We start from the raw sequence: 55,417 nt of genomic DNA, 5'->3' as shown, positions 1-55,417 counted from the left end.
CAACATTGTGCCTGGGATAGTGCAATACATCACACGCGAGTTCCCCAATGGTCACCGCTTCTACAACGATCCAAAGCACACTGCGTCAACAGCGCATATCCTTGAGCGCAGTATCAACTGGGTGAAGATGTCAGCAGAGTAAGTGCAGTAGACCGTGTCCCATTTTTGTTCCCCACTGTTTTTACTGTGTACTGTATCTCTTAAACTAATTGTCCTTTTTTTCCAATGACAGATCGCCAGACTTCAATCCGATCGAAATGGTCTGGCATCAACTGAAGGACCATATCTGGAAAGTGGCGAAACCCTCCAAAAAGGACGAGTTGTTGAAAGGCATAATGAGTTTTTGGAATGATGTACTCACCGTGGAACGCTGCAATAAATATATAGACCATATTGCCACTATGTTGCCCATTGTGATCGCGCGTAATGGGCAAGCATCAGGAAAGTAGTGCTGTGCTGTAGTATTGTAAGTACAGTATGATACAGGTAAGTATGGCACAGATTTTTTCTTTCCCAATAGTCAGAGTATACAGTAGTTACAGTTCTTTCTTTACAGAGAGAGCAGCACCAGCCATCTACAGTACATAGTATTTAACAGTAGTCAGAGTATACAGTAGTTCCAGTATACAGTAGACTAGTTTGACAGTACTACGGTAACCGCCTACTGACTGCTCAGCTCAACCAGCACCAGCCATGTACAGTACAGTACATCACACAATGCCATAATACAGTACGCACATAACTGCACTCATTTTTTGTTTTCTTGTCGTTTCAGGATAAACGGTGGCCTGGTGGGAGGTGGGGTGTTGTGTCCAGTCTACTCTGCTTGTACAGTCAAATGTACAGTATATAAACAGCAGTAATGATGTACACAAAACCTCTCCTCTCTCAATGAGCTACTGTACTGTTCAGAGGGAGGAACAAGATACAGACGGAAAAAATAATATTACTATATATATATATATATATACTGTATTATACATTACAGTATATATTATTAAATAATATTCTTATAAATGTGCATTATTCATGTTTAAAAAGGTTTATTCGTGTTTAAAAATGTTTTCTAAATGTTTATCAAATTTCAATCTGCCAGAAGAACTTAATAAAGACAGCATTATTATTATTCATGATTATTTTTATTTTTGTATTTTTTGGTTCCTGATAAAATAAAATTAATATTTATTCACATTCCTGCTAATCATAATCATTGACAACAACCACAACCCCCCCCCCCCCTTCAGTACACCAATGAATAAGAATGAATGACAAAACAACATTAATCAGTTAATGGTTTTTTAACTCTCAATTCTCACTATGCTGTGCAAATCAGATTTACATTTCAAAATCGAGAAGGGATTTTCCAAAGCGTTACCGTAAACTACAGTAAGCCTCAAAGGGTTGGGGGGAGGGGTGAGTCATGTGCATTAGTCAGCTAGCTCCCATGTCTAAAAGGATTAGAGTACACGCAGGCAGTGTGAGGCTTTGAAGGTCGGCTATGGACGGATAAAGAACACAATGACTAACTAACTTCAGAAAATTAATGACTCTGTTGAGAGAGGGGGTTGGGTGACTTATGCGCAGTAAGCAGCAAGCTCCCATCTCTGAAAGGATTAGAGTACACGCAGGCGCAATGAGCAGAGTCGATAAGCATTTGTGTGTGCGTGGGGGAGGGATGAAGGATTAGTCGTGCAGCAGTTCAAAGAAATAACATACAGTACAGTACTGTAGAGTACAGTAATTTCAAAAGGCAGTTCATCATAATACTGTAATTTGATCCCTACACCCCCCAAATACAGTACATAAAAAGCACACACATCAAGCATGTGCAGGCAAACGCACAGATTAAATATCGTAATATCAAGATTGTTTTTGCAGGCGTGTGGATAAAATAACAGTTAAGAGTTACAGGCGCCTGAGCAGGAATAAACTACAGTAGCTCCCATCCGTAAAAGGATTACACACAGGCGCATACTGTAGAGAGGTGATGCTCTGTGCAAATCAAATTCGAGAAGGGATTTTCCAAAGCATTGCCGTAAACAAAGCCTCTAAATTCCCATCTCAAAGAGAATTACATGCAGGCGTAAGGATTAAGAACACAATGGCAAGACTCAGAAAATGAATGACTCTGTGGAGAGGGGGGGGGGTTGGGTGACTCATGCGCAGTAAGCAGCTAGCTCCCATCTCAAAGAGAATTACACGCAGGCATAGTGAGTCTTTGAAGCTCGGCTATGGACGGATTAAGAACACAATGGCAAGATTCAGAAAATGAACGACTCTGTGGAGAGGGGGGGTTGGGTGACTCATGCGCAGTAAGCAGCTAGCTCCCATCTCAAAGAGAATTTCAAAAGGCAGTTCATCATAATAATACACCCCCAAATACAGTATGTAAAAAGCACACAAATCAACCATATGCAGTCAAACACACAGTGTCGCAGTCAAAAGCTACAGCACAGATTGAATATCGTAATACAGTAAAATGGTTTTGGCAGGCTTGTGGAGAAAAAAAATGGTTTGGTTTGTGGAGAAAAAAAAATTACAATAACAACACATGTTCAAAGGAATGGTGTGGGAGGGATGTACTGCATTGCACAGAAGATGACACTGTTACAGTACTGTACATGCCTATGCGTGTAATTGTAAATTGTCTCAACAATTTTCAAATGAGACATACTGTACTGTACAACAGCACAGCACTGCAAATGCATGTATACTTTAAATATGCAAATTTACAATTACTGCGCGCGCACACAAAGACTGTGTACTGACGTAGGCTGAACCGCGAAGGTATTAGACTTCCAAGACAACAGCTGGCAAACGCCCCCCTGAGTTTTTAGACGGCATTGCAGTATTGCAGACAGCGAGAATAAAATGCTAATATCACGAGCGCGAAAATAACGCAGTTTACTCCGTGCGAAAACGACAAATAAACGCACCTAACCGGGATAATCTGAAAGCCGCGGATCTAGCCGCCTTACACTCAGATCGGCCGCCACTGTAAACCTATTCTTGGTTAAGTGAGTAAATGTCTGTGGTTGTATGATTGAGGATATCCCTGTAAACCTGTCATACAGTAACCCAACTCCTACATTTGGGAATAAATTCCCCGAAACTTATTTTTCCCATAGACTACTTTTTAGCACTGGTGTATTGGGTGTCTCTCTTCTGTTTCTAACTCTACCTGTCAGCAATTAACATAACCGTGTGTTTGACTGATAAAGCATTCTCCCACCGGGATATCATTCTGCAGGGAGATTCTATTAACCTATAAATACAAACAAAATAAACAGAATTAAACAAATAATACCTTATACTATTTTGTCATCCTTATGGGACGCCACTTACACAAACATAATGGAGCATACATTGTAACTGAAAAATAATAAAAACCTGTAAAAATAAAAAGTTCAAAGTTCGTGTGTTGAGGCCTGGACTTTTTTTTATCTACAGTATGACCTTTCTCCATTGATGATTAGTGGTCAGAGAGTATTGTGTCCATCAAAACACTTATTTGCAGGTGCTATGTCTTTGTCTTTATTAGCTGTTTGTGCCTAGGCTAGCACTATTTTGACGTGCGTGATGTGTATCCATGATGTTTATTTAAAACTAGAGACAGAACATAAAACACAGACAAAGCTCAGTTTTAGCACATCCAGTGAAACTCATACACGGTACAGTGCCTAAATATATATGTATAAATATCTACTAAGTAAAATGGTCTTTTAGTTTGACATTTTTGGCCAAAATTGTTGTAAGCCCCTGAGCCAACGGCACGGCAGACCACATTTCAGGGGTCCCTAACGCCAATATAAATTCTTAATAACCTGTGTAATAACAGGAAGAATGATTTATAGTAAATCTGTCAATATTAGTTGCAAAGTTCTAAGTCTGACTGAAGCTTTTATTAACCTGTACATTACCAGGAAAAGCACTCTGTATTAGAGATGTCACAACCAAACTGCAAGCAGGCAAGTTCCCCTGAGTGGAAGATGCTATGGAGTGAGCCCATAACCATTTAAATGTGGGAGGGGGGGGGGGCTTCAATTAGGAAGGAGGTTGCCACCCTCCAATCAGCCATGACTAGCTGAACAAGAATTGTAAAACATACTGGACACCCAACAAGCTCTTATTGAACCCCCAAAATAACCACAACATATATATAAGCATATGAGTGTCACAGAGGAGTGCTACTGAGCATGGCAATATATATTTAAAACCAGAGACAGAACATAAAAAACAGACAAAGCTCAGTTTTAGCACATCCAGTGAAACTCATACACGGTACAGTGCCTAAATATATATGGTTATATATATATATGGTTATATATATGGGCTCACTCCATAGCATATAGACTTGGTGTTTCCTTGTTGGCAAGCGAAAAATCTTAAAGACATCTTAGTCCACAGCCACTATACAGAAACTCCCATAAAATCATGGCTACCACCTAAACCGTATGGCAGCTATTCATGCCATCATTGTAAAGCGTGCCAATATATTACAACTACAACTACGAAAACATTCCAAAACTGGAATAATTCACAGAACTATCAGATTAGGAAATTCATTACCTGTCAAAGCTTTGGCGTAATATATCAAGGCCTCTGCAAATGTGGGAAGATCTACATAGGCAAAACAAAACGCCAATTTAAACAACGAGTACTTGGCACTATACGCAACAATGTGGACACCCCCCTGGCGAGGCACATAAACTCTTGCCAACAAGGAAACACCAAGTCTATACTTTTCACAGGTATAGACCAATTCTCCTTAGGTCAGAGGAAAGGTGATACAGAAGGAAGCACGGTGGATTTACAATCTCAAGGCACTCACACCAAAAGGCCTCAATGAAGGATTTGTCTATAGTCCCTTCATCTAAGCTATCCAGTTCATTCAAATGTAAGAGACTGTAAGCAATGCAGTATAAACACAATATATTTTAAGACTATATAACTGCATTCTGAACAACACACATCTGGATACAGTCATACCTGCCTCACACTCTGCCATTCAACACACACATACAGAAAATTATTACAATATAAGCAAAATATGTAATAAACCAGTCAAAGATACACATCAGTAAATTCATTTATTATTGAAATACTAGCTGAGAGACCCGGCGTTGCCCGGGATGTAAATGCGTAATAGGTAGTATTATTTATAAATCGTGGAACAATAGGTGAGTATTTGTTGGAAAGGTTGGATAATAATATTGAAAAGAAAGATGGAATAAAATGTAATACGATGTTGTTTAAAAATGTTTTATTGTAAACACACCACAGTACAATGTATATTTTGGTGACATAACAGATGTAAAAATGTGAGGCGTTTGTCCTGCTAGGGTGTGAGGCGGCGGGTGGCACATGGGTTGTGAGTGCTGTCTGTGAGTGGGGGTCCTGCTAGGGTGTGAGGCGGCAGGTGGCGCGTGGGTTGTGAGTGCTGTCTGTGAGTCGGGGGCCTGCTAGGGTGTGAGGCGGTGGGTCAGTGATGTCGGTGCGTAGGGGCAGGAGGCAGCAGGTGTGTGTGGCGGCAGGTATGTGTCGAGTGTGGCAGGTGTCTGTTGAGTGCATGCAGCGGCTGTGAGGCGGTGGGTGAAAGGCAGAGGCGGGCGGAGAAAGGGCGGGTGAAAGGCAGAGGCGGGTGGGCGTGAAAGCAGAGGCGGGGAGGCAGGAAGGCGGGCAGGAAGGCGAAGGGTGGTGGGAAGGGGTGGAGGAGGGGGGGAAGGGGTGGAAGGGGGTGGGAGGGGGTGGGAGAGGGGAAGGGTGTGGGAGGGGGGAGGGAAAGGGGAGGGAAAGGGGAGGAGGGGGGAGGGAAAGGGGAGGAGGGGGAGGGAAAGGGGAGGAGGGGGAAGGGAAAGGGGAGGAAGGGGGAGGGAAAGGGGAGGAAGGGGGAGGGAAAGGGGAGGAAGGGGGAGGGAAAGGGGAGGGAAAGGGGAGGAGGGGGGAGGGGGGGAGAAGGGGAGGGGGGAGAAGGGGAGTGGGGGGGGAGGGGGGGAGAAGGGGAAGTGGGGGGGGAGAAGGGGAGTGGGGGGGGGAGAAGGGGAGTGGGGGGGAGAAGGGGAGTGGGGGGGAGAAGGGGAGTGGGGGGGAGAAGGGGAGTGGGGGGGGGAGTGGGGGGGGAGAAGGGGAGTGGGGGGGGGAGAAGGGGAGTGGGGGGGGAGGGGAGTGGGGGGGGAGAAGGGGAGTGGGGGGGGGAAGGGGAGTGGGGGGGGGAGGGGAGTGGGGGGGAGAAGGGGAGTGGGGGGGGAGAAGGGGAGTGGGGGGGGAGAAGGGGAGTGGGGGGGGAGAAGGGGAGTGGGGGGGAAAGGGGTGTGGGGGGGAAAGGGGTGTGGGGGGGGAAGGGGAGTGTGTGTGGGGGGGTGGAGAGCAGTGGGCATAAGTATTGTCATAATTAATGTATGTGCATGTCCCCCCCCCCTCCGTGCGTCCATCCCCCTGCTGGTTCGGCTGGTGCCCCCCCCCCCCGTTCTCCGTGACTCCCCCCCCTCCCCGTGACTCCCCCCCCCCCTCCCTGTGACTCCCCCCCCCTGTCCCTGTGACTCTTGGCTCGCCCCGCCCCCCGTTCCCTGTGACTCGCGCTCCCCCCCCCGGCGCCCGCTTGGTCCCCCGATGTGCCGTCCGGCTGAGTGAGGCGCGTGCAGGCGGCGGCAGGAAGCGCCCTGTGTGGGCCTGAGGTGTGAGGCTGCGTGGGTGGGCCTGAGGCGCGAGGCTGTTACTGGCGCCATAAGCTGAGGCGGGACTTACCTGAGCGGGAGGTAGCGCCGGGGAGGTAAGGGAGCGGCTGGGGTAGGAGGGCCGCACTTCCCGTCCGGAGCTGGTGCAGGGCGGCGCACGTGATGGGGGGGGGGGCGGACAGAGGGTGAGGAGGGGGGGTGAGGGGCTCCGGAGCAGCATCGTGCGGTGGATGTTCGGGTGAGTGGGGGGGGGGGGTGGGGGGGTGGGGGGGGGTGGAGGGGGTTTGGTGAGGGGCTCCGGAGCAGCATCGTGCGGTGGATGTTCGGGTGAGTGCGGGGGGGGGGGTGAGGGGCTCCAGAGCAGCATCGTGCGGTGGATGTTCGGGTGAGTGTGGGGGGGGGGTGAGGGGCTCCGGAGCAGCATCGTGCGGTGGATGTTCGGGTGAGTGTGGGGGGGGGGTGAGGGGCTCCAGAGCAGCATCGTGCGGTGGATGTTCGGGTGAGTGTGGGGGGGGGGGGGTGAGGGGCTCCGGAGCAGCATCGTGAGGTGGATGTTCAGCATCGTGCGTTGGATGGTGGGGGGGGTGCTCCGGTGGGGGGAGGGGGGCTCCGGAGCAGCATCGTGAGGTGGCATCGTGCGTTGGATGTTGGGGGGGGGGGGGTGAGGGGCTCCGGAGCAGCATCGTGAGGTGGCATCGTGCGTTGGATGGTGGGGGGGGGGGGTGAGGGGCTCCGGAGCAGCATCGTGCGTTGGATGGTCGGCAGCGTGAGTTTTGTGTTGGGGTGAGGGGGGGGGGGTTGAGGTGCTCCTGAGGAGCATCGTGCTGTGGATGTATGGGTGAGGGGGGTGGGGTGGTTTTGGGTGTGCTCCGGGGATGTTCGGGTGAGGGGGGGGGTGTGATGGAGCATCGTGCGTTGTATGTTGCGTGAGTTTTGTGTTGGGGTGAGGGGGGGGGGGGGTTGAGGTGCTCCGGAGGAGCATCGTGCGGTGGATGTATGGGTGAGGGGGGTGGGGTGGTTTGGGGTGTGCTCCGGGGATGTTCGGGTGAGGGGGGTTGTGATGGAGCATCGTGCATTGTATGTTCAGCAGCGTGCGTTTGCTGTTCGTGTGAGGGGGGGGTGATGGAGCATCGTGCGTTGTATGTTTGGGTGAGGGGGGTTGGTGATGGGCTGCCGTAGCGGGAGAGCTGTGGCGTGCGTTCGTAGTGTGCATGAGGTTGGGGGGGGGGGGTGGTGGTGGAGGGGGGTGCATGAGGTTGAGGGGGGTGGTGGTGGAGGGGGGTGCATGAGGTTGGGGGGGGGTGGTGGTGGAGGGGGGTGTTTGTAAGAGGCAGTGTTGCGCTGCTTTTTCGTGCGGTGTGTGGCGGTGAATGTTGATATAGAGATTCTGTACCTGATCTGTGGTAGCAGGCGGTGAGGGTTTTGTGGGTTGAGAGGTCGCCCCAGAGCAGTGAGGATTGTCAGTGAGGGGTGGGACAGTGGGGTGAGGGGTGGGACAGTGTGGCAGTGGTGTTGGCCGAAGGCCAATGAGAGTCAGTGAGGGGTGGGACACTGTGGTGAGGGGTGGGACAGTGTTGAGGTGGAGTGACAGGCCAAAGGTGTAATGCGATTGGCCCTAGGGACACAGGGCATGCAGACAAACATACAGACATTTCAGAAATATATAGTAGATAAAGAAACAGAATTATGGTGTCTCAACAGTGATAGTTATCAGTAGCAAATTTGAGATGACAAACAGTTAACACAGCAAACTGCAACATATATAAAAATTAACAACAACATGCCACAGTTATTCACAGTCTCGTACATCACAGGAGACATAGTGCTGGTCTGAATCCCTATCCATTACCAGCCACACAGTGAGCATGCGCTAAAAGTGAATGGGGTCACTACAGGTTAATCCAAGTTCTATAAATAGCCTTCAAAGACATAGGAAACCTTCTGATTACCTTAGGCCTTGACAAAGCACTCGCGAAACGCGCGCGTCGGTGTACACGTGACCACGTGCACGCGCAGAGCCCGAGTTCATGTACACTGACTCAGTGAGATTCAGAGAGTCAGCGTGTCTCAGCCCGTGCACATTAATGGACTGCTGAAAGATCCTACGATCTTAGCAGTCACACATCAGTAAAGGCACAGAGAATACCTGGCAGTATATTAAAGTACCAATACAGGAAGCCTGAATGCTAATCCCCAAACACAGCATTTAGCTTAAAGGGGCACACTCATTGAGCAAAACGGCGACCAATCCAGCAATTAACCTCTGGAGTGCCAGACCATCACCATAAATGAAGAGCACTAAACCAACTAGGGAAAGGTCTTTCATTTTAGACCGATATTAATACCCTAAAAGGAGCAGTACTCAGCTGTTAATTCGGTATATGTATATACAGGATTTACAGCAGTGCCACTAACTTACCAGTATTGCAAAAACTAATACTAGTGTCTATTCTAGCCCTGTTATTACACACTTGGGATGTAAACGTGTTGAGTACTACACACTTGTATTTAAATACCACCATCCACACATGCTGGTGTTAACAACTCATTATTATGTGCACATAGACCTAGATCTGTATATTCCAGTCTATAATGTGCTAATAGCTGCAGTACACAAGCAGCTAAGTACAGGTCCAATCAACTAGTGCATCTACTAGTATTTCAATACTGGGGCACTACATTTGTGGTTCAAACAGCCGCTACTTTCACCATAAGAACTCTAGCCCATTCTCTCCATATGAGGAACACTAGGGCCAGTGAATTATCCTAACACTGGGCATTAATACACCATTGAACACTCCTCTGGATACACCCATCCATAGAGTTAGCCACACTTGGCATCATTTAATCATTGTTTTAAACCCCAATATTTTAACGATATTGTCAATAAATAAAGTTATTTTAAATAAATCACCAATTCATACTGAAACAGAGTGCTATCTACAGGGGTTCTGTCTGTCTACTATGTATTAAATCTGGAAATATAACAATATAGCGAGACTAAAAGATCTGGAGGATAGAAACAAAATCCTAACATTTGAACAAATTAGAGCTGATAAAAATATCCACATACAGAATTTTATAGATACCTCCAGATCAGAGCCTTCTACAATAATTCTAACCCACACCCCCAATTGACAACATTCAAAAAGCTCTGTCTGAGAGAGACAAATACAAAGGGACTTACATCGCAGATGTATAGAGAAGTGGTCGGTTCTAGCGCCAAAGTTACCCACAAACTAGGGTATATGCTAAAGTGGGAGGCTGATCAGGGAGAGACCCTGGAGCTGGATGAAAGGACTCAAATAGTAACAGCAGCTGCCAAGAGTTCAATCTGTACAACATTAAAGGAGAACGCATATAAAGTCCTAATGAGGTGGTATCTTACCCCGCTTAAACTCTCAAAATTTGTAAAGGGAAGCTCCCCATTGTGCCCTGGGCAATGTGGAGAATCCGCCGATCTGTTACACATGCTGTGGTCTTGCCCCCGGCTAGTTCCGTTATGGCGTAAGATCAAGGATTGGCTACAGAGGATTTTGGGCCTCAAAATTCCATTTGATCCCGGACTTTTCTTACTCAGTAGAGCCCGACAGGGTATCGCAAAAATAGATCTCAAACTAATAGCTCATTTTGCTACAGCTGTGAGGTGTGAGATGGCAGCATTATGGAAACAAAGTGAAATTCCTTCGATCCCAAGATTCAAAACAGAATTTGGTACGTTTGCCAGATGGAAAAATTAACGAGTTTAGTTAATGACACTGGCGAAAATTTCCTAAAAGTCTGGACGCCTTGGCTGGCCCAGACAGACATCCCAGGGGTAGAGAGAACCACAATATTGCTTTAATAATTGTAAATGCGTTCTCCTGTGATGCGGTAGTTAATTAGACTCTAGAGGGACACCAGGTGAAGACTAGCTGCAAAATAGATAAATTATTACAGATCACCGCCAAAAATTCATAGATATTCATCGGGTCCAAAAGCGCTGAACGGTGTCGTGGCCTCCCATCACCCCCTCCCCCCCATCCTCCCCTCCCTTCTTCAGTTATGTATTATTTATTTTGATGTTTTTGTTATCTTGTTAAGTATTGATCAATGTTTGTGTACAGCTAAAATGCACATGAGATATTGATATCACATGACGCAGTACTGGTGTTCAGATGTATTAATGCTGTGTTTTAAAAAAATAATAATAAAAACTACAAATTATAAAAAAAAAAGGCAATAGTTTCTCCCTTATTTCATCCACTTCCTTATCTATGTTCTTCAATAGTTTCTTCTGTTGTTCAATGATTAAACTCATAAGATTGAATGAACATAGATCTAAAGCTTCATACCATCTTTTAACAAAGTCCTCATCTTCCAAAGCTTCATACCATCTTTTAACAAAGTCCTCATCTTCCAAATGGAAGTGGGGAGCAAGGGGCTCTGTGTGGGGGAGGAGCGGGGGGAGCACTGTGTGGGGGAGGAGCGGGGGGGTTGCTCTGTGTGGGGGAGGAGCGGGGGGCATCTGTGTGGGGGAGGAGCAGGGGGGCTCTGTGTGGGGGAGGAGTGGGGGGGGGGCTCTGTGTGGGGGAGGAGCGGGGGGGGCTCTGTGTGGGGGAGGAGCGGGGGGTCTCTGTGTGGGGGAGGAGCGGGGGGGGGCTCCGTGTGGGGGAGGAGCGGGGGGGGCTCCGTGTGGGGGAGTAGCAGGGGGGCTCTGTGTGGGGGAGGAGCGGGGGGGGCTCTGTGTGGGGGAGGAGCGGGGGGGGCTCTGTGTGGGGGAGGAGCGGGGGGGGCTCTGTGTGGGGGAGGAGCGGGGGGCTCTGTGTGGGGGAGGAGCGGGGGGGGCTCTGTGTGGGGGAGGAGCGGGGGGGGCTCTGTGTGGGGGAGGAGCGGTGGGGCTCTGCGGGGGGGGGCTCTGTGTGGGGGAGGAGCGGGGGGGCTCTGTGTGGGGGAGGAGCGGGGGGGCTGTGTGGGGGAGGAGCGGGGGGGCTCTGTGTGGGGGGGCTCTGTGTGGGGGAGGAGCGGGGGGGCTCTGTGTGGGGGAGGAGCAGGGGGGGCTCTGTGTGGGGGAGGAGCGGGGGGGCTCTGTGTGGTGGAGGAGCGGAGGGGCTCTGTGTGGGGGGAGGAGCGGAGGGGCTCTGTGTGGGGGAGGAGCGGGGGGGCTCTGGGTGGGGGAGGAGCGGGGGGGGGCTCTGTGTGGGGGGTGGAGTGGGGGGGCTCTGTGTGGGGGAGGAGCGGGGGGGCTCTGTGTGGGGGGAGGAGCAGGGGGGGCTCTGTGAGGGAGCAGGGAGCTCTGTGTGAGGGGGCAGGGGGGGCTCTGTGCGAGGGGGCAGGGGGGGCTCTGTGTGGGGAGCAGGAGGGCTTTATGTGGGGGAGGAGATGGGGGGCTCTGTGTGGGGAGCAGCAGGGGGGCTCTGTGTGGGGAGATGGGGGGGCTCTGTGTGGGGAGATGGGGGGCTCTGTGTGGGGAGATGGGGGGCTCTGTGTGGGGAGATGGGGAGATGGGGGGCTCTGGTTATTAACGTGCAAAATAAAGTAAATGATAAAATCAGGACAATCTGCATTTCAAAAAGAAAACCAGAAGCCCTGCCGTGCTGCCCCAGCCTTCTGAGAGACACAGAGAACGTACGTGTGTGTGTGTTCCTTTTGTTGTATTACAGCCAGGGCCGCCAACAGTGGGGGAGAAAGGGCACTGGCGCCAGTTAATTAAATAATTAAAAAAAAAAAAGTTTTAAAAAAATGGCGGTGATTCCACCCAAGTCCCGGCGCGCATGCGCAGGGCCCGCTCCCCGCACGTCTCCCCCCACGCTCCCAACGTGGGACGGAGGGGGAGGGACCAGCTCCCGCTCCCAACGTGGGACAGAGGGGGAAGTACCAGTTCCTCCTGAGGCCTGCTTCCCCCCCGCCCACCTTCAGTGGCCCCCCCCCGCCCACCTTCAGTGGCCCCCCCCAAGCCCAACTCCCGTGCCCACCTCCCGAACCCCCCCCCCCGAGCCCACCTCCTGTGCCCCCCCCCACCCAAGCCCACATCCCGCGCCCCCAAGCCCACCTCCCGTCCCGGGCAGCTGCCGCTGGGATATCGGGGGCAGGAGAGGAAAGCGTCCGGCAGCAAGCTGCACCCACCCGGTCAAGGTAAGTCACCCACCCAGTCACTGTCACCCACTGTAAACCACCCAGTCACTGTCTCCCACCCAGTCACTCAGTCACTGTCTCCCACCCACCTAATCACTGCTCCCTCCCACCCAGTCACTGTCTCCCTCGCACCAGGTCACTGTCATCCACCCACCCACCGTCTCCCACCCACCAACCCAGTCACTGTCTCCCATCCACCCAGTCACTGTCACCCAGTCACTATCTCCCACCCAGTCACTGTCACCCAGTCACTGTCTCCCTCGCACCCAGTCACTGTCATCCACCCACCCACCATCTAGTCACTGTCTCCCACCCAGTCACTGTCTCCCACCCACCCAGTCACTTTCTCACACTCACCCAGTCACTATCTCCCACCCAGTCACTGTCACCCAGTCACTGTCTCCCTCGCACCCAGTCACTGTCATCCACCGTCAAGTCACTGTCTCCCACCCAAAGTCATTGTCTACCCAGTCACTGTCTCTCACCCACCCAGTCACTGTCTAAGTCACTGTCTCCCAAAGGCACTGTCTAAGTCAAGTCACTGTCTAAGTCCCCCACCCACCCAGTCACTGTCTAAGTCCCCCACCCACCCACCCAGTCACTGTCTAAGACCCCCACCCACCCACCCAGTCACTGTCTAAGTCCCCTACCCACCCAGTCACTGTCTAAGTCACCCACCCACCAAGTCACTGTCTCACTCCCACCCAGTCACTGTCTCCCACCCACCAACCCAGGCCCTGTCTGTCACGGGGACGCGCTTAATAACACATTTATATTTCGTGGGTCCTGATTGAGCAGAACAGGTTGAGCAAAATAAACTGAGATTTATTCCCTTGATAGGCAAACACACGACAACTGCAGAATAACTTAATAATTACACTCACGGGTAGAGAAACAGAGGATAATGTCCAGAAAGGTGCCCAAGCAGCAGAAGATTGTCCTTTAAAATGTAGTCCATTTGCAAATTGCCAAATACATAGCCAGTCCAATCCTTCTGTGAATGTGCAAAGTCCTTTCTGGTTCTCTGGGATTTGCTGGATACCCAGGGCTAACGAAATCCTGAAGCAGGGCAAGTTTCCTTGTTGCGATGTTTTTAACCCCTTGCGTTCTGGAATCGTAGCCGCTGTACTTAGGTCTTATCCACTTGAAGAAATCAGGTTACAGCAACAACACAGGAATGAGGGGTACAGGCCTTTTTAAGGATAAGGGCCTGTGGGGTTTACATTAGCCTCATCCCATTGGCAACGAATTATCTTGATCCTATCAGAACCTGCCATGTCACAGGGGCAAATCCTACAGCCAGCTCAGGTAACTCTGAGCATGCTCAGTGAGCAGCTTGGTAGCACTGCTAAGTAAAAAGGGCCCACTCATTTCTGGGGACGCAATGTCTGAAGTTTGGGTCCCGAGGTGTGAAATATCCAGGAGGAGTAACAGGATCTGCTACTCAGAAACATCCTGATTAAGTGACCCTTTACGAATCTGGGGTCTTTCATCCCAACAGGGGGCTCCTGTATGCATAACATTTGTTCCTACTGCTTCACAAAGGCAGGCAGACAAAAAAATAGCATCCGGCCTGTACATTTTAAAACAGTAACAGAAAGGCACTTCACTTCAGGTAGAGATTAGCCTGCAAAATGGGGACAGCCATGCATATAGAATTAACCCCTTCATCCCCAACGCGAAATAGGGGTAACCAGCTGAGCCCACTGCCTTTATTAATGCGCTGATTACCCCCATTTTCGCCACATCTCCCCCACTCAAAGCCCAAGGTTTGCCCTGGCCACCTCCTCTGGTGGTTGGGCTGACCTGAGGGTTTTTGAAGTCATTAGGTCTTGGGGATTGTCCTGCCGGGAGAGGCCATCGGCGTTCCCATGCTCACTGCCTTTCTTGTGCTGAATGGTGAAGTCACATTCTTGCAAGGCCAGGCTCCAGCGCAGGAGCTTTGCATTCTCTCCCGACACCCGCTGTAACCAACTTAGGGGGTTATGGTCAGTGATAACAGTGAAGTGTCTGCCATAGAGGTAAGGCTGTAACTTCTTGAGAGCCCATACTATGGCCAGACACTCCTTCTCAATAGTGGCATAGGCCACTTCTCTGGGCAGCAACTTGCGGCTCAGGTAAACCACGGGATGCTCACTACCCCCGTCCCCCACCTGGCTGAGCACCGCCCCAATACCGAAGTCTGAGGCATCAGTCTGCACCAGAAACTTTTTGGAATAATCTGGAGCGGCCAGTATAGGAGCGCTGGCTAGGGCAGTCTTCAAAGCCTGAAATGCATCTTCACAGGCAGGAGACCAGACTACCAGCACAGACTGTCGCTTCTGGGTCAAGTCAGTCAGGGGTTTTGCAATGGCACTATACTGGGGAACAAACTTCCTGTAGTAGCCTGCGGTGCCTAGAAACGCCATGACCTGCTTCTTGGTTTTGGGAGTGGGCCACTGCACTACTGCCTCTACCTTAGCTGGTTCTGGCTTGAGGTGCCCTCCACCCACCCTATGCCCTAGGTATAAGACTTCAGCCATCCCTACTAAGCACTTGGTGGGTTTTAAGGTGAGACCTGCCTCCCTAATCCTGGCTAGCACCGCAGCTACATGAATTAAGTGTGATTCCCAGGAGTTACTGAACACAGCAATATCATCCAGATAAGCCCTTGCAAACCTTGCATGCCCTCTAGCAAACGATTGACCAGGCGTTGGAAGGTAGCCGGTGCATTCTTCATCCCAAATGGCATCACTAAGAACTCATAGAGGCCACTTGGGGTGATGAACGCCGACTTCTCCCTAGCCTCCTGGGTCAAAGGGATCTGCCAGTACCCTTTACTGAGATCCATAGTGGTCAGATACCTTGCCCCCGCGAGTTCATCCAGCAACTCATCCATGCGTGGCATGGGGTAGGCATCTGAAACCGTCCCTGCATTGAGCTGCCGGTAGTCCACACAGAACCGGGTGGTCCCATCCTTCTTAGGCACTAGGACTACCGGACACGCCCAAGGGCTCTGGGATGGTACAATTACCCCTAGGGCCAGCATCTCCTCCACCTCCCTCTCTATACTGCCCTTCACCTCTGCTGACACTCTATAAGCGTGCTTATGCAGAGGTCTCAGATCCCCTGTAAGCACTGGGTGCTCAGTGATGGGTGTCCTCCCTGGCTTGTCAGTGAACAGAGCCCTATACTTCTCTAGCATAGCCCTGGCTTCTGCTCTCTGCCTGACACTCAGCTGAGCCCCGATTTCCACCTGCTCTATGGTACCTCCCTGCCTAGCCTCCCCCAGGAGATCAGGCAGAGCATTGCTCGCCGGATCCCCCATCGGTGGGCTGCAAATGGCCAGCACCGATGCCACACTCGGTGCTATGTACTCCTTGAGCATATTGATGTGATAGACTTTGGTCCTCCCTGTCTCAGCATCTACCTGTACAACATAGTTGCACTCGTTCATCTTTCGCAGTACCGAATACGGTCCCGACCAGGCAGCCATTAATTTGTTCTCCCGAGTGGGTTTCAGAACAAGTACCTGCTGTCCTGGGATGAATTCTCTGCTACGGGCATTCTGGTCATACCATGTCTTCTGCTTGGTCTGAGCAGACCTAAGGTTGTCCTGTGCCACCCCCATGAGCATCTCTAACCGGTCTCTAAGATCTACCACATACTGAAGCACAGAAGCATCAGTATTGGTAGCTTCCCCTTCCCATCCCTCACGGAATAGGTCCAGAGGTCCACGTACCCTGCGACCATATAGCAGCTCAAAGGGGGAGAAGCCTGTAGATTCTTGCGGTACCTCTCGGTACGCAAACAGCAAGTGCTGCAGGTGAATCTCCCAGTCTTTTCCCTCTGCCTCTATAAATGTCCGAAGCATCTGCTTCAGGGTACCATTGAACCTCTCACATAATCCGTTTGTCTGGGGGTGGTATGGGGTCGTGCGCTGGTGCTTCACCCCGCACGCATCCCAGAGACACTGTAGCAATTCACTCATGAATTGCGACCCTTGATCGGTTAGGACCTCGCTAGGGAAACCTACCCTAGTGAAAATGGTGAGCAAAGCCTTAGCCACTGCCTTAGCATCTATAGTAGCCAGCGCTACAGCCTCAGGGTACCGGGTGGCAAAATCCACCACCGTGAGGATGTAGCGCTTCCCTGTCCAGCTAGGAATCATAAGGGGCCCCACCAGGTCCATTGCTACCCGCTGAAAGGGTTCCCCTATCACCGGTAGCGGTCTTAGGGGGGCCTTCACACGATCACCCGCCTTACCTACTCGCTGGCAGGCATCACAGGAGCGGCAGAAATCTGCCACCTCGCTGGAGGCCCCCGGCCAGTAGTAACGCTGCAAGAGCCGGGTTCTCGTGCGTGTGACCCCCTGATGCCCCGCAAGCGGGATGGAGTGAGCAACCTGTAATAACTGTTGCCTATACCCCGTGGGTACCACTAACTGTCGCTTGCCAGTCCAAACCTTATCTAACCCTGTAGCCCCCTGCTCTCTATACAGAAGCCCGCGGTGCCACAAGTAGTAATCAGATCCCTCACTTGGCTTAGACTCGGACGCCCGAAGTCTCATGCCCTCCAAGGTGGGATCAGATTGCACCGCTTCCCTGAACTGAGTGCCTAATTCTGGCCACCCCCCGGTCATACCTGAGTCAGGGGGACAGGGAACAGGTACAGGGTACAGTAAGTCAGTTTCAGAAGCGGACTGAGTCTGGCTTACCTGTCTGGTCTCCTCAGAGACTGCTGGAACTGTAGGTCCCAAATGCAGGGGGACAGGGGCTGCTGCTGTGATCTTTGCTGCCTGGCTCCTAGTAATCGCTGCAACCGGTGCAGCAGGTGTCAGCTCCGCAGTAAAAACACAGGTAACGTGCCCCAGATCATTGCCAAGGAGCACCTCAGCATCCAATCCGGGCAATACCCCCACCTCCCTCATGCCACGACCCGCCCCCCAGTCCAAAAAGACCCGGGCAACTTGGAGTGACCGCGGTCCTCCGTCTGGCATGGTCACTTGCATCCCGGTGCCCGGGAGCAAATCCTCTGGCCGCACCATATCAGGGCGCACCAGAGTCACGGTGGCACCGGAGTCCAGCAACCCGTCTGCTTGCCGGTCTCCAATGGTCACCCTCCGCAGATGCTTCTGCCTGGCATCGTTGCGTTGCAACCCGATTGGTGCAACCTGATGCCCTCCGCTCTCCACTGCAGGTCCTGGATTGGCAAGGGTTGGTGCCTCCGTGGTCATCCCTCTGTCGGCTGGCGTCACGGCTGCGCTGGTCCCCTCCAATGGTGCCAGTCGCACACGGGCAACTGGTTTTGCTGCTTGGGAGCGGTGCCCCTGATGGGGTCCTGTGGACCGGTCCCGGTCCGGACAATCGGGTCTAAGGTGCCCGACCTTGTTGCAGGTAAAACACCGCCTCTCATGTTTAAATTCTGCAGCCTTTGGCGCTTTGCTTGCTGCCGCAGTTTTCAGTGTCCATTGAGGGTAGCTTTAGTTCCCTGGGCTGCTCGGGCCCCTCCTTGGGGAACTGCTGGCTCATCCAAAGCAATCCTGCTGGCCACATACTCGTCGGCCATCCGGGCAGCGTCCTCACAGGTCTTAGGCTTGCGGTCATAGATCCAAGCCCGCACAGTGGGGGGAAACCGCTGCATCAGCTGCTCCTGGAACATCAGGTCCAGTAAGGTATGGTATTTGGTAGCCCCATACCCTGTGACCCACTGGGTTCCATGCCTGATCATTCTGTTGGCATAGTCCGCAAATGATTCCCCGGGTTTTATATCCCCCGTCCGGAACTTGCTCCTATACCCCTCAGGTGTCAGGGCATACTGGACCAGCAGCTTGCGCTTCACATGCCCATAGTCATCAGCATCCACACCGGGAAGCTCCTGCACAGTTCTTTTGGCTTTGCCGGATAATAGTGGTCGTAGTTTGACCACCCAGTCCCTCCTTGGTATTCGGAACCGGCCGCACTGATTCTCAAAATCATTTAGAAATGAGTCCAGGTCATCCGTGCCATCAATGAACTTGCTAAAACTGTGGTGATCTGGCCGGGAAAGCTCTTGTTCCCCGTTTACAAGGTGGGATTGGGAACCTTTTCCAAGTACTACCGTGAGGAGCTTTAACCGCTGCTCGTAGCTGATTCCCTCTCCCCAGGTGGCGAGCAGTGCGCTGAGTCCAGTGGCCGTCAGTCCGTCGGCCGCAGCCGCGAACCCCTCCGCACTCCCTGGCACCAAGCCACCCACGACCGGGTGGTCAGCATCACTCTCCCCCTGTCCTTGCAGCTCCAGAGTTGGAGGGACCGCCTCAACTCCGGGCTGAGTACCATCCGCTGCAAGTGCAGCTAATTGGGTCGCTCTGCCCTCATATTCTTCTAAATCCTCCTCCAGCTGACTCTTGGAACGACCGTCTGTCGTTAAGCCATATCCCGCACATCTCTCCACGACTTGCTCTCTGTCCCAGGAACGGAACCTCCCTGAGCGCAGACTCATGGTGCCACCGGGTTATGGGTCCAGAGACCAGTGAATTATCTCGTTCTTCTTTGGAAGTGTGTGTAAGTTGCCACTTGTCTGAGGAGCTTGCAATCTACAAGGTCCTCACTATATTACAGAACACTGCAATATAGGCTCAATCAGTATCTCACCAGCTGCCACCAGTTTTAAACGCCTGTCACGGGGACGCGCTTAATAACACATTTATATTTCGTGGGTCCTGATTGAGCAGAACAGGTTGAGCAAAATAAACTGAGATTTATTCCCTTGATAGGCAAACACACGACAACTGCAGAATAACTTAATAATTACACTCACGGGTAGAGAAACAGAGGATAATGTCCAGAAAGGTGCCCAAGCAGCAGAAGATTGTCCTTTAAAATGTAGTCCATTTGCAAATTGCCAAATACATAGCCAGTCCAATCCTTCTGTGAATGTGCAAAGTCCTTTCTGGTTCTCTGGGATTTGCTGGATACCCAGGGCTAACGAAATCCTGAAGCAGGGCAAGTTTCCTTGTTGCGATGTTTTTAACCCCTTGCGTTCTGGAATCGTAGCCGCTGTACTTAGGTCTTATCCACTTGAAGAAATCAGGTTACAGCAACAACACAGGAATGAGGGGTACAGGCCTTTTTAAGGATAAGGGCCTGTGGGGTTTACATTAGCCTCATCCCATTGGCAACGAATTATCTTGATCCTATCAGAACCTGCCATGTCACAGGGGCAAATCCTACAGCCAGCTCAGGTAACTCTGAGCATGCTCAGTGAGCAGCTTGGTAGCACTGCTAAGTAAAAAGGGCCCACTCATTTCTGGGGACGCAATGTCTGAAGTTTGGGTCCCGAGGTGTGAAATATCCAGGAGGAGTAACAGGATCTGCTACTCAGAAACATCCTGATTAAGTGACCCTTTACGAATCTGGGGTCTTTCATCCCAACAGGGGGCTCCTGTATGCATAACATTTGGTCCTTACTGCCTTACAAAGGCAGGCAGACAAAAAAATAGCACCCGGCCTGTACATTTTAAAACAGTAACAGAAAGGCACTTCACTGCAGGTAGAGATTAGCCTGCAAAATGGGGACAGCCATGCATATAGAATTAACCCCTTCATCCCCAACGCGAAATAGGGGTAACCAGCTGAGCCCACTGCCTTTATTAATGTGCTGATTACCCCCATTTTCGCCACACTGTCTCCCACCCAATGTCACTGTCTCCCACCCACCCAGTCACTGTCTCCCACCCACCCAGTCACTGTCTCCCACACAAGTCACTGTCTCCCACACAAGTCACTGTCTCCCACACAAGTCACTGTCAACCCAGTCACTGTCACCCACCCAGTCACTGTCACCCACCCAAGTCACTGTCAAGTGTCACTGTCATTCACCCACCCACCCACTGTCATTCACCCACCCACTCACTGTCATTCACCCACCCACCCACTTACTGTCATTCCCCCACCCACCCACTGTCATTCCCCCAACTGTCAACCCACCCACTGTCATTCACCCAACTGTCATTCAACTCCCCAGCCCACCCACTGTCATTCAACCCCCCCGCCCACTGTCATTCACTCACCCACCCACTGTCATTCACCCACCCACCCACTCACTGTCATTCAACTGTCATTCAACCCACTGTCATTCACCCAATCACCCACACATTGTCATTCACCCACCCACCGTCATTCACCCACACACCGTCATTCACCCACCCAACCGTCGTTCACCCACCATTATTCACCCACCCACTGTCATTCACCCACCATTATTTACCAACCCACTGTCATTCACCCACCATCATTCACCCTCCAACCATTCTACTGTCATTCACCCACCCAGTCACTGTCATTCACCCACCCACTCACTGTCATTCACCCACCCACCCACTTACTGTCATTCCCCCACCCACCCACTGTCATTCCCCCAACTGTCAACCCACCCACTGTCATTCACCCAACTGTCATTCAACTCCCCAGCCCACCCACTGTCATTCAACCCCCCCGCCCACTGTCATTCACTCACCCACCCACTGTCATTCACCCACCCACTCACTGTCATTCAACTGTCATTCAACCCACTGTCATTCACCCAATCACCCACACATTGTCATTCACCCACCCACCGTCATTCACCCACCCAACCGTCGTTCACCCACCATTATTCACCCACCCACTGTCATTCACCCACCATTATTTACCAACCCACTGTCATTCACCCACCATCATTCACCCTCCAACCATTCTACTGTCATTCACCCACCCAGTCACTGTCATTCACAGAGCGGGTGAGGGAGAGAGCGGGTGAGGGAGAGAGCGGGTGAGGGAGAGAGCGGGTGAGGGAGAGAGAGAGGGAGGGAGGGATACACACACACGGGTGCACACACGGGTACACACACACGGGTGCACACACGGGTACACACACACACACACACTGGTACACACACTGGTACACACACACACACACTGGTACACACACACTGGTACACACACACACACACACACACTGGTACACACACACACACACACACACACACACACACACACACACACACACACACTGGTACACACACACACACACTGGTACACACACACACACACACTGGTACACACACACAGACACAGACACTGGTACACACACACACACACACACACACAGACACTGGTACACACACACACACACACTGGTACACACACACACACACTGGTACACACAGGTACACACACACACACACACACACACACACACACAGACACTGGTACACACACACACACACACACACACACACACACACACAGGTACACACACACACACTGGAGTACAGACAGAGGCAGCCACGAGCAGGCGGCTCCCCGCCTCCCCCTACACCCACCCCCGCGCCCATCTCCCGCACCAAGGGGGGGGGTGGATAGGAGCGCTGGGACGAAAGGTACAAACTGCCGCCCCCGCTCCCCCCTCCCCCGGCGGGCAGCCACGGGTTCCCGGGCCAGAATGGGGGGACACCGCGCAGCCACCACTTCCCGCCCCCGCGCCCATCTCCCGAACCAAGGGGACCGTAGGGGAAGAGAGCGCGAGGACAGGAGGCAAAGGTGGAGGCAAAGGAAGAAAAACACACCTCCTATCCCCCCAGCGGGCAGAGGGGGGGAGACACCGCGCAAGAGCCAGGAGCGGGCAGACACACACCACATGTGCTCTGCCGCAGGAAGCGGAAGCCCGGCCCCCAGGCACGCTGGCCCTGCCCCCTCCCCGGCACCCTTCCTTCCATCCATTCCCACTTGCCGGGCCTTGGTGAAGGATGATGCCGGGGAGGCGGGGCTTAATGCCGGGACGCAGGGGATTGGCCAACAAGGTAGGAAACTGCCGGGGGGGGGGGGCATTAAAAAAAAAAATACTTACCAGCCGGGCTGCTGCAGTCTCCTCCTCCGTGCCGCCGCAGACTCGCACACAGCGCACCGCAGCTTACTCGCGCACCGCCGGCGACAAAAAAAACAAAAAAACGGGGACACATTGAGGAAAATCCGGGACATTTCTGGTACACACATTAAACCGGTACAGCTCACGAAAAAACGGGACTGTACCGGCAAAAGGGGGACGGGTGGTCACCCTAAATGTAATGTTTTTTTCTGTATCACACTAAGAAAACAGTTAAGTAAAAGTTACGCGCTAAAATATATTTTTTCGTGGTAGGTGCGCTATGGGTTCAGGGGGGGGGAGGGGGCTGCTCCTTTCATTTGTCCCGGGCCCCATGGTTTCCGTTGGCGGCCCTGATAACAGCCTCAGGGGTTATGTCATATTCAGGTTACCTCTTTCATATCAACATTGTCCAAAAGGGAGGAACTGAAGCAGCTTTAAAGAAATATAGTATATTAAGGACAAGGAGGAGTATACACATCTACATGCAGAAGAAACTATCTTTCCCTAGCACAGTGCCTGGGAAATGTTACTGTCTTGTTTCTAATCTGCACAGTATGTGACACGTGATCCGTTTTGAAGTCTAAAAACTACAACATGATCCCCTTAGTGTGAGCATGCGCAGTAGGACACAGAGCTGTGACCTGGATGTAGTCAGTGTCTCCACTTCCGGGATAGAGAAGATGCAGAAATAAAGTGGTGCAGGAAGCACATAGGAGCCTTTTCTGTAAGTAACTTACTTTGTATTCAAAGCATAAGAGCAGGTATATGCAAACACGTGGCGTTTCAGACCATACATCTTACTGCAATAGTGACACTAACAAGTATGTATACCCCTAGGGGTTACACAATCACCTCATACCCATCAAATGTGTTTACAGCCGGGGTGCCTCAGTACTTCCTGGTTGACGTCTGATGTCATCGCGTATATAAACCCCTAGGGCAGTGGTGGGATTAAAAAAAAAAATAGCAACAGGTTCTCTCTAGGAGGAGGAGGGGGGAGAGATCATCTCCCCGAGCCCCCTCGCGTCTTACCCCTCACATCTCTCTCAGCCCCCCCTCACATCTCTCTCAGCCCCCCCCTCACATCTCTCTCAGCCCCCCCCTCACATCTCTCTCAGCCCCCCCTCACATCTCTCTCAGCCCCCCCCTCACATCTCTCTCAGCCCCCCCTCACATCTCTCTCAGCCCCCCCTCACATCTCTCTCAGCCCCCCCCTCACATCTCTCTCAGCCCCCCCTCACATCTCTCTCAGCCCCCCCCTCACATCTCTCTCAGCCCCCCCTCACATCTCTCTCAGCCCCCCCTCACATCTCTCTCAGCCCCCCCTCAAATCTCTCTCAGCCCCCCCCCCTCACATCTCTCTCAGCCCCCCCTCACATCTCTCTCAGCCCCCCCCCTCACATCTCTCTCAGCCCCCCCTCACATCTCTCTCAGCCCCCCTCACATCTCTCTCAGCCCCCCCCCTCACATCTCTCTCAGCCCCCCCCTCACATCTCTCTCAGCCCCCCCTCACATCTCTCTCAGCCCCCCCCTCACATCTCTCTCAGCCCCCCCTCACATCTCTCTCAGCCCCCCTCACATCTCTCTCAGCCCCCCCCCTCACATCTCTCTCAGCCCCCCCCCTCACATCTCTCTCAGCCCCCCCCTCACATCTCTCTCAGCCCCCCCCTCACATCTCTCTCAGCCCCCCCTCACATCTCTCTCAGCCCCCCTCACATCTCTCTCAGCCCCCCCCCCTCACATCTCTCTCAGCCCCCCCCCCTCACATCTCTCTCAGCCCCCCCCCTCACATCTCTCTCAGCCCCCCCCTCACATCTCTCTCAGCCCCCCCCTCACATCTCTCTCAGCCCCCCCTCACATCTCTCAGCCCCCCCTCACATCTCTCTCAGCCCCCCCTCACATCTCTCAGCCCCCCCCCTCACATCTCTCTCAGCCCCCCTCACATCTCTCTCAGCCCCCCCCTCACATCTCTCTCAGCCCCCCCCCTCACATCTCTCTCAGCCCCCCTCACATCTCTCTCAGCCCTCCCCTCACATCTCTCTCAGCCCCCCCTCACATCTCTCTCAGCCCCCCCTCACATCTCTCTCAGCCCCCCTCACATCTCTCTCAGCCTCCCCCCTACCATCTCTCTCAGCCCCCCTCACATCTCTCTCAGCCCCCCCCCTCACATCTCTCTCAGCCCCCCCCTCACATCTCTCTCAGCCCCCCCCCTCACATCTCTCTCAGCCCCCCCCTCACATCTCTCTCAGCCCCCCCCCTCACATCAATCTCAGCCCCCCCCTCACATCTCTCTCAGCCCCCCCCTCACATCTCTCTCAGCCCCCCCTCACATCTCTCTCAGCCCCCCCCTCACATCTCTCTCAGCCCCCCCTCACATCTCTCTCAGCCCCCCCCTCACATCTCTCTCAGCCCCCCCCCCTCACATCTCTCTCAGCCCCCCCCTCACATCTCTCAGCCCCCCCCCGCATCTCTCTCAGCCCCCCCCTCGCATCTCTCTCAGCCCCCCTCGCATCTCTCAGCCCCCCCCCTCGCATCTCTCTCAGCCCCCCCCTCGCATCTCTCAGCCCCCCCCTCGCATCTCTCAGCCCCCCCCCTTGCATCTCTCTCAGCCCCCCCCTCGCATCTCTCTCAGCCCCCCCTCGCATCTCTCTCAGCCCCCCCCTCGCATCTCTCTTAGCCCCCCCCCTCGCATCTCTCTCAGCCCCCCCCCTCGCATCTCTCTCAGCCCCCCCCTCGCATCTCTCTCAGCCCCCCCCTCGCATCTCTCTCAGCCCCCCCCTCGCATCTCTCTCAGCCCCCCCCTCGCATCTCTCTCAGCCCCCCCCCTCGCATCTCTCTCAGCCCCCCCCCTCGCATCTCTCTCAGCCCCCCCCTCGCATCTCTCTCAGCCCCCCCCCTCGCATCTCTCTCAGCCCCCCCTCGCATCTCTCTCAGCCCCCCCTCGCATCTCTCTCAGCCCCCCCCTCGCATCTCTCTCAGCCCCCCCTCGCATCTCAGCCCCCCCCTCGCATCTCTCTCAGCCCCCCCATCGCATCTCTCTCAGCCCCCCCTCATGTCTCCTCCCTGCCCCCCCCCTCAAGTCTCCTCCCCGCCCCCCCCACATCTCCTCCCCGCCCCCCCCCTCACGTCTCCTCCCCGCCCCCCCCTCATGTCTCCTCCCCGCCCCCCCCTCATGTCTCCTCTCCGCCCCCCCTCAAGTCTCCTCCCCGCCCCCCCCACGTCTCCTCCCCGCCCCCCCCCTCACGTCTCCTCCCCGTCCCCCCCCTCACGTCTCCTCCCCGTCCCCCCCTCACGTCTCCTCCCCGCCCCCCCCTCACGTCTCCACCCCGCCCCCCTCTCACGTCTCCTCCCCGCCCCCCCTCACGTCTCCTCCCCGCCCCCCCTCACGTCTCCTCCCCGCCCCCCCCCTCACGTCTCCTCCCCGCCCCCCCCCCTCACGTCTCCTCCCCGCCCCCCCCCTCACGTCTCCTCCCCGCCCCCCCCCCCTCACGTCTCCTCCCTGCCCCCCCCTCACGTCTCCTCCCCGCCCCCCCCTCACGTCTCCTCCCCGCCCCCCCTCACGTCTCCTCCCCGCCCCCCCCTCACGTCTCCTCCCCGCCCCCCCCCTCACGTCTCCTCCCCGCCCTCCCTCACGTCTCCTCCCCGCCGCCCCCACGTCTCCTCCCCGCCCCCTCCACGTCTCCTCCCAGCCCCCCCCACGTCTCCGCCCCGCTCCCCTTCACGTCTCCTCCCCGCCCCCCCCATGTCTCCGCCCCGCTCCCCCCACGTGTCCTCCCCGCCCCCCCCACGTCTCCTCCCCGCCCCCCCCACGTCTCCTCCCCGCCCCCCCACATCTCCTCCCCGCCCCCCCACGTCTCCTCCCCGCCCCCCCACGTCTCCTCCCCGCCCCGCCACGTCTCCTCCCCGCCCCGCCACGTCTCCTCCCCGCCCCTCAAGTATCCTCCTTGCCCCCCCTCACGTCCCCTCCCCGCCCCCCCCTCACGTCTCCTCCCCGCCCCCCCCTCACGTCTCCTCCCCGCCCCCCCCTCACGTCTCCTCCCCGCCCCCCCCTCACGTCTCCTCCCCGCCCCCCCCTCACGTCTCCTCCCCGCCCCCCCCCTCACGTCTCCTCCCCGCCCCCCCCTCACGTCTCCTCCCCGCCCCCCCCCCCTCACGTCTCCTCCCCGCCCCCCCCCCCCCCTAGGTGGACACAGGCATGGAGAGGGCTTAAAGAATTAGCTGGTAGTAGAATCTCTTGAGTCCGAGCAGGAGCAGCGCGGGGAGAGGAGCGCTCTATAGCAGCAGACACCGGAAGTTCCGGGTCAGACTGCTAGATGGCGCACCTCCCCTGGAGTCTGCTCTGACTCTCGCTCAGTGATTCTACTACTGGCTAATACTTTAAGCCCGCCGCATCCCATCTCCCACCGCCGCATCCCTTCTCCCACCGCCGCATCCCGTCTCCCACCGCCGCATCCCGTCTCCCACCGCCGCATCCCCCGTCTCCCACCGCCGCATCCCCCGTCTCCCACCGCCGCATCCCCCGTCTCCCACCGCCGCATCCCATCTCTCACCGCCGCATCCCATCTCTCACCGCCTGTTAAGCACCGGTTCGGCGAACTTCAGAAATCCTAGGACCAGTTTCGGACGAACCGGTGCGAACCGGCTGAATCCCACCACTGGCTCAGCACTACTTTTCCTCTCACCCCACACAAGTCTTTCCCCGTCTTAGGAACGCAGAGCCACACTTTTCAAAGCCTTTTTTAACCAGAGGCAGCTGTTGACATTATGGATAACTTTGGTTGCTGTCACCTACACTAGTTTACTGGGCAGCTAATGCCACATCTATATTCTCCAGACTATTTCTCTGTGACCATTACCATCACTTATTATATTGTCTTTCCAAATCCTTGCAAAACCTCCCGAAACTACTGAAGAAACAGAAATATTCATTTTATTTATCCCCCAAACAGCTTGTCAAATTATTTCCCCAATCCCCCCTCAAGAGAAGAGTTACCCGTCTCACATGGTTTCTCTTACTGTGTTTCTATTGCTGTTTGTGTTCTGTATCCCCCTTCCTCCCACACCCTTTATTTGCCTCCCAGGTACTGATCTGCAGGGGGTTATTTTTCCTTATCCACTTTGCCTCCTCTGTTTACCAAACACTAGATTCACTAAAGTGCAATAGTCTCAGTTGCATTTTAACAGCCACTCAAGTAAATGGCAATGAGCATGTGATCACAGCAGCTCTTTGCACCTCTCCCCTCACTGCTGTCTTCTCCTCACAGCCTTGTTCAGCACCATCGCTGGGCTGCAGGAACTCGCGGTGGAGGCGCCCATGGTAGCGCGTGGCCATAGCAGGCAGTGTGTGCTCGGCCTACCTCATTAGACTGTGGCTCAAGGCTTTTTCTATAGTCCAGTTTCCAAATCAGTCCAGGGCCTGTTATAAGCTCAGGTTGCTAATGGAACACATTCCTGCTACAACACCTTGTTACATCAACCCCACTTTCTGTTTAGTTCCACTGGAAGAAAACTCACCTTTGTGTCATTTGTGTCTTCTAGTTGGGGACTTTTTAATTACAACTGTGTTTTTATTTATTTTTTAAGTAATAAGAAAGTTGTCACTGGTGTGGCCTGTGGCTCCCATTCCAATCAAACTGTGGGTACATACAAGTGAGCCATCGTATATACATTGCTCTCCATTAACTTCTGTTCTCCTCAAAAACTGTAGAGAAGAAAGAAAAGACAAGTCACATTATAAACAACCTGTATCTTTTTTCAGCTCTTGTGTAAAATAGACATTATTTTGAGACCTCACTAACTGTCCCAATTTTAGGTTTGTAAATTGTGCGAGAAACGAGGAAGTGGCGTTCCAGTACCACAGGATAATCTACTACAGAACCTGCACAGACCTCCCCCCCACACACACAGAGCTCCTAGTTTGAAGATGAATATGGGAAAGAGCTTGGTATCAAGGGAGTGCGCTGTGGAAAAGTAACGCGCCAGCACAAGGTAATCAGGAATATGTGTATTACGTGGTTTTTAAATCTCTATTGTCTTATTACTGATGTTAAATTGCAAATAGTGATAGATCTGCATACACCATTACAGTCAACTAGACCTTAATATCACTAAACCTGACTTGCGTCAAAGGGCCAAATACTTCAAGCTGCAATAACCAAAAATGCCATATTACCGCCCATAAAAAGTGCCTTATTGCCGTCCAATGAATCAGCGTTGCAGCGCCAAAAATAAAGCACTTTTTATCGGACCCGTTAAAAGCATCAGATCCGATACAAAACAGGCATAATATCACATTTTCAAGTAAAAACTGCCGTACATCAAGTTTTGATATTTATCGGAATGGGATGAACGGCAAAAATACCACAAATATTTTTTTTTTTATAACTCAAATTTTATTGAAGTTTTTGGCATGTATCAGTACATATTTTCATAGCTGTTGTACAAATGATATACATATAGAAATGATAATCAGACTTGTACAGTAAATAAGTGTGGGGGGGAGGAAGAAGTCAGGCCTGTATCCAAGCGTCTCCTCCTCCAGGCTTCCGGCGTACGCCTCCCGCGTGTCCCGGCTCACTGATCTCTCACCAAAGGACCGCTCTTTACTTCCTCTGACTATTGTCTGTCTTTCGTAGGTCAGCGGAGAATGCGTTTCCTGAACTATCATAGCACAATTATAGTACCATCCACCCCTGTTTGTGCTTGCCACATTGTCCATACTTTTAGAAATTTAGCACAAGTATCATTAATTATACTTGTTAATTTTTCCATCTGGCTTACAAACCAAATTCTGTTTCTGATTATTGGAATAGTTGGAATTTCCGTCTGTTTCCATAATGCTGTGACCACACACCTCGTCGCTTTTGCGAAATGCGCTATTAATTTGCCTTGTGTTCTGCTGACCGCTCAATTGGTCTGTTGAGGAGGAACAGCCAGGGGTCCAATGGAATTGAGAGGCCTAATATCCTCAGAAGCCAATCTTTAAATTGTTCCCAAATGGGCAGCACCTGAGGGCAGGGCCACAGCATGTGTAAGAGATCTGCCTCACCTCCACATTGTTTAGGACACAATGGGGAGTATCCTGGAACAAATTTAGATAATTTTATCGGGGTGAGATACCACCTCATTAAGACTTTATACGCGTTCTCCCTTAACGTCGTACATATGGAATTTTTAGCTGCAGCTGTAACTATTTCTCCCCATTCCTCCTCTTCTATAGTCGCCCAAGGTCCTCTTCCCACTGTCATGTCACTTAATTTCTTTGAGTATGATACTCCCGAACAGACCACCCTTCCATATAGTCGAGAGATTAGTCCCCTTGTCTCTGTCTTTAGTATACAGAGTCTCTCAAAATTTGTCAATTGGGGACGTGGCTTAAATATGTTGTAAAAACGCTCTGATCTGGAGGAATCTAAAGAATTCCGTCTGTGGCATTTTTTTTTTTTTGGACTTAATTTGTTCGACAGATTTGATGCTGTTTCTACCCTCCAGATCTTTTGAGTTGAAAAAAAAAAACCCTTCTGTTTCCAAATTAGCAAGTCTCTACTAGTTCAACCTGGAGCGGAATCTGGATTGCCATATATAGGGGACATTAATGAATTTTTTGTCGTCAGAGAGCACCTAAATTTAGTCGCCTCCCAGATTGAAAGTGAGTTGGTCATTGAGGACAGTGGCTCTTTAATAGATTTATAAATCCTTTTAGAGGTCCAAATCGGGTTGTGCAATTCCAGTGGGGCACATACTTCTGTTTCTAATTCTATCCACCTTTTTTGACTCGGCTCTGTGTGGCATTGTATAATTTGACATAATTGGGCCGCTTTGTAATAGGATAACAAGCAAGGTACCGCTAGCCCTCACCCCCCCCCCCCCCCGCCAATGTTGGTCTTCGTAGAATAACTCCCTTAACTCTTGGTCTCTTGTATCCCCAAATGAATTTACAAATTAACGATTGGAGCGAGGTTATGTCCTTATTCCTTAATGGGATTGGGAGAGTTTGAAATAAATATAAAATATGGGGAAGGAGATTCATTTTAATACAGAATACTCTACCCATCCATGAAATTCCGTATGCGGACCATCTTCTGATGTCCTCCCAGAGTGTGTGTATTAGTTATGGAAAATTTGCTCGATATAAGGATTTAAAGTTATTTGTGACTTGGACCCCTAAACATTTAATAGCTTCAGGCTGTCATTTGAAATTGATGGATATCAATTTCTCTGTTCCTTTTGGCAAGTTTATATTCCGTGCCCCGACTTTGTTTGAATAATCTTAAAACCCGAAATCCTGTTATTTGTCCATGATGTTAAATAAATTTGGCAGGGAGGTGAGTGGCCTTGATACAATGAGGAAGATGTCATCTGCATATAACGCCACTTTATGGGTCTGATTGTTCAGATGGATACCTGTGATATTTGATTTTGCCCGAATCTGTGCCGCCAAAGTTTCCGTACATAGGGCGAATAACATAGACAACAGAGGGCATCCTTGCCTGGTGCCACTCTTAATTTTAAAAGATCCCGAGCGGTATCCCTAATGTATCACTTTTGCTGCCGGGGAGCCATACAGTGCCATAATTGCTTGTAATATTCTACCCCCAAAACCAAATGCCCCAAGTGTGGCCCTCATATATGGCCTGTCTATCCTGTCAAAAGCTTTTTCCGCATCTAGACTTAATACCATCACCCAGATCTTTGTGGAGTTTGCTATTTCGATTAAGTCCATTTTACATCTAGTGTTATCGGCTGCTTGTCTATCTTGAATAAACCCCTCTTGGTCTGGGTGAATAAGTCCAGGCAGGATATGACTCATACAAATTTTTTTGATTATGGCGCTCCTCTATAAAGTGAAAAATAGATATACTAGCTGAGAGACCCGGCGTTGCCCGGGATGTAAATGCGTAATAGGTAGTATTATTTATAAATCGTGGAATAATAGGTGAGTATTTGTTGGAAAGGTTGGATTTTAATGTTGAAAAGAAAGATGGAAGAAAATGTAATACGATGTTGTCTAAAAATGGTTTAGTGGGGGGGGGAGGAAGGGAAGTGGGTGGGGGGAGGAAGGGAAGTGGGTGGGGGGAGGAAGGGAAGTGGGTGGGGGGAGGAAGGGAAGTGGGTGGGGGGAGGAAGGGAAGTGGGTGGGGGGAGGAAGGGAAGTGGGTGGGGGGAGGAAGGGAAGTGGGTGGGGGGAGGAAGGGAAGTGGGGGGGGTGGAGGAAGGGAAGTGGGGGGGGGTGGAGGAAGGGAAGTGGGGGGGGTGGAGGAAGGGAAGTGGGGGGGGTGGAGGAAGGGAAGTGGGGGGTGGAGGAAGGGAAGTGGGGGGGTGGAGGAAGGGAAGTGGGGGGGGTGGAGGAAGGGAAGTGGGGGGGGTGGAGGAAGTGGGGGGGTGCGGGAGATGAGGGGGGAGTTAAGTGACAATGTATCATGTGGCCGCTTGCTCCCCCTTCCCCCAGTGTCTGCCGGGCGTCTGCCCCCCCCCCCCCAAAAAAAAAATCTTCCCCCCCCCGAAACATCCCGCCTATTGTGGGCCGCTCCCTCACTCACCCGTCCGGCCGCTCCCTCACTCACCCGTCCGGCCGCTCCCTCACTCACCCGTCCGGCCACTCCCTCACTCACCCATCCGGCCACTCACTCACCCGTCCGGCCACTCACTCACCCGTCCGGCCACTCACTCACCCATCCGGCCACTCACTCACCCGTCTGGCCGCTCCCACGTGGATGTGAGGCGGGAGGCAGCATGTTGTGGCCGCTCCACCGCTGTGTCCCGGGCGCTCGCTCCCGTGTGTTGCCCCTCACCCGCTGTGTCCCGGGTGCTTGCTCCCGTGTGGCCAATCCCCCGCTGTGTCCCGGGCGCTCGCTCCCGTGTGGCCGCTCCCCCGCTGTGTCCCGGGCGCTCGCTCCGCTCCCCCGCTGACTGTAGCGGCGCCGGGGGGGGGGGGGGGTGGAGGTGAAGTGGAGGGGAGGTGAAGGGGGGTGAGGGTTGTTGAGGGGGGGAGGTGAAGGAGTGTGTGTGTGTTGGACCTTTGGCCCGTCACTCCGCCTCAGGCCAATGAGAGGTGTGCGGGGGCGGGCGGGCCAAGGGACCAATCTGATTGCCGCTAGGGACAGTACAGACAGGGAGACATACAATGCTTTCAGAAATATATAGATAGAAGATAGATATACTTCAATAGTCAGTGTTCGACAAACCTATACATTTGCACGCCCCGGGCGAGTGGATTTAACATCATGGCGAGCTCCTATTGGCCCAAGCAGCACACGTGTGGTACTAGGTGGCGAGTAGATTTTTTTGCTCGGCGAGTAGATTTTTTGGTGATTTGTCGACCACTGTCAATAGTGATAAATTGTAAATAGTGATTAAATAATATAATCGTGTACAAATGTTTAAAAATAATAATAAAATAGTGATATAGTTGCAGCTACAACCCTCTGAAGAGACGGTCCGATTTTCTTTTGGTAGATTTCCAGTGGTGGTTGTGGGGAGGGCAGTTGTCACCATATGTAAGAAATATATAGTGCAGTAGTTCTTTAGATAAAGGACATCTTGAAAATAACAGAAATGGGGACTCACACTTTCCCAATGGATAGACAGCAGTGTAAACACAATTGTTTTTCAGCTCAGGTTGTCAGCATAGCGTTCCTCGGTTGGAAGCAGAAGCTCACACTTAGTGCAACTTTGTATGTTCATAAATATGATATTAACAGAAAAATATTGCAGTTACATTTGTACAATATGGCATGGACACATAAAAATTATAGGTGGCTCGATCCCTCTGATCTCTCTGGCCGCTTGCACGCCGTCACGTCACTTCCGGGTACGGGTGGACCCGTGTCGGGAGCCGTGAAGACGGGGGGTGCAGAACGGTCGCTTGCGTAGCCTTGTCAAAGGCCCCACGGGCTGAAACGCGTCAAGAGGATCCGCTTGCACATTCTGTGTGAATGCAGATAACTATAGATAGAAACCTCGCTCGAAAACCCCTTGTTGGTTAGGGCGTGCTGCCTAGGGAGTGGATATATGAACAGATAATGAGTGTATCTAGAGAGGTACACAAAATAGAATCCCTTTGTAGGCGCACCGCAGACCGTTATAGAATAAATGTGGTCAGGGGAAAAAAATGTGTTTAACAAAATAATAAATATTTTTAGTCAAATTTGTGATTGTGTGATAAAAATAGCAAATATTAAAAAACTAGTATTTACTATATTAAAAGACACTAGTTATGTCACAACGGTAGGTCCAGAGGAACTACTCTGGGCCCATCAGCAGATGTAGCTAAAGTTAATTCACTGTGATGCCTTATGTTAAGCATATATCAGATGTATATCAAGGTATGTCCTGAAGTGGATGTTAGCCACTCAAATATGACATCTAGTGGTGCTGAGATGTATCACACCCTATGCCTTAAGCTTTATTATTTAATGCCTCTGTACTTTAATGTTACCACTGGCAGTGTGTGGTCCCGTGAGTAGATGCACCGTTAGGGTCCGCCATGCATATAGCTACAGTAGATGGAGGGTCCTTAGCTGTTCTGTGTGGCTGGCTGGGTGAGTATTGCTCTGGTGCGGATATAGATATGCCCTGATGGTGTGTCGCTACCTCGTTCTGGTCACATGTATAGTATCTCAGCAGTGATGGGGTTAACACCCACTATACATATGGAGATATTGCTCTGTGTGTTTTAGCTGGGCGCACAGGCACACTGTAGTTTTGGAGCTAGAGACAGACTTGTTAGTTAGTTTGAAGGTGTCTGCGTTCACTTCGGTGAATATTTGCCGTGTCGCCCCTTGCGCCCCTTGGTTTTTGCCCCGTAGACCCCGTGCACATATATTTGAATGTCGGGGAGTACACAATTTGCGTTATTGTATCCGGCACACTTCTGGATGTGCCTACAGTGTCTGTATCTAATTCCAAGGAGTATTGCTGTGTTTAATTAGCAGACCTGGAAGTTTATTGTCAGTGTAGTCATTCTTATATTGTTATGACAAACTGTGAGGCTCCGCATTTGTATGCTCTGTATTGTTTCTTTAAGATCAATGATTCCTGCAGAGACCCATAGTCGCGGGAGGCAGTCCCACAGTGTGATGGCTTACCAGGTGATATTGTTACATATTATTACATGTTTAGGGGATCCGAGGCACATAGAGGCTAAAATAGGGCAGATATTCGGTTAGTGGTTCGGGCGAGTGTATATAGGTTGGTAGCACAGCCCTGCTAAACACAGAGCTAACACCTCTTTAACTGGGTGCATCAAGTCAAAGGTCCATATAATGAATTAAAGGCTGGTATTACTGCACCGACACACTTTATTCGAGCAAATACCCGGTATGTACCTGGCAGATACCTGGAATGCGCCGCTCCTCACCTCTGACAAGCCCCGTTGCATTTGCCTTCCCAGCCTGGGTTCATGCCTGGCTGACGGGCGGCTGATCTGTTAAATGATAATGATTAGGATTTAATAGGCTGCAATGCTTCGCGTGTCTACCAGATGGCATACATTCATGAATTGTAATGCAGTATATATATATATGTACTGTGCAGTATTGCAGCCAGCGGGAATAAAATGCTTCAATCCCTGCCGGAAAATAACTCAATGCACTCGGGCAGAAAACAGTCACAAACCTCAATACACCCGGGTATACCCGAATTCGTGGGACTAGCCGAGCTCGAATAAAGTGTGTCGCCAGTGTACAACGTTGTAGTGAGACAGTGAAAACATAGAGCTATGCTCTTATCTGCTATAGAAATATTTTAATCAATAATATCGGCAGAGACCCGACATGCTGCATGTTTCGTCGCTTACTTGCGACTTCTTCCGGGGTGGGAGTATCTGCGTCTCCTGTTCCTGTTTTATACCCGGTGGTTGTCATAGTGACCATGGGACGCGTGTGTTGCCGAGTTAGAGCTGGTGGTGCATAGGTACTGCACCCAATTGCTATACTTAGAAAACATAGTGTAAAAACTCTGACCAAAATTATGATGTGCATTGTACTTGTATTCCACAAGAAAAATTGATTGAGGGGAGAACCCATATGTGCTGACAGTGTCTATTTATTCATAGGAAAGAAGTGAAAGCAAAACCTTCGTTAATACCAGATGGACATTGTGTGTTCAGTAAGTATATCCATCTGGATTCACGTTGCAGAAGTTTCTTGTCCCAGTCACCTCTGCGGATACTTGGGAGTATGTGATCTATCCCTTGAAATGTCAAAGTGTTGGTATTCCCTGCGTGGTGTTCTCTCACATGGCGGGAGATAGGGGTGTCTAGAGAGTTTCTTATGGAGCCAATATGCTCCAACACTCGTTTTCTTAGTTCCCTTTTTGTTTTTCCAACATATTTTTTACCACATATGCATGTGGCGAGATAGATTATTCCTGTACTTTTGCAATTTATGAATTGTTTTATTTTGTAGGATTTAGTATCTCCCATGTTCGTGAAATTTTTGCTCTCCTTCATGTAACTGCACGCCTTACAATGATGGCATTTGTATGATATTATTGATTAAAATATTTCTACAGCAGATAAGAGCATAGCTCTATGTTTTCACTGTCTCACTACAACGTTGTAATACCAGCCTTTAATTCATTATATGGACCTTTGACTTGATACACCCAGTTAAAGAGGTGTTAGCTCTGTGTTTAGCAGGGCTGTGCTACCAACCTATATACACTCGCCCGAACCACTAACCGAATATCTGCCCTATTTTAGCCTCTATGTGCCTCGTATCCCCTAAACATGTAATAATATGTAACAATATCACCTGGTAAGCCATCACACTGTGGGACTGCCTCCCGCGACTATGGGTCTCTGCAGGAATCATTGATCTTAAAGAAACAATACAGAGCATACTAATGCGGAGCCTCACAGTTTGTCATAACAATATAAGAATGACTACACTGACAATAAACTTCCAGGTCTGCTAATTAAACACAGCAATACTCCTTGGAATTAGATACAGACACTGTAGGCACATCCAGAAGTGTGCCGGATACAATAACGCAAATTGTGTACTCCCCGACATTCAAATATATGTGCACGGGGTCTAGGGGGCAAAAACCAAGGGGCGCAAGGGGCGACACGGCAAATATTCACCGAAGTGAACGCAGACACCTTCAAACTAACTAACAAGTCTGTCTCTAGCTCCAAAACTACAGTGTGCCTGTGCGCCCAGCTAAAACACACAGAGCAATATCTCCATATGTATAGTGGGTATTAACCCCATCACTGCTGAGATACTATACATGTGACCAGAACGAGGTAGCGACACACCATCAGGGCATATCTATATCCGCACCAGAGCAATACTCACCCAGCCAGCCACACAGAACAGCTAAGGACCCTCCATCTACTGTAGCTATATGCATGGCGGACCCTAACGGTGCATCTACTCACGGGACCACACACTGTTAGTGGTAACATTAAAGTACAGAGGCATTAAATAATAAAGCTTAAGGCATAGGGTGTGATACATCTCAGCACCACTAGATGTCACATTTGGGTGGCTAACATCCACTTCAGGACATACCTTGATATACATCTGATATATGCTTAACATCTAAGGCATCACAGTGAATTAACTTTAGCTACATCTGCTGATGGGCCCAGAGTAGTTCCTCTGGACCTACCGTTGTGACATAACTAGTGTCTTTTAATATAGTAAATACTAGTTTTTTAATATTTGCTATTTTTATCACACAATCACAAATTTGATTAAAAATATTTATTATTTTGTTAAACACATTTTTTTCCCCTGACCACATTTATTCTATAACGGTCTGCGGTGCGCCTACAAAGGGATTCTATTTTGTGTACCTCTCTAGATACACTCATTATCTGTACATTCTGTGTGAATAAAGCTATTTTTTGAGTCACCTATCAGCCTTCTCCATTATTGCGGCTGTGCGGCGTCTTCACACCCCTCGGGAGGATTTGCTTACTCATGGTACTGGCAGTTGAAGAAGGTCCGCTTCCTTTGGTTTGAGATCTTTAGAGAGAATCAAATCCGAAATTGTGGCCTTGGCGAAGGACATAATAGGCATGTCTATACCCATAGTGGACCCATAGAGAACAGGGACGGACGCTTTAGGTAAAGCAACGAGGTCCAGTAAGGGTGTCTTCGTCTTAGAGAAAGGCCAAATGCCATCCAGAAAGGGCACTTTAGGCACCGCACAGAGACCTGCGAGTAAGGAGTCTGTTTGAAAGGTGAGAAAACAGATTTTATCCCAAAAAAAAGGCAGGCGGTTAAGCGGTGCATCAGCCTTAGTGAAAAAAGTTTTGGGGTTAAAGCTGGGTACCTCCAACACAGAGAAAGAAGACAGAGAACTAGAGCTTGGCTTCGGAGTGGAGGTCCCAGGTACCCAGGTCTCACATGATACTGTGGGAGAAGCAATGCAAATTGTTACTGTTTTAAACATAGGGTTTTTAACATCGGTAGCTCCAGGCACCTTCTTGAGAGATAACCCTAGTTTTGGGACAGGACATTCAATAGCAAGTACCCCAAGTATTGTGGACGACACAGAGAAATATAAGTCCATTTAAAGACAGGATCTTTCAAAAAAAGAGAAAGTTCCAAATACGATAACCCTGAGTTCGTGGTAGTAGACATACAGTCAGTAGTGGATACCCCGAATACTGTGGGCGAATCAGCGTGAAACAGTATTATTACAGGAGTGGGCATCCCAGGCTTAAAGTCATTTTTAATCATCCCGGAGGCTGTGGCATGATCCGTGAGAGAAACTGGGGTAGACTTTCCAATAGAAACAAGGGATATCTTGCTTGTAATGAAATCAGAGAACATTGCGCTTGTTTCAGAATTGGGTCCCTGAGAATCCCTAGTGAGGGCATCAGACTCCATGGGAAACTTAGTGACAGGGGTTTTGGAACCAATTAAAGGAATTGCAGGTATCACAGACTTAATAAGAGAAATACCTTGCAAAACAGAAATTTTAGTAAAGGTGATAGGCATCACAGATAGGACAGACAGAAGTAAGCTAGGCAAGGTTGCTTCTACAACAGAAGATTTTGTAGCGGCAGAGCTTAACTCAGCGGCTGCTTGAGAACCTTTAACTACAGTGAGAAGGGACTGCAGGTTTACAAAATCAGGGATAAAGGGAGTTTTACATTTGAAAACTTGATCCTTCAAAAAGGGGGACCCTGACTGTAATTGTACTAAGGGAGCAACAGCAGATATTCTGATCTCAGAACGGGTCACTTGGAAAGGGACATAATATGTACTGTTCGCTTTAAACCCTAGGATTTGAGAAAAGGAGAACACAGACAGTGCAAGTGGGGCAACCACGACTGTGCTGGTCTCTGAAGTGGGTATTTGGGAAAGCGTGTCTGGGACATTAGAAACGACAGCAGATTCCACGAAAAGGGGTCTATGCTCAGAAGCAGGGGACTCAGCTCTCTGAGTGACCGATGGGGTCAGCGAAATACCTAGGAGTAGGGATTCTGCGAACAGGTTTAGAGAAACAAACGGCTCCAGAATATTTTTAACTGGAACCAGTATTATTGCCGAATGTTCAGGGGGCATAGCCCCGAGAATTTTAGCTGAGTCAGGGGACATATGGGGTTCATCCTCTGAGGCTAAGGAGGTGTCCTTGACTGACGGACTACAGGGATTTACCAAGGGAGGTTCATAGGGCTGACCTGTAGGGGTTAACATAGGAAAAACCTCAAGGGTTAAATTACTCTGTACCTGAGATTCAGAGAAATAGAAGCTAGTCTCCGAGAGTGGGGTCATAGGGGGTTCTGCCTCTTGCCCTAGGGACCTAACATTAGACTGCGGAATACTAGGGTTAGCAGTAGGGACCTCACAGAGCAGACTAGCAGGGATTAAAACAGAAAAAACCTCGGGAACAGAGCTTAGAATTTTTGGGTTAGAAAAAGAGGGCAAACAGGATTCATTCTCTGGTGCTAGGGAAGACACGCTGACCTGGGGAATGCAGGGATTTACAGTGGGGGACTCATAGGCCTGACTAGCAGGGGTTAAGACCGGAATAACCTCAGGGACAGAATTTAGGCAGGTTAACTCAGGATTAGGGAGCGTGGCAGCTTCTTTCTTAGCGGGCAGCGACAGAGAGATGGTTTGGCCATTCTTAGGAGAGGGAGGTACCCCCACAGGTTTAGCAACAGGACTGGCAACATAGGGGATCTGCCAAGCAGCAGCGTAGCTGGCAAGGAGGGGGTCTTGTTCTTTTATGCGAATGTCTAGTGTTAAGGAAAGTACATGGAGTGTATCTTGAGACTGAGCCAACATGAGGAGGGCGCCCTGTTGTACTAGATGAATGTCCAGTGATGAGGCCAGGGCATAGAGTGCCACTTGGGCATCGGCCAGTTCCATAGGGTACACGTTATCCCAGGTTAAAGGGGAATCGGGAGCGAATACAATCGGCTAGAGACTGTTTTAAGTTCTGGATGCAGCAAGCCTTAATAAAGAGATCACAACGGCATTGTCTTTGCAAAGGGGTAAACCTTCATACGTAAACAGGTCTTCAATCAGGGCTATTATTTCACACAGATACTGGCCTTCATAGTGGGACTGGTACGCAGGCCGGGACATAACTTCAGTTGGAAAATTGCCAACCCCCGCCACGGCGCGGTCCGGTTTTTGTCGGCCGAGCATACTGTTACGCCGATGCTCGCCACAAACCGGGACCGGACCGCGGGGCTGAGGTACGATTATATAATCACCGACCTTAGACCACGCAGACTGATCCGGAGTGCGCAGTTCGTAGTCGTACATCGCAGGGTCAGGATTGGAGAAGGCAGCATCGTCGTTATTGAAGAAGGAGTTCGGCAACAGGTAGTCAGGAGTTCCCTGCTTCAGCTTAGGAGCGTGGCTTCTGCGCGAGGAGCGGCCTCGGCCCATGACGCCGATCTCAGCAGGAGGAGACAGCAGACTGGCCGAAGTTCACCGCAGGGCAGCGTCGGGGAGAACCAACGCTTCAGCGCAGAAGTCCAATGCAGGCCACTGCAAGGGGATAGCAGCAGGTCGCAGGAAAGGAAGGGTAGCCACTGCTAGGAGGGAATGCAGCAGGTACCAGTGCTGGCAACAATGCTTCAGCACAGACGTCCAGGACAGGCCACTGCAGGGGGATAGCAGCAGGCCGCAGGAAGGGTAGCCACTGCTATGAGGGAATGCAGCAGGTACCAGTGCTGGCAACAACGCTTCAGCACAGACGTCCAGGGCAGGCCACTGCAAGGAGATAGCAGCAGGCCGCAGGAAAGGAAGGGTAGCCACTGCTAGGAGGGAATGCAGCATGTACCAGTGCTGGCAACAATGCTTCAGCACGGACGTCGAGAAACAGGCCTGTGAATACTCAGGAACTGGGACGGCAGAACACTAGGAGACAGGCCTGGCGGTTTGTGCCTGAGACAGTAACATTAAGGTAGGAATAGTTATGCTCGGCACTGGTTCAGTGCCAACGCCCAGGATATAAAGGGCGGACATCCAATCACAGGAGGAGGGTGTGTGAGTATTCCTCCAATGATGTAGCACAGGGCAGAAGCTGCAATGAGAGGCAGCACATGTGCCATTGATTGGCAGGGGAAACTTGCAACTGCATAAGTCTGCAAGGAAATAGTCAAAGCCAGTAGTGGATTCCTTACAACGCGTTTCGCTCCCAAGTTATGGACATTCAAGTGTTTTTAATCACTTTTATCAGTTCTTCCTTTGAGAAGTCCCTCTGAAGCGTTTCCCTCTCCTCTCTACTTAATCTTGGTAAATGTGAGTCTGTATATACACAAAGGCTACGTCTGTATGAAGCGTAGAAAAAACCCTGCTCTACACCAGGAGGGAATAAAATATAGCCAAACAGTGTAGGGAGGGCGGTGCTCACAGGGAAGTAGAGACCATTGGTAAACTAGGAAAGAAAGGATCCTTTTGTGTGGCACTAGAGAGACACCCTAAATTAAAATATGAAATCTTTATTAGGATCAACTAAAAATATAACTGTTTGGACACCACAATTATTGAACATTATACAGATAAAAACAATTAAAAATAAACCGAAGAGGTGTGGGTAAGTGTAGCTAATCTAACTAGTTTGCAGTGGTTTATAATATTACAGATAACTAGATAATCTGTACACTTAATATCAAGATGGTATTTGACAATATAACCATCCACTATCCTGAATTAAATGACTTGCAGGATATTGCAGCAATACCTGATGGCTATTAGGTAAGTGAAGCTCGTTAATTGATGTCTAGGGTGTAGCCCGTGATGTAAGGAGGAACCCTGTAGAGGGAACTCTTACCACCAAACTGCTTGTATTTACAGCTGTTTGGTCGGACTGAGTACACAGTGTGCTGCTCTGCAAAAGGCAACAGAGTAGTCTGTTGTAAGGAGGAACCCTGTAGAGCAGGCCTGCACAACATACGGCCCGCAATGGCTCCGGCCGGGAGCCAGTTAATTGAATAAAAAAATTTTTAAAAAATATTTTAAAAAAAAAGTTTAAAAAAATGGCGGCAATTCATCCCCTCTCTCCTTCCATCCCCCCCACCCCTCTCTCCCTCCATCCCCCCCACCCCTCTCTCCCTCCATCCCCGCCCCCGGGTTTTGCGGTGCGCGGGGGCAGCCTTTTTTTTCAGTAGCAGGATGCCGGGGGGGCGGGTTGGAGGTCAGAGCATGCCGGGGGCGGGGCTTTGTACCGGGGAGAGGATGTGCTGTCTGTGTGTCAGAGAAAAACGGGCTGGTGGGGGAGTGGGTGTGAAAAATTGGCTGGTGGGGGAGTGGGTGTGAAAAACGGGCTGGTGGGGGGGTGGGTGTGAAAAATGGGCTGGTGGGGGGGTGGGGGTGGTCTGCTGACATGTGAGGGGGGGGCTGCTGACGTGAGGGGGGGTGCTGACATGTGAGGGGGAGGCTGCTGACATGTGAGGGGGAGGCTACTGACATGTGAGGGGGGGCTGCTGACATGTGAAGGGGGGGCTGCTGACATGTGAGGGGGTGGGCTGCTGACATGTGAGGGGGGGGCTGCTGACATGTGAGGTGCAGGGGGGGAAGTGATGTGAGGTGCAGGGGGGGAGTGATGTGAGTTGCAGGGGGAGGGTGTGGTGTGAGTTGTAGGGGGGGGAGAATGTCATATTGAGGGCAGGGGGAAAGAGTGTCATATTGAGAGGAGGGGGAGAGAGAGTCATATTGAGAGGAGGGGGAGAGTGTCATATTGAGGGGAGGGGGAGGGGGAAAGAGTGTCATATTGAGAGTAGGGGGAGAGAGTCATATTGAGAGGAGGGGGAGAGAGTGTCATATTGAGGGGAGGGAGAGAGTGTCATATAGAGGGGAGGGAGAGAGTGTCATTGAGGGGAGGGGGAAAGAGTGTCATATTGAGAGTAGGGGGAGAGTGTCATATTGAGGGGAGGGAGAGAGTATCATATTGAGGGGAGGGGGAGAGTGTGTCATATTGAGGGGAGGGGGAGAGTGTGTCATATTGAGGGGAGGGGGAGAGTGTGTCATATTGAGGGGAGGGGGAGAGAGTGTCATATTGAGGGGAGGGGGAGAGTGTGTCATATTGAGGGGAGGGGGAGAGTGTCATATTGAGGGGAGGGGGAGAGTGTGTCATATTGAGGGGAGGGGGAGAGTGTCATATTGAGGGGAGGGGGAGAGTGTGTCATATTGAGGGGAGGGGGAGAGTGTGTCATATTGAGGGGAGGGGGAGAGAGTGTCATATTGAGGGGAGGGGGAGAGTGTGTCATATTGAGGGGAGGGGGAGAGTGTCATATTGAGGGGAGGGGGAAAGTGTCTCATATTGAGGGGAGGGGGAGAGTGTGTCATATTGAGGGGAGAGTGTGTCATATTGAGGGGAGGGGGAGAGTGTCATATTGAGGGGAGGGGGAGAGTGTCATATTGAGGGGAGGGGGAAAGAGTGTCATATTGAGGGGAGGGAGAAAGAGTGTCATATTGAGGGGAGGGGGAAAGAGTGTCATATTGAGGGGAGGGGGAGAGTGTGTCATATTGAGGGGATTGGGAGAGAGTGTCATATTGAGGGGAGGGGGAAAGGGTGTCATATTGAGGGGAGGGGGAGAGAGAGTGTCATTTAGGGGAGGGAGAGAGAGAGTGTCATATTGAGGGAAGGGAGAGAGAATCATATTTAGGGGAGGGGGAGAGAGTGTCATTTAGGGGAGGGGGAGAGAGTGTCATATTGAGGGAAGAGAGACATGGGGGGGATGCTGACTTGTGGGGGGGGGATGCTGACATGAGATGCTGACTTGGGGGGGGGGCTGCTGACATGGAATGGGCTGGGGGGATGTGGAGGGGGGTATTGTGTGTTTGATGTGGAGGGGGTATTGTGTGTTTGATGTGGAGGGGGGTATTGTTTGGGTGAGGGGGAGAGATGGGGAGTATCGTAGAGGTTGATAGTGAGGGGTTCTGGGGGAGATATGAGGAGGAGGATGATGATGAGAGGTGCTGGAGGAGAGATGATGATGATGATGATGATGATGATGATGATGATGATTTAACCCGTGCGGCCCCAAAAAAATTTCCTTGGAGCAGTTCGGCCCTTTTCACTTTACGAGTTGGGCAGGCCTGCTGTAGAGGGACCCCTTACCACCAAACTGCTTGTATTTACAGCTGTTTGGTCGGAATAAGTACACAGTGTGCTGCCCTGCAAAAGGCAACAGAGCAGCAACATAGGTACTACTGAGAGACGCTAGAATGAGATGACATTGAGAGCTAAACTAATCAGGTATAGCATAACCTGGGGTCAGAGTGCTGTTGCTGCCCACAGAGGCACTCTACGAAGCACTTGGACCAGGAGCAAGCCCACACCTCTTCGATGAGCCGATGTCACAAAGGAGGTGACGTCAGACATACCCTATGTACGTTTCACTGTTCGTGGCTTTATCGGGGGTGGGAACTAAGGGCTACACGTGGGAACTTCACTTACAGGTATTTCTGCAATATCCTGTCAATATACCTGATTAATAATTAATTGAACTAATAACACATAATCAGCGCTCAACCTATTGGCAAGTGATCTAACTATTAAAGTGCATTAGTGATAATACTTGTGAACATATAACACAATATACAGTGATAATAATAACAGTGAAAAAACTCCCCCACACACTGAATGAGACAGGTGGAAAAAAGGGAGTGGCTGCCTTAGAAACAATAGTCAAATCCTTCCATATGGATTTGCATGATCAATTGAAAAATAAGAAATGCACTCACATGCTCTATGACCTTACTGCGTGATTACAACGTGCCGTCCGCAGGCTTGAGTACTGAGAGCTAAGTGCAGGCAGTGTGGCTGGATCCCCGTCTCTCTTAGTATCATCCCCTAGTATCAAGCACTCCCATTGGACAATACCTAACATCACAAATTAGAACAGGGTGTGACCCAATTGCTCTAAAGAATTATTCTCAGATTAATACAACACTAAACATAACAGTGATAATAAATTAAAACCTAATACAAGTAATAATAAAATTACTAATATAGGGCTCAATATAGAGTTTGATTTAGCATCTTTTCTGAAGGACAGTTATGGGTTATGTTAGTTATATTAGCTATGGGTACCCTATATCTCTACACCTTTGTTACAATTGATTTAAATATTCCTTCTTCCGTAATTAAGTTCTTAGTACACAGGTCAGTTCTGGTTTCTTGATTTGAATAATTTGTTCCCTGATTCAAATAATTCGTTATTGGTAATTTTATTCCTACTTGTATTAGGTTTTAATTTATTATCACTGTTATGTTTAGTGTTTTTATTAATCTGAGAATCATTCTTTAGAGCAATTGGGTCACACCCTGTTCTAATTTGTGATGTTTTTAAGCTGTTTGTATACTGAGCCCTCCCCGTTAGGTATTGTCCAATGGGAGTGCTTGATACTAGGGGATGTGAGCTATAAATGGTTCACATGGACACTCATGCTCCATACCCCCTGAGGAAGTGACGTCAAGAAATGCGCGTAGGGTGGAGCTAGTACTGTGCGTGCACCACGTGGGCCAGCAGGCGTTGGAAGCGAGCTACAGCAGAGCAATGACGTCATCAGAGGTGGACCCTGTGTACTGAGTCGCGGCTGCGTGGAGAAGAGGGACGGGGATCCAGCCACACTGCCTGCACTTAGCTGTCAGTACTCAAGCCTGCGGACGGCACGTTGTAATCACGCAGTAAGATCATAGAGCATGTGAGTGCATTTCTTATGATCTGTTTTTGTTATTTTAATAAATTGTAATTTGGTACAGCACATTATATTCTATTGTTGCATTTTATGGTATTGCGATTGGGGAACTGTGAGGAGAGAGGGACGCAGAAGGGACCTGCCACTATCGGTTTCTAGACCTGTGCCCTACAAGCAAGATAAAGATACCTTTCAGTGTCCATAACCACTTACTATAAAGTAAGTAGTTGGTGACTCAGTGCAAGAGCCCCTTATCAAAGGATACTGCGCAATGGTCTTTTTCTGTTTGTTTTCCTATCTCCACAGCACCTCTCTCTGTGAATAAGCATTTGCAGTCAGTTTCCCATGTCAAACGGACCTGCATCACTATCCTAAGTTCAGGACTGTTTCACATCCAGAGACTGGTATTATTTGCTAGTTATTGCGCCCAGGACTGTTTGCTCTTATTTTTCAATATACCTGATTGAGAGCTAAACTAATGTCATTTCATTATAGCGTATTTTAATAGTAACTATGTGGCTGCTCTGTTGCCTTTTGCAGGGCAGCACACTGTGTACTTATTCCGACCAAACAGCTGTAAATACAAGCAGTTTGGTGGTAAGAGTCCCCTCTACAGGGTTCCTCCTTACATCACGGGCTACATCCTAGACATCAATTAACGAGCTTCACTTACCTACTAGCCATCAGGTATTGCTGCAATATCCTGCAAGTTATTTACTTCAGGATAGTGGATGGTTACATTGTCAAATACCATCTTAATACAGGTATTAATTGTACAGATTATCTAGTTGTCTCTTATATTATAACCCATTGCACAACTAGTAAGATTAGCTACTGTACACTTACCCACACCTCTTCAGTTTATTTTTAATTGTTTTAAATCTGTATTTTGTTCAATATTTGTGGTGTCCAAACAGTTATATTTTTAGTCGATCCTAATTAAGATGTAATATTTAAATTTAAGGTGTCTCTCTAGTGCCACACAAAGGGATCATTTCTTTCCTAGTTTACTAAATGTGAGTCTGCTAGAAACTCTTTTAGAGCTTGACTTGTGCTGTTATTACGGCTCACCTTTTCCCCATTATATAGACCCTCATAATATTGTTTGAATTCCTCCACAGTTAATTTTGGGTTCAAAGTCACTGTGCCTGACTTCAATTTGATAGCCTGTATACCATAATTCGACCGTTTGTTCCTCAATTTATTTGCTAATATGGTATCTGACTTGTTTGCTTTCTCATAACATTTCCTCTTTGACCAACTCAATGACTTTTCAGCCTGGGAGGTAAGTAACAGATTTAATTCTATTCTAACATCTTTGAGTTCCTTCAAAATATCTGTACTTCCTGTATTCTTATGCAGTAACCAAAAATGCCATATTACCACCCATAAAAAAAGTGCCTTATTGCCATGCAATGAATCAGCGTTGCTGCGCCCAAAATAATACATTTTCTCAATGAAATTGTGTATGGATTTTAAATAAAAACATCCCCATCACAAATACAATTTCTGTGAAAGGACAAAGAAGTTTCACTTAAAATGTGCGTGTTTGGCGCTCTCACACTTTTTTTGATAACTAATGTCTAATTTCTCCTAATTTTCTAATTACTGTATGTATTTATTTTTTGTCTAGAACAAAGACGAGCTCCAATAATCCACCCATGCCAACACTGCAAGGTTCCTTTAAGCAGTCAGGATTACCTCTTCAAACATCTGAAGTTTAAACACTCAAATGAGTATATGGAAAAGATGAGGACAGAACAATCTTGCAACATTCCAATAAGTATGACAGAAAATGCATCTTTCAACCAGTCAAGGCAATTAATAAACAATGTAACTGCTTCTCATTCCAATATATATATATTAGCTGCTGCCACAGGAAAAGATCTTGGAGAAAGTGTGAGGAGTCTGACTTGGTTATCAGACCAGAACGCAGAGAAGAGAACACAGACTAGAGAGAGACCACATGTATGTGGGGAATGTGGGAAGGGATTTAGTTACTTATCCCACCTGAACACACACAAGAGGACACACACAGGGGAGAGACCGCATGTATGTGGGGAATGTGGGAAGGGATTTAGTCGCTTATCCAGCCTGAACATACACAAGAGGACACACACAGGGGAGAGACCGTATGTATGTGGGGAATGTGGGAAGGGATTTAGTGATTTATCCAGCCTGTACAAACACAAGAAGACACACACAGGGGAGAGACCACATGTATGTGGGGAATGTGGGAAGGGATTTAGTCAGTTATCCAACCTGAACAAACACATGAGGACACACACAGGGGAGAGACCGCATGTATGTGGGGAATGTGGGAAGGGATTTAGTCAGTTATCCCACCTGAACATACACAAGAGGACCCACACAGGGGAGAGACTGCATGTATGTGGGGAATGTGGGAAGGGATTTAGTCATTTATCTAGCCTGAGGAAACACAATAGGACACACACTGGGGAGAGACCTCATGTATGTGGGGAATGTGGGATGGGATTTAGTCATTTACACCACCTGAACACACACACAAGGACACACACAGGGGAGAGACCCCATGTATGTGGGGAATGTGGGAAGGGATTCAGTTTGTTATCCACCCTGAACACACACAATAGGACACACACAGGGGAGAGACCGCATTTATGTGGGGAATGTGGGAAGGGATTTAGTCATTTATCCAGCCTGTACAGACACAAGATGACACACACAGGGGAGAGACCGCATGTTTGTGGGGAGTGTGGGGAGTGTGGGAAGGGATTTAGTGACTTATCCAGCCTGTACAGACACAAGATGACACACACAGGGGAGAAACCGCATGTATGTGGGGAATGTGGGAAGGGATTTAGTCAGTTATCCAGCCTGGGCAAACACAAGAGCACACACACAGGGGAGAGACCGTATGTATGTGGGGAATGTGGGAAGGGATTTAGTGTCTCATCCAACCTGTACAAACACAAGAGGACACACACAGGGGAGAGACCGCATGTATGTGGGGAATGTGGGAAGGGATTTAGTGACTTATCCAGCCTGAACACACACAAGAGGACACACACAGGGGAGAGACCTCATGTATGTGGGGAATGTGGAAAGGGATTTAGTCACTTATCCAGCCTGGGCAAACACAAAAGGACACACACAGTGGGGAGACCTATCTCTAAAGCAAGGCATCTTAAGGGATAACCAGCAACTTAGACGCTCACATATAAGTGCACACGTGTATCTGTATTACGCTAAATCACAATGTAAAGTAACTTTAGTTTATGGTGCATAGAACGAGCATTTTAAAAGGATAAAAAGTTATAACGTTTTAAATGCAGGTTATTTGCATCATTCTTATTGTAGTTTTATTTAAAGAAAAATGTTCTTAATAATTTTTATATTTCCATGCTGTTGGTTCTAATAAAATGTGTGTTTCCCATTATGCTGAAGCAGTATGTAGTCTTACTTAGCTTTGAATCAGAATAGTTTTGCTGCGACCATTTGGCCGCCGGCGTTAGGCCGCAGACGGACCCTCCGCCACCAGCCGCTTCTAATGGTAATATTATTTTTGTTTTGGGGGTTAATTTAAGTGGTTTTAGCGGTGGGGGACGGGGTTTAGGGTAAGGGGGACTTAGGATATAGGGGTTTTAGAGTAGGGGGTTTAGGCACTTACCCTAGTAGCGTGGCTAGGGAGTTTGGGCGGGAAAATGAAAGGTACAGTATATAGAGACAGAGCAGAAGCAGATAGGGAAATTACCGAGGTTAGGGGACGTTGGCTGCCCCACTCCCCTCCCCATGTGTTATAATTATAACATCTATATATACACTGTGTATAGTGTTTTATGCTGTCGCAGCATGGCGACAGTGGGTTAAAAGTGCTAATGCTGTTTAGCATCATTCTGTGGTTATTGATCATTTTATACTGACTGGGGCCAGGGTAGAGTTGGGCAGTGGGTCTGTCCAACACAGAAACATGAAAAAACCTTCTACTTAAAAAAGGTTTGTGTCCCCTTGTCATGGTAGAGGGGGTTTGGCCCGGGATTAAAGGGGTTACACCCCATTTGGCCACCCCCTACTCTCACCTGGGAAGCAAGGGGTTAACTGGACTGTGGTCCAGTAATGTGTTTTTACCTTGCTTCAGCATCCTAATGTATATTCCCCTGTAAAAATGTATTGTTTCTGTTCCAGTGTTTGCACCAACACACACACACTGGGATTGATGCGGGAGGCTTAAGGGGTTAATGAGCTGCAGTTTAGGAAAATACAAATATGTGTGGTGTCTTTTCAGAAATATCTGGGCTTCAACAGGCTTGATTCAAGTTGGGTGTGAAAAGTACAGAGGGGGTTTAGTGTACAGTATGTTAATACCTAATTGACAGGCCAAGGGTATATTGCTGGAGAGACAGTTAGGACCCGGGTCTGGGGCATTGGGTGTGAAATATAGCACCTGTGACAAATGTTCACACAGGCCCAGCTTCAAAGGATTTCTTGACAAGGGGTTATGGGGGCCAGGGGTGCAGTTACACAAGGAGATATCAGAATGAGTGACCTTATTAAATATAAGAATACCATGAGATGTCTAGCAGGTCCTAAGACACAGATATTAATATCGCTCTTAATTTTAGTATTACACGGTAATATTTAGTCTCGTTGGGAGCGTCATGCGTGCCGAAATGTATTAATATGTCTCGCGTGCCAGTAAGTTCTACTGAACTGAAGTTATGAAGTTATTTAGATAGGAAAAGCAGCTTTTTAAACGTCCTTGAGTGGGAGGAGTTTTACTCTGGGGAAGACTGTCAACCTCACCACTGATTTATGAGAGGGGCTGGGTTTAGGTTGTGTTCAATCTACTATATATTTGTGAAAGCACTGTATGTCTGCGTCCCTAGCGGCAATCTCATTGGTCCCTTGGCCCGCCCGCCCCCGCACACCTCTCATTGGGCGCACACACTCACACCACCCCCTTGGCCCGCCCCCCACACCTCTCATTGGCCTGAGGCGGAGTGACGGGCCAAAGGTCCAAAAAAAAAAACACACACATCTCTGTCCTCTCCCCCCCCATCACACTCACCTCCCCCCCTCCCCTGTGCTCACCTCCCTCCCGCTCCACTCCCTCCCCGGCGGGGGGACACGCGCCCACCTAAGACGCGCCCGGAAGCCGCTCCACTCCCGCACTCACCTCCCGCTCCACTCCCGCACTCACCTCCCGCTCCACTCCCTCTACACACCACTCCCTCCCGCTCCACTCCCGCACTCACCTCCCGCTCGCTCCACTCCCGCACTCACCTCGCGCTCCACCCCCGCACTCACCTCCCGCTCCACTCCCGCGCTCACCTTCCACTCCCGCACTCACCTCCCGCTCCACTCCCTCTACACACCACTCCCTCCCGCTCCACTCCCGCACTCACCTCCCTCCCGCTCCACTCCCGCACTCACCTCCCGCTCCACTCCCGCACTCACCTCCCTCCCGCTCCACTCCCGCACTCACCTCCCGCACTCACCTCCCTCCCGCTCCACTCCCTCTACACACCACTCCCTCCCGCTACACACCACTCCCTCCCGCTCCACTCCCGCACTCACCTCCCGCTCCACACCACTCCCTCCTGCCACACACACACATCTCTGTCCTCTCCCCCCCCATCACACTCACCTCCCCCCCTCCCCGGTGCTCACCTCCCTCCCGCTCCAGGGGACACGCGCCCACCTAAGACGCGCCCGGAAGCCGCTCCACTCCCGCTCCACTCCCGCACTCACCTCCCGCTCCACTCCCTCTACACACCACTCCCTCCCGCTCCACTCCCGCACTCACCTCCCTCCCGCTCCACTCCCGCACTCACCTCCCGCTCCACTCCCGCACTCACCTCCCTCCCGCTCCACTCCCGCACTCACCTCCCTCCCGCTCCACTCCCGCACTGACCTCCCGCTCCACTCCCGCACTCACCTCCCTCCCGCACTCACCTCCCTCCCGCTCCACTCCCTCTACACACCACTCCCTCCCGCTACACACCACTCCCTCCCGCTCCACTCACCTCCCTCCCGCTACACACCACTCCCTCCCGCTACACACCACTCCCTCCCGCTACACACCACTCCCTCCCGCTCCACTCCCGCACTCACCTCCCTCCCGCTCCACTCACCTCCCGCTACACACCACTCCACTCCCTCCCGCACTCACCTCCCTCCCGCTACACACCACTCCCTCCCGCTCCACTCCCGCACTCACCTCCCGCTCCACTCCCGCACTCACCTCCCTCCCTCTCCACTCACCTCCCTCCCGCTACACACCACACCTCCCGCTACACACCACTCCCTCCCGCTCCATTCCCTCCCCGGCGGGGGAACAGGCAGGCTGCCACGCGGCGCCTAAGATGGCGGAACCCCTTCTCCCTCGCGGGCGCCGAGTGAGAAGATGGCGGCGGCTGGAAGTACATGTAGGTGTCGCGTGTGTCGCCTCCCCCACCTCCCCCCCACCTGCGGCGCCACCGCACGGAACTGAGAAAGGGGCGCATCACGGGACTGAGACGTGTGTGTGTGTGTGTGTGTGTGTGTGTGTGTGTGTGTGTGTGACACTGCCCCCCCCTCCTGTCACTGCCCCCCCTCCTGTACACAGCCCCCCTCCTGTACACAGCCCCTCCTGTCCACTGCCTCCCCCTCTCCTGTCCACTGCCCCCCCTCCTGTCCACTGCTCCCCCTCTCCTGTCCACTGCCCCCCCCTCCTGTCCACTGCCCCCCCTCCTGTCCACTGTCCCCCTCCTGTCCACTGTCCCCCTCCTGTCCACTGTCCCCCCTCCTGTCCACTGTCCACTGCCCCCCCCTCCTGTCCACTGCCCCCCTCCTGTCCACTGCCCCCCTCCTGTCCACTGCCCCCCTCCTGTCCACTGCCCCCCCTCTCCTGTCCACTGCCCCCCCTCTCCTGTCCACTGCCCCCCCTCTCCTGTCCACTGCCCCCCCTCCTGTCCACTGCCCCCCCTCCTGTCCACTGCCCCCCCTCCTGTCCACTGCCCCCCCCTCCTGTCCACTGCCCCCCCCCTCCTGTCCACTGCCCCCCCCTCCTGTCCACTGCCCCCCCCTCCTGTCCACTGCCCCCCCCCTCCTGTCCACTGCCCCCCCCTCCTGTCCACTGCCCCCCCCTCTTGTCCACTGCCCCCCCCCTCCTATCCACTGCCCCCCCCTCCTGTCCACTGCCCCCCCCTTCCCACCGCCTCCCCCCCCCTTCCCACCGCTTCCCCCCCCTTCCCACCGCTTCCCCCCCCTTCCCACCGCTTCCCCCCCTTCCCACCGCCTCCCCCCCCCCTTCCCACCGCTTCCCCCCCCCTTCCCACCGCCTCCCCCCCCCCTTCCCACCGCCTCCCCCCCCCCTTCCCACTGCCTCCCCCCCTTCCCACCGCCTCCCCCCCTTCCCACCGCCTCTCCTCCCCCCTTCCCACCGCCTCTTCCCCCCCCTTCCCACCACCTCTCCCCCCCCCTTCCCACCGCCTCTCCCCCCCCCTTCCCACCGCCTCCCCCCCCCTTCCCACCTCCCCGCCCCTTCCCACTGCCTCCCCCCCCTTCCCACCGCCTCCCCCCCTTCCCACCGCCTCCCCCCCCCCTTCCCACCGCCTCTCCCCCCCCCTTCCCACCGCCTCTCCCCCCCTTCCCACCGCCTCTCCCCCCCTTCCCACCGCCTCTCCCCCCCCCTTCCCACCGCCTCTTCCCCCCCCTTCCCACCGCCTCTCCCCCCCCCCTTCCCACCGCCTCTCCCCCCCCCTTCCCACCGCCTCCCCCCCCTTCCCACCGCCTCCCCCCCCCTTCCCACCGCCTCCCCCCCCTTCCCACCGCCTCCCCCCCCCTTCCCACCGCCTCCCCCCCCCTTCCCACCGCCTCCCCCCCTTCCCACCGCCTCCCCTCCCCCTTCCCACCGCCTCCCCCCTCCTCCCCCTTCCCACCACTTCTCCCCTTTTCCCCACCCCGCTCCCCTTCCCCCCCCGCTCCCCTTCCCCCCCCCCGCTCCCCTTCCCTCCCCCCGCTCCCCTTCCCCCCTGCTCCCCTTCCCCACTGCCCCCCTCCTGTCCACTGCCCCCCCTCCTGTCCACTGCCCCCCCCTCCTGTCCACTGCCCCCCCCCCTCCTGTCCACTGCCCCCCCCTCCTGTCCACTGCCCCCCCTCCTGTCCACTGCCCCCCCCTCCTGTCCACTGCCCCCCCCCTCCTGTCCACTGCCCCCCCCTCCTGTCCACTGCCCCCCCCTCTTGTCCACTGCCCCCCCCCTCCTATCCACTGCCCCCCCCTCCTGTCCACTGCCCCCCCCTTCCCACCGCCTCCCCCCCCCTTCCCACCGCTTCCCCCCCCCCTTCCCACCGCTTCCCCCCCCCCTTCCCACCGCTTCCCCCCCTTCCCACCGCCTCCCCCCCCCCTTCCCACCGCTTCCCCCCCCCTTCCCACCGCCTCCCCCCCCCCTTCCCACCGCCTCCCCCCCCCCCTTCCCACTGCCTCCCCCCCCTTCCCACCGCCTCCCCCCCTTCCCACCGCCTCTCCTCCCCCCTTCCCACCGCCTCTTCCCCCCCCTTCCCACCACCTCTCCCCCCCCTTCCCACCGCCTCTCCCCCCCCCTTCCCACCGCCTCCCCCCCCCCTTCCCACCGCCTCTCCCCCCCCCTTCCCACCGCCTCTCCCCCCCTTCCCACCGCCTCTCCCCCCCTTCCCACCGCCTCTCCCCCCCCTTCCCACCGCCTCTCCCCCCCCCTTCCCACCGCCTCTTCCCCCCCCTTCCCACCGCCTCTCCCCCCCCCCTTCCCACCGCCTCTCCCCCCCCCTTCCCACCGCCTCCCCCCCCCCCTTCCCACCGCCTCCCCCCCCCCTTCCCACCGCCTCCCCCCCCCCTTCCCACCGCCTCCCCCCCCTTCCCACCGCCTCCCCTCCCCCTTCCCACCACCTCCCCCCTCCTCCCCCTTCCCACCACTTCTCCCCTTTTCCCCACCCCGCTCCCCTTCCCCCCCCGCTCCCCTTCCCTCCCCCCACTCCCCTTCCCCCCGCTCCCCTTCCCCCCCCGCTCCCCTTCCCCCCCCGCTCCCCTTCCCCCCCCGCTCCCCTTCCCCCCCCGCTCCCCTTCCCCCCCGCTCCCCTTCCCCCCCTGCTCCCCTTCCCCCCCTGCTCCCCTTCCACCCCCTCCTCTTCCCCCCCCTCCTCTTCCCCCCCCTCCTCTTCCCCCCCTCCTCTTCCCCCCCCTCCTCTTCCCCCCCCTCCTCTTCCCCCCCGCTCCCCTTCCCCCCCCGCTCCCCTTCCCCCCCCTCCTCTTCCCCCCCCTCCTCTTTTCTCCCCCCCCTCCTCTTCTCCCCCCCTCCTCTTCCCCCCCCCTCCTCTTCCCCCCCCTCCTCTTCCCCCCCCTCCTCCTTCCCACCCCCTCCGCTCCCCTTTCCCCCCCCTCCGCTCCCCTTACCCCCCTCCGCTCCCCTTCCCCCCCTGCTCCCCTTCCACCCCCTCCTCTTCCCCCCCCTCCTCTTCCCCCCCCCCCTCCTCTTCCCCCCCCTCCTCTTCCCCCCCCCCTCCTCTTCCCCCCCCGCTCCCCTTCCCCCCCCCGCTCCCCTTCCCCCCCCTCCTCTTCCCCCCCCTCCTCTTCCCCCCCCTCCTCTTCCCCCCCCTCCTCTTCCCCCCCTCCTCTTCCCCCCCCCCTCCTCTTCCCCC

General features: G+C 52.1%; 1 protein-coding gene across 1 annotated transcript; it reads left to right on the top strand.

The window, feature by feature from the left end:
- The first annotated feature begins 28,605 nt into the window (after positions 1 to 28,605).
- On the top strand, positions 28,606 to 49,342 carry LOC142466687 (uncharacterized). Its single transcript, XM_075571988.1, has 3 exons — positions 28,606 to 28,640; positions 35,712 to 35,759; positions 47,415 to 49,342. The coding sequence occupies exon 3, from the start codon at positions 47,522 to 47,524 to the stop codon at positions 48,959 to 48,961; it is 1,440 nt and encodes a 479-aa protein (XP_075428103.1). The 5' UTR covers positions 28,606 to 28,640; positions 35,712 to 35,759; positions 47,415 to 47,521; the 3' UTR covers positions 48,962 to 49,342.
- Positions 49,343 to 55,417: the final 6,075 nt, after the last annotated feature.

Source organism: Ascaphus truei, chromosome 15 (genome assembly GCF_040206685.1).
Source record: "Ascaphus truei isolate aAscTru1 chromosome 15, aAscTru1.hap1, whole genome shotgun sequence".
Taxonomy (NCBI): Eukaryota; Metazoa; Chordata; class Amphibia; order Anura; family Ascaphidae; genus Ascaphus; species Ascaphus truei.
The sequence above is the reverse complement of the archived record's forward strand: the minus strand, read 5'-3'. Positions and strand labels throughout refer to the sequence as shown.

What these genes read in the sequence shown, in the direction of transcription:
- LOC142466687 (XM_075571988.1), top strand. Translation starts at nt 47,522, where the DNA reads ATGGAAAAGATGAGGACAGAACAATCTTGCAACATTCCAATAAGTATG.